The sequence below is a fragment of the Pistacia vera genome, unplaced genomic scaffold (assembly GCF_008641045.1).
Source record: "Pistacia vera cultivar Batoury unplaced genomic scaffold, PisVer_v2 Contig205, whole genome shotgun sequence".
NCBI classification, from domain to species: Eukaryota; Viridiplantae; Streptophyta; class Magnoliopsida; order Sapindales; family Anacardiaceae; genus Pistacia; species Pistacia vera.
The window spans coordinates 1056428-1128516 of record NW_022196008.1 but is presented as its reverse complement, the minus strand read 5'-3'; the positions used below and the strand labels follow the sequence as shown (position 1 = coordinate 1128516).

The 72089-nt window shown below is 35.9% G+C and overlaps 2 protein-coding genes, 1 long non-coding RNA gene, 1 other non-coding gene and 1 pseudogene across 7 annotated transcripts; 3 read left to right on the top strand and 2 right to left on the bottom strand.

The window, feature by feature from the left end:
* Positions 1–36949: 36949 nt before the first annotated feature.
* On the bottom strand, positions 36950–37366 carry LOC116128932. The gene is made up of 3 exons (XR_004127828.1): positions 37299–37366; positions 37057–37197; positions 36950–36979 (listed from the first exon to the last, which is right to left on the bottom strand). It is a non-coding gene; the product is annotated as an uncharacterized LOC116128932 (long non-coding RNA).
* A 3597-nt stretch (positions 37367–40963) lies between these two features.
* LOC116128931 lies at positions 40964–48014 on the top strand (annotated as a pseudogene).
* Positions 48015–55223: 7209 nt separating this feature from the next.
* LOC116128936 (E3 ubiquitin ligase PQT3-like) lies at positions 55224–62494 on the top strand. 4 transcript variants are annotated; one of them, XM_031414682.1, is made up of 17 exons: positions 55224–55528; positions 55825–55909; positions 56110–56179; positions 56514–56647; positions 56802–56872; positions 56953–57037; positions 57165–57295; positions 57547–57717; positions 57800–58117; positions 58353–58400; positions 58498–58538; positions 59226–59316; positions 59411–59609; positions 59741–59869; positions 60701–61414; positions 61716–61840; positions 61934–62494. In XM_031414682.1, the coding sequence occupies exons 1-16, from the start codon at positions 55360–55362 to the stop codon at positions 61732–61734; spliced, it is 2475 nt and encodes an 824-aa protein (XP_031270542.1). In that variant the 5' UTR covers positions 55224–55359; the 3' UTR covers positions 61735–61840; positions 61934–62494. The 4 variants fall into 4 exon arrangements, with proteins under 4 accessions (XP_031270542.1, XP_031270544.1, XP_031270543.1 ...); XM_031414684.1 differs by having other exon boundaries at positions 61626–61840; XM_031414683.1 differs by having other exon boundaries at positions 55225–55528; positions 56956–57037.
* A 4933-nt stretch (positions 62495–67427) lies between these two features.
* Positions 67428–68719, bottom strand: LOC116128946 (NAD(P)H-quinone oxidoreductase subunit U, chloroplastic-like). Its single transcript, XM_031414702.1, has 4 exons — positions 68446–68719; positions 68204–68355; positions 67976–68116; positions 67428–67603 (listed from the first exon to the last, which is right to left on the bottom strand). Exons 1-4 carry the CDS (start codon positions 68705–68707, stop codon positions 67508–67510), a joined length of 651 nt encoding a protein of 216 aa, XP_031270562.1. The 5' UTR covers positions 68708–68719; the 3' UTR covers positions 67428–67507.
* Positions 68720–69049: 330 nt separating this feature from the next.
* Positions 69050–69121, top strand: TRNAD-GUC. The gene has a single exon. It is a non-coding gene; the product is annotated as a tRNA-Asp (tRNA).
* Positions 69122–72089: the final 2968 nt, after the last annotated feature.

The following is a 72089-nucleotide window of genomic DNA, read 5'->3' as shown; positions in this document are numbered from 1 at the left end:
ACTTACACATTTTTTTTTTCTTCAGATTTATATTCATCTCGTTATGTGATTACTTTCTCTTTAACTTTAGTTTTATATTTTCATCAAACATTTACTAAGAATTTAATCATGATCCTAGATTCTGTAGTATGTTCTTCTCCAGTGTGGACCGTGTGGTTGATCTCTACAGGAAAATTTTTAATTATTTACTCAAACCAGATTATAAAGTTCATTTTACATCACCAAATTTGATAGTAATAAATTGACATATAAAGAAAGCAACCAAAATGTGAATTAACAATATATACAAAAAGAAGAAATGTAGAGTGAATTTTCTTCTTCTAAAGGGACTCTTAAATAATACCCATAATATTACAACTCTATTCACAACTTAAGAATATCCCCAATCTTATTCATAGTTTACACCTGCAAATTCCACTTAAAATCCTCCTGTTTTAATAACTTCCCCTATGCAATTATAGTGATAGAGTCTCTTGACATTATGATCATTTCAAAAACCTCAGTTTCTTCTCCAACTTTGCCCCGAATATCATCTCAGTAATACAAATGTTAGATGTCATTTTAAAAAACAAAAACATAAACTAATACATACATACATACATACATACATAATGCAACATTACTCAAGTGGGTATGTTGTCAATGTATTCTAGACTTTTTCTTCGTAAAGAGACAAGGGATATCACACTATTATTATAATTTTTAATAACTTCTGAATGCGAACTGGCATTAATGAGATATATTCATTCTTAACCTGGCCAAAATAATGTCATATCAATTCCTAACAACGGGACCACAGAGACATTTCTTTCTCAAGAGTTTTATTTTAGGGTTATTATCCCTCTCCTCACGACGCAGGGCTGCAAAAAACTAGTTAACTGAACTACTTGGAGGCTTTTCTGAACCGAACCGCTTTTTTGGTTTAATTAATATGCTGAACAGAAACTGAAACGAAATCTGCAACTGCAATGCAATTCCTAAAAAATGATAGAACTAAATCTGCCACTGCCAATGCTATTCCACAAAATGCAGGGGAAAGACAGATGTTAAAATCAAACAAAAGAAATTGGTGTAGGCCCAACACAAGTAGTCAACCATAATCGGTAATACACAACAAGTTAACAACAATAATAAAATTTAGTATCCAACTTGTTCTGTGCTTGATTATCACTTGAATAATGAGCAAATGATGCAGACATGCCAACTGTTGAGCCAGGCCTACTAAGACAATATTCAAGAAGTTACATCAGTTAATTATGAGCACCTGCATCAGTTAAAATAATGCACCTTTATGAGTTAATTATATCCACAACAATAATAAAAAGTAAAGGAACAATAATTAATTAGACCAGAACATAATTAAAGAAAAGGAACAGAGCATCATAGAGGTAATTATGCTACAAGTAGAGACCATAAGAACAAAGCAAACTAAATCAAAACTTTAATTTTAAATCAACAGAACAAAACTCATTTATTGGACATATTAGCTCATAATTTGAAAGTAATATACCTCACATATAGGAATGTCGTTCAATCATCCAATTGAGGACGAGTGTTTTCCAATCCCAAACACGAAAAGTGAAGATGGCGAGTAGTTGCTTCTGGCTTCTGCGTTGTGGTCATGCCATTGTAGAGTCGTGCTTAATATCGATTATCAAAGAGTGAAGACGAGGAGTAGTTGCTTATCGCCTTTTGCAGATAATGACTTAGCAGTGAGCATATTAGGGTTAGAGAGGCGTGGTTATCAAATTGGAGAATTGAGATGGCGTGTTTGTGTTTGAGAAGGAGAAGGTTAGCATGTTAGGGATTTATTTTTAGTCAATAGTCAACACATAAGTAATTTAAGGGTTTTTACCTTTTAGGCAAAATTGGTTCATCAAATCAATTTTGGTTAACCGGAATAAAAATACCCTTTAACCATTAATTGAATTGGAAAACTAGTTTGGTTATTTTTTAAAACTGAAACTGAACCGATTTTTCGGAAAACCGGTTTTTTAGACCAGTTTACTGATTCGGTTGGGTTTCCCTTTTTTTTTTTTTTTTTTTTTTTTGGCCATACTCAAGAGAGGTTTGAATTTTTTTTAGTGACACCCCACAAATTTAAATTAACATCTCTCAGATTTAAGAAATTCTCTCAAACATTCCATCACCACTGTTTTGTAACAGAAACTATTAGGTCTACTTTATTTTTCTTAAAATAAAATTCTATAAACCCTCTACGTATATCTATATTACAAAAAGCCCCTAAAATATTTGAAATTATTCTCAACTCTCTGTCAATAAAACCAAGTTGCTCTCAACTCTAAAACCAATTAAATACTTTGTTTATCCCTAATTCCACAAAATAATAATAATAATAATAATAATAATAATAATAATAAAATATACTATACTCTTAATTTTTGCAAAAAAATAAAAATAAAAAATACATATAATTATATTTCTCGAAATACCTATATATACTTGTGGGGATTAGAGTACTTTTCGCTTAACGGATTCTATTAGCAAACAACAGATAAAGGAGTTTTGAGGGAATAATTGAAATCTAAGGGAAGATAAGGAATGATATTTTGAACTTGTGAGGTGTCATTAGAAAAACACAAACTGCAAGAGAGGTGAGGATTAATAACCTTTTATTTTATTCATTCATGCTTTTTCACATGGGTTATGATTTATATATAGAAGATGCTCGATTTTGTTGAAACTACAGAAATATTTAAAATACTTTTCTCACCCTAATTAACCTGCCTTTTGTGCTATTATTTTTAGAACATTACATGTTTGCACTACTATTTTCAGACCATTACCCCATTCTACCATGATTATACTAGTATTTTAATAACTGGCATAGGGTGAAACCAGACAAAGTGATCGTGTCTCGGGTTGACCGGTTGAATTAGTTTGACTGGTGACGTCAGCATGTCCATAGGTTTGAAATCCAGCAAACATAACCCAAATGAAAATCGGTGGTCTACTGTTTGGTAGCAATGACACACCAAATGCAAATCCCATTCCTCCTTTGAGCCATTCCCCAGCAAATCTACCAAAGATCTGGTCGAAATCGAATCATTTTGTGGCAAAAAAACCACTGTTGACATTGACAACCTATGCCAAATAGGGTTTGTTTCCAGCATCAACAACACTCCCCCTATCACCATGAAAACACTCCCCTCAACCTCTTGACCCAAACCCATCACACCCCCTCCCTGTTCACCCCACCAATCGCTGGCAATAGCAGGTTTTATGGCCGCATGACTTTTGCCTTTTCTGGTCATTTCACTCACTAGAAATCACCTTTGGCGCCACCTTTCAACTTGTTGTACTTCCTCTTCAAAACCCCCAATAGCCTTGTCAATATCTACTTGCCAATCGCCACCCTCCTCCCTAGGGTTTGCTTCTTCGAGTTGTGAATAGTTGAAATAGGACACATAGCCCGACAAAGGCCCTAGGTCTTGGTTAGACCGATTAAACCGGTTAAGTTGGGCTAAGCTTTAAAACAGAGGTTTATACTTTTTTCAAATTTGTTCGTCATAGGAATTCATGTTTATTGCTAATGTATCTAGCCTAAAAACCATCATTAATTATGAAGCAGGGAAAAAGCAAAGCAAAAGTTGAAAATGGTTTTTGTTCAATAATTATTCATCCTCAAGTACACTCCTACAACAAAAATGACCTCGCGTAACGTGCAAAAAGTGTTACCAAAGGTAAAAGGTAGCATTAATGAGTATGCTATTACAACCCATGTTACTGAAAAATGAGGCTTTGGTAACACTTTTTGCATGTTATTACTAATTATTTAGTTGCACTTATTGAAAGCTATAAATGAACTTTTAATAAGTGTAATAAAATGTTATTGTTGAGTATATTATAGCACTTATTCATAGATACAAATGATATTAGCTTACACTCTATCAATGCTATAAATTAGTTTTTTCGTAACATTCTTAAACTATTATAAGTTAGTTTTTTGTAACATCCTTAAAATGTTATAGATAATAAATTTATAACATTTTTTTAAATGTTGTAGATAGGTTTTTCGTAACATTGTTAAAAACTTAAAATGATATAGAAAAGTTTTTAATAACATTGTAAAAGTGCTACCAAAGTTTTTAAAAATGTTGTAGATAGGTATTCCTTGCATTTTCTAAATGTTACAAAATTATTTTTCCATTACATTTTAAAAATGCTATCAATGTATCTTGTAATGCATATATAAATATTGTTATAATTGTTAGTTTTATAATACAAATTATAAATAATGGTACTCTAATGATAAAATTTTAAAAGCACATTTCATTGATAAACATTCATATACAAAAAGCTTTATATATGCCTAACGAATAGGCACCCATCATTCTTTATATCGTATATAATACCTAGATGATTGGAAAATTAACTATGAATAATAATAGTTAATACTTTCCGATCATTCAAAAAATCTGTTAAAAAAAACCACCATATATATCATCTTACCCACCATTCTTTACATCATATATAATACCTACATGATTGGAAAATTAACTATGAACAATAGTTAATACTTTCCAATCATTCAAAAAATCTATCAAGAAAAACCATCATATATATCATCTTCAATCCCCATGTGCTACCATTTTTACCAAAATTTTTTTCGATTTTCACAACCTACAAAACCATTGAAACAAAAATCATCTTCAATTCCCATGTGTATTCTCAAGGATGACAATACATATATTACAAATTCAAGAAAAGATGAAAACAAAAGCACCCCTAATATTTAATGCAAAACAAGGAGGAAAAGAACATATTTAAATCTCCAACTTCACAACGACCAATCCTAAAAATTTCCACCAGACAAGTTTAAATGATCTATCAATATTACCTATTTCTTCAAAATAAGTGTTATTCATGTTTTCCCTCCCATTTTTCGTAATCATGTAATAGGAAGCATGGAAGTATTAATAAGAATGCATAATCAGCAAAACGTATCTCCAAATCACATCATTACTAACAACTCCTAAAAATAATGCGATAATGGAAAAGAAGTTACCTAAAATTAGTTTGGAAAAGGCATGACAATTTTGTCAGCAAGCCAAGCAACTGTACTAACCACAACATCTTCAACAAAAACCATTTCTAGTGCAAGCCTCCACAAAAATGCAGTAGGTACCTTGGCTATATCAATCCAAACTCTCATAGCATTAGGTCCAATGGGAACATGATGAACAAGTGCTTCTAAATCATTTGAAGAAAAACATCCTTCAGCTACTACTTCATTAGACCCTCTCCAATAAAGCAACTTGCATTTAGTTTTGTAGGGGATTGTTTTCACAATCTGCAACACCAAATGGATACAATGAAACAATTCTCATCCTCAAAAGTAATCACTAAGGAAAAACGTATACATATATAGCCAAGTATGCATCTTCATATAAAAACAATCTTACTGATACATCTTTAGATTCTTCAGTTGTTTGCCTTTGACCCTGTAAACTTCATATGAGAATATTACAAAATATATAAAGTATAATTATGAAATTAAACAATTAGTTATTGTCGAATCGGTCGTCACGATCACAAAATTAAACCTAAATACCGTAGTTAGCAGTAAGCAGGGTCGAATCCACAGAGAGTAAGACTAATGACCTAATGTAATTTTGAGTTAACGAAAAAGAAATTGGCAAAATGATTGATTAAAACTAAGGAAACTAATTACTTGCAGGAAATTAAAAGCATCAAATAAATTGCTAACTAAAACACAATATTAAAAGCGTTGTCGCTACGGGTTCAGTTTGACTCAAGACGAACTCTCACAATTCCTCTTCTCGCTCTTCAATTTCCTAAACCTACAAAGCTAGGCAAATCAATAAAATGGCTTCCGGCAATCTAGGTATAATCTATCCTGTCTCCCCGTCGTCTTAGTTACAGATCGATTGGTTAAAGACTATCATCGACTAACTGAAAAACGCTACACCCTTAAACACCACTAGTTGGTACAATGTTAACAAGTACAACCTATCAACCTGTATCATCCAATCAACTAATTACATAACAAATGCATTACTAGTAGAAATGAAATTAAACGTTACTACAACTTGATTGCAATCAGTACTGAAACAATTTAAAGTCATAATCAACATTCAATAATCTCAAACCGACATTCAATTATGCGAAAAGTTATATATCAATAAACGTTCTCAATAGACATTATCAATTCAACACGTCGAGCATCAGAATAATATTAAAGCATCGCAAACAAACTAAAACGAAAACAAATATAATCTAAATACAAGAAACTTAACCAATGTCTAACATTCGGGCTCATCCAACTAGTCGAGAGCTAATGAGGAGATCAATGGAGTCAATCTCGATCTCGCCTACACCGTAACAGACAACCGGGAACTTAGCCGCTCATGGTAGTGATGACGGAGGCTGAAACGGTGGAAACGAAGCTGATTATGGCGGAGAGGAGGTAACCGACAGTGATATGATGCGAAGAAGGGCCGAAAATGACCAGCGGACAGCTCGGAATAAAAACAGTTGCACTTGCCAGAAAACGTTAATTTTCTGGCGAGTCTTCCGAAAAATGGTGGCAGAAATGGGATCCGAAGGTACTGATGGAAAGCTCTGGTGATGGGGAGTTCAGATCAGGTCCTGGGGAGGTGAAAGGTCACCAAAAAATGAGCAAGATCTGGGCTAGAAGATGAAGAGGCGCGACGGCTAGATGCGAATCCCGACGATTTTTGTGGTGGCTGAAGCTTGGGATGTGTAGATCCGGCCATGGGGAAGGGAGATCAACCTTCAGGGAGCCCAAACGTCACCGAAAAATGGTGAAATCTGGCCTGGAATGCGAAAAGTCATGACGACGGGAAGATGAAACATCGCGGCGGCAATGGTGGTTCTCACGGTGGCGTTGATGGCTGATGAAGATGATAGATGGTCTGGGAAGATGAATCATCGTCGGAGGGAGACGAAGGGTTGCCAGAGCTCGCCAAAAAACTAGGTGAACAGCCTCCCCTGTACGCGACCTTTCGTCTTCTTTTTATAGACAAACTGAAATAATATCACTTTGGTCCTTGCATAATTGAAAAGTGACAAAATCAACCCTTATAAATATGACAGTTGACCCCCTAAACAGCATAAATGAGACAAAATCACCCCTAATCCATAAACCACAACCTAATATCAACTCATATCCTTTCCAAAATCATTCCAAACACGTTAAATTCATAAGAAAAATATTAGGAAACGATTTTCGTGAATAAATTCATAAATTCTTTAATTGTCTTAATATACTTCAATTTAATCACACATGGGGTATTTTTATCAACAAAATAGAGTCACTTTCATAACTCTAACAGTTATATTTATACTAGTTTGATTTTGTTTCAAAGTTAGGTTGTGCAAGTCCTTCATATGGTCAATTTCCATTTTCATCTCCATTTGCTCTTGTTTCATTTGAGCTATAATGTTGTCCCTTTGAGCTATTATAGACAATTGTGTAAGAAATACATATTTTCCTAGTTTTTTCATGTGCTCATTTTGTCAAGACCCAATACCTTTGTTATAGAATCTTCTCTCAAATTACTTGGAGTAGATAAATATGAATCATTATCAATTTCTTGTAACTTTTCCTATAAAAGCAAAAAACACAACATCAGGATGTTCTAAATGTATACATACATACATACATATGTATGTATGTATGTATATGGAGAGAGAAAGAGATACTCATATTTCAAAGCACAAGAAAATTCTTGCAATTATTTCTACAACCTTTGTGTTGACTGGCTCACCATTCTTTTTCTTATGTGCTTGAATCCAAACTTAACTCTAGATATGATGCATTTTCCAATTTTGTTTTTCTAATAAAAAATAAAAATATATGTTTAAACTCTTATTCAAGGGCATCTTGAAATCATGTAAAAAGAATGAGACATTACAATATCTTCGGTCATGCGAGCATAACCCCTTCGACCACCTATGCACGGAGTGGTGTAATTACCTTAAACTTTAAACCTGTTTTTTCATCCACAAACTTTTTCCATTCACCAATAGTCTTGATGTTATCAATAATATTTCCCTAATTACATTCAATAATACAAAGGGGGCGTTTGGATCATATAATGTTTTTTTGTCTTAAGGATAAGATTACCGGAAAGATAGATTACATGGTAGATTATTGGGTTTAAATTATTAGTGTGTTTGGTTCAATTGGGATGTATAATAATTAATGTATTTGGTTGATAGTAATAACAAATGTCCTAAAATACCATTTTACTAGAATGCCCTTTGGAAGATTACTTGTATTACTAATTAATCTGTTTGGTTGGCTGTAAAAGCAGATGTCTTGATTATATTTTACTAAAATGCCCTTTAGATGATTACTTGGTATAAATAATTAATGTGTTTGGTTAATAAAACAAATGATCAATTAGCAAATTTTTTTTCCTTATATTTTAGCAAGTATTTTATTGTTAAGTTATTTATTGACAAATTTACACAGACTATTGAAACTCTGAAAGAAAATTATTTTATTTGTTGTTGGCTAAACATTCAACACCTTACCCTGTTATGGAAACTAATATAGTTCCCATCACCCAATTTAAAACTTTGATTTGAGTACTACCCCAAATTATAGTTCCTACATGTTTATTTCTACTTTAGTGCAACTGAAGACGTTTTTTTTTTTCAAGGCAAAAGAAAATTGTATTTTTTTGGTTTACACCATTGTTGGAATTCAAATGCAAGTTTCCATACTTAAGGAATTTTATTAACTTTTTCCACTTATCATGGATTGAAATTATGTGAGAAAATTGTTGGTACAATTGTAATATCACAAATTTTGGAGTACTTGTGTATTTACATTATGTTGAATCTAGGCAATGTACCAATAAATAAAGTACAAGCACAATAACACTGCTCTTTAAATCTGTGAACCAATAATAATACATAATTTGGCATATTGTAAGAGTGAACTTAATCTCCACAAATTTTAAAGTGAACTCAATATGACATCCGCAAATACAAAGTATGCCATACTCAATACACAATAGTAATACATATGAATCAAACACAACATAAGCTACTCAACTTCGCACAATAGTTTGTCACGGAAGGCTATAAATTCAGCAAGGGTAAGCCAATCCTATGTCATCTGTTGAGAATAAAAATTAACAAGAACAGCAACCCACATATTATAATTGAAGAGACAATAAACAGTTTACCCCGATCAATTAAATGTTTGCAGTACTTACAAAGTAAGGATACCCGTCATTGATTGAAAAATCTTATGGGGTAGCTTCCACAAAATTGGTTCTATAATAGAGTACGAAATATCCGCAATCCATGTCATTCCATTGTTGACGGACCTAGTGAGTGCCTTTTTCGATCACAACAAATAAATAAAGCACTGAACATATCAACAAATATTTACCATCAACCAACACAACAGATTGTTTTATCACCTTAGGCACTAGCAAAGGCACTTTACCAACCAATGTTGGATGCTTGGGCAGTGTTCCTGATTCATAGTTAAAGTTGGACAATTTCAAACCCATTCCAGTTCCACATCCCCAACAACATAGTTTCATCATGTTCTCAAATGTGCTTGCAAATAATTATGAAATAATGAAAGTTTACCATCGAATCAGAGGTTGCAGCCTCATTCTGTTATCTGATCCAAGCGAATCAAGTAGCACCATGCATCGAGTTTTAATTTCCAAGTTCACACCTCCACCATTGTTGCACAAAATCAATAAACTCCAATGACCCCTATCAATATAATTGATGCATATTATCAATTTGAAGTCTTAAGCAACCGAAATCAACTGATGTTCGCGTTTGGTAGGTTAAAAATAAATGCGTACAAACACAAAATCTGCTCTCACTAGAGTACTATAGGAATGAAAACATATTTTCTTGAGAATATGTCCAATTTCTCAATCCAGTTCAACACCTTCCCTTTGTAGATTTCTTCAGCTACATAAAAAACCACGTGCAATCCGGCCATGTGAAATTGCATAAGTTGTCTCCTTTAAAACTCCTCCACAATTTACTACAGAACAGAAATATGTAGTCAATCATCTACGGTAAACATATTATGTAAACATGGCCTGAAGCATCTGAATTGTAAAACAGTTTCGTATCACATTTGGAGATCAAACATACTACTGCTTAACAAACCCCCCCCCCCCCCCCCCCCCCCCCCCCGGGTTCTGTTTGCCAATCATCTACTTGACCTTCATTGAATTGTGGCACTTACATATGTTCATCATTCATTTACATTAGCAAACAATTCTAAAAATCTTTCATAACCAAATGCATTGGTAGGTTTAGGAGTTGTAATGTAGGTACATTTGCATTTGCTGTCCTTTAAGGTTGAAGGGGTCTCTTGACATTCTTCATGAACTGAATTACTGGTTCCGCCTACATCTGAACACCAATCAATTATTAGCTACATTAATAAGCGTTATTCCCAACCATACAACAAATTAACTCCATAACTATCCAACCATAATACCTTTCACATTGTTATCTGTACAAACTGTATGGCTCTCTTAACATTGTTCATGAACTTTTGTGCTTTCAGTCATCACTACTAGGCAACATTGTGATCCTTACATCGTTCCTGCACATCAACCCACAAACTAAAGCACATCAAAGAGGAAAACAAAACAGAAATTAAAGAACTGACACTTTATAAATGCTAGTATACCTTTATCGTACTTTCCTGGTGAACTAAACGTCAGTTTCCATAAGTAAATCAAATTACCACATTCACCATACTAAGGTAACACAAACATTAAATACACAAACATCCACACATCATTTTATACATTAGTACCAAAGTTAAGAGTTTTTTACATTCCATATTAGTGATTCTTACCTTCCTGTACTAGTTGCAAACATAGGGCATTACCATTTAATTACTAGACAAACATGGTTTTGACAAAAACATAACAAAAGATGCCATGCTATATGTAGTTAGAATACATGCAAAATACAAATACAGGACCAAAACCGCTGAGTCAGCATACTAATAACCCTGAGCAAAAACCCCAATTCAAGACTTCACTAGAAATCAAATGTTGGGCTATATGCATTACTTGCTCTAAGCTGCATCTTCACAAATTCTCTCTGGACATGCATTGGTAACCCAAACAAGATATTGTATCTATCTTGTGAGGTTCCTTGCAAATCTCCGTTGTGGCTATCAGTATCTCAGTCACTGTGAGCCCATCCAACTGAGAAACGACCAAATACACTTGACCTTTATGATCTTTCTCCTGGGTCTCCTTCTTAAAATAGTCAGCAATACCCTTCAACTTAGCTCGCGTCCCATCCAAGGCAATCTCAAACTTGCCTAATGTGGCTTGCTAATCTGTTGCTTTTCCAACATCTTTTTCTCTCCTCTTACTACTAACTGCCACTCTGCTTTGATTGGTAACGGCCCCCTGACAAGTTGAATCAACCACATCATTCTTCTACGGGGCACTGGTTTGCCTGTCGACATCGAGATCTATATCGACATCGACGTTCATCTATTTGTCATTTTTGTCAGTAGTCTCATCATCCAAATCTTCCACAGCATCCATGGCTATCTTCGAACCAACTCTAGTTGTCTCGTCTTTGCTGTAGATGGCAACAAAGGAATCATAGTGCACTCACGGTTTATGTCATAGTGCTCTTGCAAAATGATAGCTCTACAAAAAAGTTAATCATCATAAGACATATTACATTTGTAAGAGTACTTATAAACATAAAGTTGAGAACAAAAATGTACACAATTAAACCAACACAAGCATATATACCTGGACCCAGTCATCGAACACCTCCTCGGTACGTGTAGTGCATTTCTCCTCATACATCATCTTTTCCACCTCATCTAGGTAACCGCATTTGAACCCCCGTTCAGTTCTCTATAGTGGTTGATCTTTTAACTCCCCGCTTACTTCCTTTAGCCTTTGCCTTTGCCTTTGCCTTTGCCTTTCTATCCTTTTTCATAGGCATAGCATCGTCATGCATGCTAATGCTCTTGTTGGAGTCAATAGGCTGTGTTGTTGACCTCTTTATACTACTGAAACAATAAAAAGGTAGATTAGTGATGTTGGGAAAAAAATTCAGGTTAGAACTTCATATATACACAATGTCCAAGCAATTGAATGTAAACAACTTACTTTGCACACACAAATATGCACGATATCCATAATTTTAAGTAAATCAACAACAAGAATACATGAAGGGGATCAATTAACATTCAACCATCCACATTACGACAAATGTAACTCAACGTACAAGTCCACAAACAAAGCATATGGTTCATTCATACATGGCCAATAACAGAAAATAGAAATTTAAAAAGTCATAACACTACACATAAACTCAACACTAGCAAAATCATGCATTCCACATAGCCATCCAGCACTAGGCTCGATGTGCTTGATCAGTTCTCCATCGTCATCCTTTTGCCCTTCATCGTTGACCTCTTCTTGCAACTCTGCTTCAACCAAGTCAATGGGCAACTCAAACCTTATGAAATTGCGCAAAAGACAACATGCAGTAATGATTCTAAATTAAGTTTTTACGGGATAGGCAAATGTATCCTTCAATATTCGCCATTAAACTTTCAGGATGCCGAAATATTGCTCAATACAATTCCTTGCTTGAGAGTGTTTCATGTTGAAAAATTCTTGTGGTGATGCCGGTTGGTGACCTTGTCGCCATTCACTCAAATGATATCTTTGTCCTAGATAAGGGGCCAAAAACCCTTCCCCGTTAGTGTATCTAGCATTACATAAATAGTATTGCCCCTAAAATAATTAATGTCAAGTCAATAACAATTAATAAGTGTACTATTATGGCAGATCCTGACATTAAAAATGCAATTTATTTTGTTATCTTACCTTAGGGGACCTTTAATCCAATTTTCTTAATAATGGCATCTTTAAGAACTCTACCATCTGCAACGGAACCTTCCCGCCCATGGAGGACATATATAAATTGCATGTCTGTTGTGCATACACCAAGGACATTTGTTGCGATTTTATTTTTCCTTGACCAATACCTAGGTATATCGTCAACGGGCACGTGAACCTCTATATATATTCCATCTAAAGCTCCCAAACAGTTCTAACACAGAACAAGAAAAATATTTTAGATAAAACACTAAGTCCAATTTTAATAAGCTATTGAACTACATGTGCATCCTAAACTGAGTCATTACACTGTACCTTAACCATTTCCACCTGTCATCGGTTGAGTTTTTGGGAATGGGCTCTAGTTTTTTAAACAGCAGGTTATGCAACCTTAACACAGTGTTCAACACTAAGTGAAAATTACGGCTCACTGTCTTAACGGATCTATGCATTTGACATTTCATGACTTTGGTCTTCTAGTTATGGGCAAGGGTGTGATGAAAAGTCTCTACTAATTCTTCTATAGATGAATGATGAGTTGATTTTAAGTTAACATGTATAGTAAGTAAATTACATAATTTGTCAAATAGAACCCTATTCATACTACAGCTCTTAAAACATAACTCATCACTTTGGAAAAACATGGTGTATAAATTCAACGACCTAACCTTAAACCTAGACACAGACTCACTAGCATATGATATACCAACCCTACGTCTACCCCTATATTAAGTACATTAGCCAACCCAAGAAAGACGAGCATGGTGTACATGGTTTCCAACATGTTCAAATAGAAGACTAAAAGGGCAACTAAGTGCATCTTCTGCCTGATTGTTAAACGAGTCATAGCTGTTTCACATAATTCATGTATCAAAGCATAATAAAGTCAATCAAGCATGTACAAGTCAATCAAGTATGAAATCAGGTGCATATATAAGAATCTAAAAAATAGCACTTGTATATCCTAAAACATATTATTTCCCAAACAAAATCTGACAAAATGCAAAGTAGTGTTCATACAGGAATTATATGTGCTTATGGTCAATCATATACCATGGATTAATCTCTCAGCATGTAATTCAATTAATTTTTATCAAAATAATGTTACGAAATAAAAAAGAAATATGTATCTAGATCTTGGAAATGTGCTCAATCCATTCAACTAACTAACATAGAAGAAACCAGAAAGATAATAATCATATTTCTTTATCAGAATGAGAATGCAACTGTGTGCATGTGTTGCTATGTATTTTGAGTGTGGTAAGCTATGAACCAACAGTGTTTGATGGGCTGGAAAGAAGAATGATAAGCATTGAAAGACAAAACAAGTGCCGAATTCTAGTGGAAGTGGAATGGGGGTTGAGGAAGAAAAATGATTGCAAAAACATGTTACAAGACAATAATCCAAACAAAAAACCATTGTTTTTATAAATTAAAAAAAAAACAAATTAAACACTCCTTATTGAGAAAAGAAGAAGTGGATGAGGATATATAATTTTATGCATGAATAAATGAATAAATGTACATGTGTGTGTCAACAACGAATGAACATAATGTATTGTCCTGGAAAGAAGAAAAATGAAGATAGAAAGACAAATTCCAACAAACACATAATGTGCATAACTATACACAAAATTGGTAGCAACTCTCTATTGTGGCAAAGATGGGTGGTAAGGGCAAATAGCTAGGCTTCTCAAAATATGGGTTGTACACTAAGCTCAAATAAAATATTATACCCACGTATACACATATAGTACAAATTCCTTGTAAGATTTTGTATAACAAAAGATCATATATAGAATATTCTTCTCATGCTAAAAAAAAAAAAAAAAAGGAAAGAAGAAAAAAAAGGGAGTTTGCATGTGTTATAGAAGACATATAACAACAGAAATAAAAAAGAAATATCATAACTTACATTAATTTTTCTGTATACATTTAGTCAATAGTAACACACATTAAATCACATATTCATATATCATGGACTACTATGTAGCAAAAAATCAACACATTAACACAAGCAACCAAAGCATTCACAGAGTCATATCTGACGAACCATTACACAGTGAAAAAATCAAGACATTAACATAAGCAAGCAGAGCATTCACACAGTCATATCTCATGAACTCGTTTCATTTCATTTGAGGTTTAAATCAATTATTGCAAGGCAATTTTACCCTCTCTAAAGTGAAACAAAGCAACCCTCTCAATAGGCTAGTCATCGAACAATATAAAGAAGGCGAGGAACTTACCAAAAACCGCGATTGGAGTGTTGTCGGGAGCAAACAGATGGAGACGAAGACCTGAGGTTGTTACGGCAGAGACGGTTGACCAATGGTAGAGGGAAGAGGGAGAAGTTAGACTAACGAACGCAAACCAAACACAAAATGAAACATACAATGGCAAGAGGGCGAGGGACTTATCGAAAAATGGCGATTGGAGTGTTGTACGAAGCAAATAGATGGAGATGAAGACTCGAGGTTGCTACGGTGGAGATGGTCAACCAATGGCAGAGGCAAGAGGGAGAAATTAGACTAACGAACGCAAACCAAACACAAAATGAAACATACAAAGGAAAGAGGGCAAGAGACTTACCGGAAAATGGCGATCAGACAGATGAAGTGGCAAACGAGATCAAGAAGAAGAAGACTCCAGCGGCGACGATGGAGGTTTAGGGCAGAATCTCAGTCGAAATGTTTATTAGGGCTTAGAATTTTTTTTCTTTTTATATTGTAGTTTTATTGAAATAAAAGGGCATATTGGTCACCATATGCAAATATGTGATGATAATATGGGTACACCAATATTTCATGGAATTTATGAAAATAAAGATAATAACTAGGGCAATTTTGTTCGAAAAATTAAAAAATTGAGGACAAATTCGTCTACTTGTGCAAATTGGCTGTTTTCTAATTATTAACAAAACAAAGGATATTTTCATCCGCATTGTCCACTGTTTTGGGGCAAGATTGGATATAAATTTGGATTACCGGAGGAATGTTTAATAATAGCCTCCCCCCAAGTAATATTATTCTCGACAATTTACCCCTAAATTGGCACTGTTTGACTTTTTTTTTTTTTTTTTTTGAGGGAATGTTCTTTTACAAAACAACCAAACATGGTTATCTACTCAATTTAACATGTATTACCCTGTTATTTAATATCAACCCCATCCAAACAGCCCCAAAAAGTCTATAGATATACAATAATACAAATTCAGTAAGTCATAAATTGTTGTGTATATTTTCTAGAAAAGAACAAAACTACCAAAAATTCAAGACTTGAAGAAGCACATTACATGAAAAACCCTTGAAGAGAACATCTACTACTCAAAGTCCAAACTCGCTATGTCAAAGAGTACAAAACAAAATCTAATAGCTAGGTCTACAGCAAAAATTGATTATAAAGACATGGCTGGCGTAATTTTTAGGTTATATTCACAATAATTGGGAATATAAACCTCCTCCTTCGTCCCCAAGTTACCAACTTAATCCCCTCCATCGAACCCGTTGCAGCACCAGTGCCCCACACCATAATTGGGATAATAACTCAAAATTATAATATTATTAAACCCTATGGGTGCGTTTGGTTCAAGGAATGTTGTATTACAGAAAAATATTGTATTACTGAAAAGATAGATTACCAAAGAATCTTTAGAGAAATGTGTTTGGTTGGTTGGAATAAATTGATGGATATGTTATAATTATATGTTTGGTTGGGAGGATAAATGAGTGGGTATGTTATATAGATTAATAAATTGCCCTCCTTTTTAAATAATAATATATTTATTATTATTATTATTATTATTATTATTATTATTATTATTATTATTTTATTCTATTATTTTTAAAATTATTTCTTTTAACCCACTATATTTGAAATTTTGCTAAAACACCTCAACCATATAAAACTTTAATTTATAGCAAAATCACCCCTACCCACCCCAACCCACTGTCGACAGCCACCGTAATGGCGCATGACCGGCCGGATCTAGCTGGTCGTGCACCGGTAAGGCCTAATCCGACCATAGATCAAAGATCCATGGCAAAAAATGGCTAGATTTGGCCGTGAATATGGATATTTTACAGCCAAAGATCTGGCATTTTCATGGCCAGATTTATGGCGTTTCACAACCACATCTTTTGCCGTGAAACGGCCAGAAACATCTTTACCGGCACACGACCGACAAGATTTCACCGGTCTTGCCTCGATATGATGACTTTCGCCAGTAGCTAACAGTGGTGGCTAGCGGCCGATGATGGTCTTGGGTGACTGGGAGTATTTTGTTAACTTTTAAACTTTTTTGTGGCAGGGTGTTTTAGCTATCTTTTCAAATATAGTTGGTCTGGGTAATTGTTATTTGGTAGACATATGAGGGCAAATATGTCTGAATGATAAAAGATTAAGGGCAAAATATGATCAAAATTAAGATTATCTCGATAATCTTATATTAACACCCATTGGGAATGTAATCTAATTACCTCTAATATAACTAACAATAATTACTATTTATAATAAAAGATTATGTAATATTTTATTATTTGATAACTAAATAAAAAAATCTTAAAAATTAAATAAAAATTATAAGATTAATCTTATATCATCCTGAACCAAACGTAGCCTATATATAATCCTCAATAGTCTATATATGAAGACAAGAATTGATTCCTTCGCTGAATCAGAATATAAAAGACATAACCTATATATAATCCTTCCTCCATATTCTATATATGGAGACAAGAATTGATTCCTTCGATGAATCAGAATATAAAAGACAAAAGGGAATTAGCTGGAGAAAGATATAAACCGCAAATTAATTAAAGGAGACATATCATATCAAATATTTAAAAGAGTTCATTTTCCAGACACTACGTCCCCACCACCATTAAATACCATCATCAACACCAAACTTTAAATAACAGTAAAACATACCACCAAAATCCAACTCCAAATGGCAAATAATCACCCAGTAACCCATCCACCCTCATCCAAATTCCAAATAACCCACAAATATACAAATAAAATCATTAAAATCCATTTCTACAGCAAATACAAAGTCAAGAAAAAATAATTAATTTAAACTATGGAATAACCTGTTGCTATTCAGATTATACATTAATTTTTTAATTAAAAATTAATTCTGGTCTTTTTTTTTCTTTTGAAAGGGGTTGGTAATTTAAGTAGACAATTACTTGGTTGTGCGTACAAGTTTACTAGAAGCGTTTCAAAGGAAAGGGACAAAATTCCTTAGGCCTAAGCATTCCCATTTTTTAATTTAATAACCCAAATTTAAAAAAAGAAAAGAAAAAAAAGAAAGAAATCATAAAACTCAAACCAAAGTATGCATAAATCAACTCCGTATACTCAAATGAACTCGTAAAAGAAAACAGAACACAAACCCTAGACCTATAGAACACCAAACAGTCCTTTACACAAAAATCTTTATGTCTCTCTTAACAATCGTGGCTTCTGTGGAAAATTCTCTCAATTCATCACCACCGCAACAACAGTCACCCCACCAACAACCATCTTGTCTCCTGCAAAATTCGGAGATGATTAATGAAGGACTTACGTTACAAATTAAAAAAACAAATATGTAAAAATAACCTACTCTAAAAACATAGAAAATACTTACCCAGTTGTAATAGAGAACCCTTAAACCGAAGAAGAATAAAGAGATTAAAACTTACCCAGTCTTCATAGAGAGTGAGAATCCTTATCTCAATAGCGTTTAAGTTTTTGGGAAATATTGGTTTTACGGGTATGTTGTGTTTTATTTTCCCGGTTTATAAATGGGGCTTTGATAGCTTATTTTATAGTTTTACTAATTTGGATTTACTTTTAGTTACATTTTAAGAATGTTACTGTATATAATGTTTAATAACATTTACCAAAAAGAGTTAGCATTGATGGATAATATGTTATACTAGGATGAAGTGTTGCTATCATAAATAGCTAGCATAACATTTTAATAAAAAGTGTTACCATAAATTTTATCTTCCAATTTTACTGTATGCAATATTAGTTTTATGACTAAATTAGTTCTAATTCTAATGCCAAATATGGATAAGATAATTCTAAACCCAATTACTAATTGGGCTTACCGTGAAGGAGATCATCGCCCACTCATCAAGGAGCGGGACCCCTGCATGCGTCTGCATAGGACGGCAATAAGTCAAGGCCCCAAAAGCGCCAACCGATTATTGTGAAGATTCTAAATCAGTCAATCAAGTTTTGAGAGTTAGATGGTTATGGTTGCGAATGATAAAAGGGAGTAATGTATAATGTAAATGAAAAGAGCTTTTTTTTCTTTTTTTCTTTTTTTTTGTTGGGGGGGGGGGGGGGGGGGGGGGGGGGGGGGGGAGGGGAGGGATTTGGGGTTGGCGAGTAATAGTTGTTTTTTTCCCAGTTAATAATTAGGTATATGGTAACACTTCTAATGTGTTATTGGATTTTGATTATATGGTAACTTTTAATTTGGTCCCTACATGAATGAAAGGTGACAAAGTAAACCCAAAATATGATAATTTGATCCCTAAACAATACAAATGAGACAAAATCAACCTTATTTCAGTTTAGCGTGAATAATATTTTCTTTCCCAGTCAATAACTGGATTTATGGTAACACTTTTAAAATGTTATTATATTTTGATTATATGGTAACTATTTAAAAAAACTACTATATTATTTAGTCTATTTTACATTTTTTAAAATACTACTGTAGATATATATTAACAACATTTTCAAAAAGAGAATTACCATTGATATAAAATGTGTTATAAAAAGTTAACATTAAGTATTACCATAGATAGTCTCCAGTAACACTTCAAGGAAAAGTGATACTGTGCAGTTTTACCATATGCCATTTGTAGACGTAAAAATCTACCAGTACGGAATGGGGGTCTGATCCCATGAGGTTGAGACCACTAGTGATCCGCTGCACCTACACACATAGAGAAACAAACGTGAAGCGATAGAAAACATCAGGGTGGTGTTTGCCGTAGGCACTCCGACGCTCAAGTCAACAAGGCTAAAAGAGGCTATTTAGTGAAGGCTAGGGAGTAGAGAGGTTACCGGAAGTCTAGTCGGGGACTGTGACTACGACGATGATGTGAAGCTCTCAAGTAGGAGCTTCGGGTGTGAAGGTGTAATGTGATGATGTTCGTTGTGAGAGGGCTGACCTCTACTTATATAGTGACTGTCTGGTCTCCCAGTCCTTGTGGGAGTAGGAGTCATAGTGTGACTCTAATATGAACCCTAAAGGAATTAGGGCGGTGGTGAGCTGTCTTACCAGTGTTCGAATAGGAAGGTGTCCTCGAACAGGAAAGTGTCCTCGAACAGGAAAGTGATCCCGAATAGGAAGGTGACTTTGAGTAGGAAAGTGACCTCGAATAGGAGATTGATCAGGAATAGGAAAGTAATATATGGGGGCTGTGGGCTCTGAACTCGCTCATAGGTCTAGGAAGTAAGCTGGGGTTAGGAGGCTTGTGCCCAGATGGTTTGAGCCGGCTGTATCTCAAATCAAATGGGGCCTACACCGGGATTGGGCCTGGTTTCTTCCACACACTCAAGCCCATTTTCCTATTTGGGCCAAGAACAATTTTTGGCCCTAACAGTTTTCCCCCACTCTCTGAGTTAAGAATTTTTTAAGTCAGAGAGTAGGAAGCGATCGAGGTGCACTCGGTCTCCCTTCCTGGATGACTGATGCGTGTAGCTGAACAGTTTGACATAGATGGTTCGTAGTCAAGCGTCGTTCGGTATCCATTACCGATCCAGAGTATGACATCATCCCAAGAGGGTGTGCTCGATCGGTGTGAAGGGTCGAAGGGACTGAGAACGATTTCTGGGACACATGTGCTCGTTCGGTGTGTCCTGTCGATTGGAGAAGTTAGATAGCATCCATGGCGGGGGTGTCCACTCGGTATGCCAAATTGAGTGATGTAGAGATGATATCGGGCTGAAGGCTTGTTCGGTCGGGGTGCTCGGGTGGTCGAGTGGGTGAGATGTGATAGCTTCGTCCCCTGGTTGTCCATTCATCCGATATGGAAGACCAAATGGGCGAGGCCTCCTGGTTTGATCATCTGGAGAGTGAGCGCGAGCTGGGCCGTTCCAAGCTGATTGACCAGTCGGGAGGACCTCCTAGGCCTGTGAAGCCTAGGAGCATGTCGGGTCCATTTTGAAAGCCGAGTGCTGAGTCGGTCAGGAAGACAAGGCGGCTGAGCATAGCCTCCGCATGGTGTTGTGGATCCCTACCACGTGTATGGTGGCGATCAGCTCCTTTTTTTCGAGGTGGGAAAATGAAAAGTTGTTCTTACTATCAGCCAATCGCAGGCTTCCACGTGTCTTCGTCTGTCAGGTTTTCCTTTTAAAAACGAAAGAGTAGACCGTTCGTCTCCCATTCACATTTTTCCTTCGTTTTTTTGTAAAACAAAAAGATTTTTCTTCTGTGTTTTCAGCTTCTTTTTAGCGACGACAGTTTCTCTTGGCGGACTTTGGCTCTTTTCACGGTAAATACTCTACTTTCGCGATGTTTCTATGTTCCTTTGTGTTTGTTTTGGTTGTTTGCTAAGTTTTTGGAAAATAGGATGAAGTTTTTGTGGTTTTGACTGGTTTTTGAGGTGTTGGAGTTTTGATTTTCTAGGATAGGCTTGAATTTTAGGATTTTCGGCATGTTTCCAATGATTTGGCTTGTTTTGGGTATTTTGGTCGGAACTAAGAAGACGAAGTTAAGTTGGACATTATCTTGATTCGTCTCAATCAGTTTGCCTGACCGAATCAAGTGATTAGGAGGGGCGCATAGACTTACAAGTGAACTTGAAGGTAGGTTGGTCGCCTGGGGCGAGCGAGGGAAACCTCGATTGAATCTGTGATCGTGTCAGTCGGTAGCAGGGGTTGACCAGAGTTTAGGGGTAGACAAGTTGCTGACATCGACAGGTCGACCAATACTAAAGGTCGAGCCGTAGCTGGGTGTTGTAGACTAAGTCGCTCGGTAGTTCAAGGCGAGTGGTCACTTGATACTTAGGTTTTTAAAAGTAGAAAGCTAGGACCAAGTCGGTCAATTGGGTTGAGCGATCCGATCAGCATGTTAAGCTCAGAGTCAGCTAGTTTGGACGGGGTTATGGCAGATGCTGGTGACAAGTACGAACGTGTCCCTACCATAGTGATGATGCCCGATGGGGGTGTTCCGATGGGAGTACCAACTAGGGTTAGTGTAGCTGCTCCAAGGGTGAGTGTTGTCGGCCTGAGTGGTTCGGGCAGGCATGGGGGAAGTGGGGGAGACTCCGAAGGGGCTGGTAGTCTGTCTCATCTAGTAGCAGCTCTGAGGAAGAGCCGAGCCAATAGGGTAGTGGGATCTTGACCAAGGATTATCCGCCCGTGCTTAAAGACAGTGACGTGTGGTGCATCCAGACTTTATATCACATTCCGAGTTCGGTTGAGATCCGGACGCCACGGTCGTATGAGTGGGTTGACTGGGAGGCACAAGGCTAGGTTAGTGTTTACAAGAAGTGGTTTTACCATGGGTTGAGGTTGTCTATTCCTCGCCTTATCTAGGAGGTGTTGAACTACTTTATGATTGCCTCATCTCAGCTTATGCCGAAAGGGTGGAGGTTGCTTATGGCTCTGGAGGACCTTTGTGTCCAGAACCGAGTGATGTTCGGGTTGCACGAATTGTTGTACTCGTACTTCTTGAAGGGGAATGACAAGGAAAAGGGTCGGTATCTGATCAACCTGAGGCATGACCGGTCACACCTAGTGACCGACCTGCGGTCCAGCGACAAAAATTGGAAGGACCAATACTTTTTTATGAAGGGTCATGCTGTCTTTGGAGAGAGAGGAAAGGGCGAGATCCCCAGCAGTTGGCGAGCTACCAATGAGAACTTTGTTGTTTTTTGTACTTTGATTACTAAAATCTTGATTGTGTTTTTTGCTTGCAGAGCTTGAATACAATAGGGCTGGGTAGAGCAGAGACGGCTTGGACATGGTGAACCAGAGGGTTCTAACCATTCCGAAGGAGCAGAGGGATTGGTGAGTAGTGTTGGCAGAGTCTAACCTCAGGACCAGCCATCTTTAGGCCGGAATAGAGGCTATTCAGCGAGGCATTCCCTTTCCTTCGTTGAAGCAGACTTGGGATGTGCTTCTGGCTCGGTACTGCAATTATATCATTTTTGGTGAGTCAAAGTTGAACCCACTAACCGTCGGAGAGTTTGCACTTGCAGAGACTTTGATGAAAAAGTTGACCGTCCCAAGCGCGAGTGAGTCCATTGCTCGGCGTCGAGAGAAGAGGAGGAGGGCATCCTTGGCCAGGGAGGACAGAAGAGTGGAGGACGTGTTAGCGACGTCGTCAAGTTAGCATCCTGCGGCTGGAGCTGGGTCATCCCAGACCGCGGTCATGTATGAGGAGGCTGGGATGATTACATTCAAGATTCTAGTTGCCGCGTCCACCTCCTCTGACACGACTTTCATGAGCAAGCTGGCCGACTCATTTTTGTTCCCGGTGGACGAGGCGCGTTTGAACCAGATGGGCGCGATTGCTGCGGCTGATTAGGGGGTAGCCCGCGCCTTTCAGGTATGGCAGTAGCTTTCATTTTGTTTTGTTCCTGAATTTTGTTCTGATGGCAATATTTTGTTGTTCAGGTGTTCACTAGTAGCCTTCATCTGAGGAAGTCTGTGGTGGTGCAAGAAAAGCGGATACAAGATGTATCCAAGGCGAACACTAGATTGCGCCAGAGAGAGGCGACCACCCAAAAAACCGAGCAAGAGAGTTAGCAGCGTCCGAGGGATAGCAAGCATGAGCTGGAGAGGTTGAGGCGTGAGTTGGCCTAGAAGACCCCAGAGATCGAGTCTGTTAGGGAGCAGTATATCTCCATTGCTGATGATGCTATCATCAAGGCCCGGGGTGAACTCATGCTTGAGTTCAAGGAAGAAAGGACCTCTCACTAGGATCCGGACGAAGACATCCAACTCATGCGGGAGTTGCTGGAAAAGGGAGACGGTCATCTGGAGGGGCAGGTCGAAGAGCAGATGCCCAACCATATTAGTCAGCCAAGGCCGTCTGGTGCTAGGGATAAGACCGATTGGGTAGCTGGGATGGATGTTGGCGGTGCAAACATGACGACCGAGTTGGAGATGGAGGAGACGACTCGTACTGAGGATACTTAGCTTCGTTTTTCTTTGTTTATGTATTTTGGGGCCTACGATGCCCTATTTCTTGGCATGTGTGCCGTTTTGTACTCTGAACCGAGCCATTTGAGGCTGTATGTATTATATTTGGTTGTTCTAACTTTTGATGATTTCTTCATGGATGAGTGAGTTGTTCATTGCTTCTTTACTTGTAGATGCACTATGATGTGTTCGTGACTTTAGTGCGGCCCAGTGGCTAAGGCATGTTGGCATTATGTTGGGCTAGGTTGGTGATTTACTGATTGAAGGTGTACAAACCATTCATTCGGTTTGGCCGATCGAGTATGTAGCCTCCTGGATTGAGTGAAGTCAATCCAAAGGTGTGAGTTGTGGATCGGGCAAGGTCGATCCAGTGGTGTAAATTCGTAGATCGGGTAGGGTCGAACGAAGGTGATTTCGCAAACCGAGCAGGATCGATTCGAAGGTGATTTTATGAACCGATCAAGGTCGATTCGAATGTGTTTTCACAAATCGAGCAGGGTCGAATCGAAGGTGTAAATTCATAGATCGGGCTAGGTTGATCTGAAGGTGTTATCATGAATCAGGCAGGATCGATTCGAAGGTTCATTGATCGGGCAAGGCTGGTTTGAAAGTGTTATCGTGAATCGATCAGGGTCGATTCGAAGATGCAAATTGGTGGATCGGGTAGGGCCGATCTGAAGGTATAATCGTGAATCGAGCAAGGTCGATTCGAAGGTGTAAATTGGTGGCTCGGGTAGGGCCGATCTGAAGGTGTAACAAATAATCGTTCGAACGGAGTCGACTGAAGATGAAAATATTTCTGAATAATACCTCATTAAATTGGGCCATGAGACCGATTGTCTGTGAGAAGGTGGATAAGCCCACTCATCATTTTTAAATAAAAACAAAGGAAAGTAAACAAAAAAGACAAGTTCACCTAAAAGTAGTAGCGTTTGAGGTGAACGACATTCCAACTGTTGCCAATGTCTTTGCCCTCAGGAGTTTGGAGTTTGTAAGCACCATTCCCTACTTCTTTGGTAATCTTGTAGTGGCCTTCCTAGGTGGGGCCTAGTTTTCCAGAGTTGATCTCCTTGGTGTTTTGGAAGACCTTGCAAAGGACTCAGTCGCCTATCTTGAAAGTCTGGATCCCCACGTTGCGGTTGTAGTGTCGAGCGGCCTTTTGCGGATGCTCGCCCATTTGCGTAGCTCGTCGACGGTGTCCAAGTTCTAGCAAAAGGTTCTGGTTGTTTGTTTCCTCGTCTGCCCATTGGAGCCTGGTGGACGGGACTGATAGTTCAGCTGGGTTGACTGCTTCAGAACCATATGTGAGGGAGAACGGGGTCTCGCCTGTTGATGAGCGAGCCATGGTTCGGTATGACCAAAGGACTCCGGGTAGTTCATCTGCCCATGCACCCTCCACTTTCTGCAATCGCTTCTTCAAGGTCTGAATGATGGTCCTGTTGGACGACTCGGCCTAGCCGTTGGACTAGGGGTTGCGGGGGGTTGAGAAGCTTAGTTTTATCCCCCACATGTCACAGAAATCCCTGAAGCCTGAACTGATGAACTGGGATCCATTGTCGGTGACGATTTCCTTCGGTATTCCAAACCTGCAGATAACATGCTTCCAGATGAAAGCTTTTACCTCTCGGTCTCTGACTTGTGCAAAGGCTTCGGCTTCGATCCACTTGGTAAAGTAGTCTGTCACAGCTAACATGAAAACTCGTTGCCCGGGTGCAGTCGATAGCTTTCCCACTATATCCATTCCCCACTTCATAAAAGGCCATGGTGTGAGGATGGAGTAGAGTCGCTCTGGTGGGAGGTGTGAGACATGAGCAAACCTCTGACAGCTGTCACACTTCTTCACATAGGCGGCCGAATAAGTGCGTATTGTTGGCCAATAATACCTAGCGGTGATCACCTGGTGTGCAAGGTTGCATCCCCTAGCATGGTTTCCACATTTGCTTTCATGGAGTTTAGCGAGAATATGTTGGGCTTCTTTTGGGCTTGTGCACTTGAGATATGGACCGGAGAAAGATTTTCTAAGGAGTTGGCCTTCATGTATGGTGAACCTGGCGACTTTTGCTTTTAGTCGGCATGCTTCGTTCTTGTCAGCCAAGAGTTTATCGTGCTCTAAGTATCTCACTATCGGAGCCATCCAGCAGTCGGTTGGTTCAACGCCCATTGCTTCCTCTGGCGGCTTATTAGGTAATTGCTCCTTCCAGTTGGCTGGCCACTGCATGAACAATAAATGGATGGATTACTGGGAAGAACATTTGAGCACTGAGCCAAGGTTGGCAAGGGCATCAGCGTGAGAGTTCTCTGCTCTGGGGACTTGGACGATGGAGAACTCCTCGAATTAGGCCTGCAGCTCTCTGACCATGTTCAAGTAAGATGTCATCTTCGAGTCACGTGCTTGATACGTGCCTTGCAATTGATTGACCACGAGCTGGGAATCGGACTTCACCTCCAGTCTCTTTGCTCCAATTTCTTTGGCTAACGGAAGTCCAGTGATGAGAGCCTCTTATTCGGCTTCGTTGCTCATGCACTTGAACCCACATCGTATTGCTCGCTGGATGATGTCTCCCTCTGGTGTGATCAGTACTAACCCAAGCCCGCTTCCATTCACATTACTCGAGCCATCCACTAAGAGAGTCTATTTGGAAGGTGGTCCGCCGTTCATGCATAACAGCTCTTTTTCTGCTTGGGTGGTGGTACTCGGGGTGAAATCAACAATGAAGTCTGCTAACGCTTGGGACTTGACGGCGGTGCGAGGCTGGTATGATATGTCGAACTCACTGAGCTCTACTGTCCACTGCATGAGTCGTCTCGATAGCTCTGGTTTGTGTAGTATTTTCTTGAGTGGGAAAGAGGTGAGTACAACTATGGAGTGGCATTGAAAGTATGGTCTGAGCTTCCTGGATGCATGAATGAGGGCGAGAGCCAGTTTCTCCAGCTGACTGTATCGCGTTTCCGCGTCAAGGAGTGACTTGCTTACATAATAGACCGACAACTAATTCATCTCTTCTTCCCGAACTAGAACTATTGAGATTGTTGTTTTTGAGACCGCCAAATAAGAGTAGAGTTTCTCCCTGTCCACAGGTTTGGAAAGGAGAGGAGGGGAGGTCAGGTACCTTTTCAGCTGTAGCAGGGCTTCTTCGCAAGAGGGGGTCCACTCAAACTTCTTGGACTTCTTGACGGCATGGAAGAAGAGGTGGCACTTATTAGCGGATCTAAAGATGAAGCGGCTCAAGGCAGCCACTCGTCCTGCCAGTCATTGGACGTCTTTGATGTAGGCTGGAGATGGCATACTGAGGATCACTTTGATCTGGTCGGGGTTGGCTTCTATCCCTCGCTGAGTCACCATGTAGCCCAAGAACTTACCTGACGAGACATCGAATAAGCACTTGGCTGCATTTAGCTTCATGTTGTACTTCCTGAGGACGGTGAATGCCTGGCTAAGGTGGTCAAGGTGTTGTTCGGCAATCAGGGACTTGACGAGCATGTCGTCGATGTAAACCTCCATGGTATCTACGAGGTGCTTGACAAACATCTTGTTGACTAGCCGCTGCCGTTGGTAGGTGGCTCCGGCGTTCTTGAGGCCGAATGGCATCACCTTGTAGCAATAAGTTCCCCTCTCTGTGATGAAGGTTGTCTTCTCTTAGTCGTCCAGGTGCATCAAGATCTGGTTATACCCCGAGAAGGCGTCTATAAAACTAAGGAGCTCATGGCCCGCGGTCACATCAACCATCATGTCAATACGTAGGAGTGGGAAGGAGTCATTGGGGCAGGTTTTGTTCAAATCCGTGAAGTTGATGCAGACTCTCCACTTCTCGTTCTTTTTCTTTACGACCACGACGTTCGCCAGCCATTCGGGGTAGTGGACCTCTCTGATCATTCCATTGCTCAGGAGCTTTTCTATCTCTTCATTGACGATCTGGTTATGCTCTGGTACAAATTTCCTTCTCCTCTGCTTCACTAGTGGGTGATCCGGATCTACTTTTAGCTGGTGGACCATTGCCTCTAGACTGAATCCCGTTATGTCAGTGTGTGACCAGGCAAAACAGTCTTTGTTTTGCCTGAGAAATTCTATCAGCTTCTCTCTTGTCTCGGGCTTGAGGCGGGAACCTATGTGGGTCTTTATCTCGGGGTCGTCTGGATGTATATGTACTTCATCCAACTCCTCCATAGATAGTTGGTCCGGCTCGGTCGGAGGGGTTGGATGGGACTGTAATTGCTATAAAGCGTTACCCTTGCCCTTGAAGGCATTCTTGTAGAAATCTCTGGAAGCTTTGGGGTCATCCTTGATCTCTCGTATCCCCCACTTGGTAGGAAACCTGATTGTCTGATGGAAAGTGGATAGGACTGCTCGCATGTCATGGATTTAGGGTCGGCCTAAGATGATGTTGTAGGGTGAAGGGCAGTCGATCACCAGAAAGATGGTCTATTTGTTCACTCCGCTAGCATAGACAGGAAGGATGATTTCTCCGATGGTGTACTTTTACTCAGAACTGAAACCAACCAGCAGTGTCGACCACCTGTTTATGTTTGCTTCTTCCAGAACCATAGCCTTCACCTCTTCAAGGAATAGGATGTTTGTTAAGGAACCTCCATCTATGAATACCCTCTTCACTAAGATGTTTGCGATCTTTAGGGAGACGACTAGAGCATCGTGATGAGGAGCGGCTAAGGTGACTAACTCGTTATCTTCAAACTAAATTACCTGATGGGTGTATGACCGTGAAATTGGATATATGGACTGGACTTCGTGGTGGTTATTGGCTCTAGCGTATCGTTTGGCAGATGAGTAACTAACCCCGTTGATTTCTGATCCACCAGAGATGAGCGAACAGAGACCTTTCGATGTGGGTTCCCGTGGAGGTGATGATGCTTCTTTAGTGCTTCTCTGGCTAATGGTGTTTTTCCATTTATCCGCCAACAGATCTCAAAGATGTCCCCTCTTCAGAAGTGCAGCGACCTCTAGTCGCAAGGTGATGCAGTCCGCAGTGTTATGCCCATGGTCGCCGTGAAACTCGCACCACTGGGTCGTGTCTCTCCTTGCCTCAGGGTTGAGCTTGCCTGGCCACTTAACAGTGGATCCCATTCCTTTCATTATTGCGACTACTTAGTTTGATTCGACGTTGATGTTGTACTCTGGTATTTTGTATCGGTTCGATCCAAACTGTCTGTTATCAATTCTCATTGGTTGGCGATCATACGGCTTCTTGACTCTGCTCATATTACGTGCTAGGGGTTGGTAGCGGCGTTCCACTGATCTATGCTCTGGCTTACTATCATTCCGCCTTGAGTCATATCTAGCGTGAGTTGCTCGATTTATCTCATCTTCCTCCCATCTTATCTGGATCACTGCTCGGGCCAAAGCGTCTTCCATCGTGGTGCAACCTAGCTTTGTCAGTTCTTTGTATAATTCTCCGTCCGGGAGGAGTCCCTTCCTAAAGGCATCCACAGCTGTCTCGGAGTTACAAGAAGGGATGGAGATCTTCTCTTTGTTGAATCTACTGACATACTCTCTTAGTGGCTCTCCCCTCCTCTTGAATACTCTGTATAGATTGACTGACAGCTTCTCGAGCTTCTTGCTACTGGCGAACTACTCCACAAAGGTGTCGGTGAGCTGGGTGAATGAATTGATGGAACCGTTCGCGAGGTTTGTGTACCATTGGAGTGTTGGACCGGATAAGCTTGAACCAAAACTTTTGCACATGCAGGCTCCCCTCAACGGTCGGGGTATTGAGACAGTGAACATCCGTTGCTTGTACGAGGCTATGTGATCATCTGGGTCGGTTGTGCCGTCGTAGGGTTTCATGCTGGGGATAGTAAACTTCTGGGGCATGTCAGCTAGGGCGATCTCATTCACAAATGGTGAATCCGCGTAATAGTAGGGCCTACTTTTCCTGGTCGGTATCGGCATTCCTAGGATGCGTCTCATCACTGCCTCCACATCGACCAGCCTCTTGGCCAATACCTGTTCCATAGAAGAGGGGGATACCACTAGGTCATCTCGTTTGACTGGGTCTGCCATTGTATTCGTCATCGGCACATTCTGTTGGGTCATCCCTCGTGGTGTAGTCTGGTGGATCATTCCTTCGTGTACTTCCTTGTAGCTTGGATATTTGTTCACTCCTTCCGATTGGATGACTCCCATGGTGACTGTTCTGGTGTTTCGCCCTACACGAATGGTCAGAGGAGTCGTTTGATAGTCACTCAGTCCGTCAGGATGGGTGGGCTCGAGTGTCGCGGTTTGGTTGGATTTGCCATTCAACCCATGAGGGTGAGCCGAGCCGAATGGGGTTTGTGTTGGGATGGTTGACTGGAGGTGAGGTGGGATGGTAAGAATGGGCTGGTCTTGCAGGTGCGGGCTTTCTATCACTGGGGCGTCTTGATCTCGGGACTGGGATGGATTGGCTGAATGGGGTTCTGTTGGCATATATTTATCTCCATGAGTCAGGACCGAATCGTCGACCGTCAATGAACTTAATGGATGCGGCCTTTTACCGGAGGCTGAGGGTCTATGCTCTGGTGTTTGGAGAGGTTGCATGGATGGAACTGGGGCGCGGAATCGATTAGGAGGTACCTGGCTAGACAGAAACTCCAGGTCATAGAATTGACTCACCTTCTCTTTAAGGGACATGTTTTTTGCCCTGATGGATATGTTTTTGGTCCGGATTGCATTGTTCTCTGCTTTTAGTGCGGCCACCTTGTCTGAATTTTGTTGCATGAGAGTGGTTAGAGCCTCTAGTCTGGCCTCGAGGCCGGGGTTAGCATTGTCTGAATTGTCAGTCATGGAATGTTCCTTTACATAGCACGGTTCGTCGAGCCAAATGATTACTAGAGGCCCCATGGAAGGTGTCAAACTGTAGACGTAAAAATCTACCTGTACGGAAGGGGGGTCTGATCCTATGAGGTTGAGGCCACTAGTGATCCGCTGCACCTACACACATAGAGAAACAAACGTGAAGCGACGGAAAACACCGGGGTGGTGTTTGCCGTAGGCACTCCGATGCTCAAGTCAACAAGGCTGAAAGAGGCTATTTAGTGAGGGCTAGGGAGTAGAGAGGTTACCGGAAGTCTAGTCGGGGACTGTGACTACGGTGATGATGTGAAGCTCTCAAGTAGGAGCTTCGGGTGTGAATGTGTAATGTGATGATGTCCGTTGTGAGAGGGATGACCTCTGCTTATATAGTGACTATCTGGTCTCCCAATCCTGGTGGGAGTAGGAGTCCTAGTGTGACTCTGATACGAACCCTATAGGAATTAGGGCGGTGGTGAGCTGTCTTACTAGTGTTTGAATAGGAAGGTGATTCTGAATAAGAAGTTGTCATCGAACAGGAAGGTGTCCTCGAACAGGAAAGTGATCCTAAATAGGAAGGTGACTTTGAGTAGGAAAGTGACCTCGAATAGGAGACTGATCATGAATAGGAAAGTGATATATGAGGGTCGTGGGCTCTGAACTCGCTCATAGGTCTAGGAAGTGAGCTGGGGTTGGGAGGCTTGTGCCCAGATGGTTTGGGCCGGCTGTATCTCGAATCAAATGGGGGCCTACACTGGGATTGGGCCTGGTTTCTTCCACACACTCAGGCCCATTTTCCTATTTGGGCCAAGAACGATTTTTGGCCCTAACACCATTTTCATTGTAGTGTCCATCATTTATAAATTCGAACTAACTTATTATAAATTAAATGTTTTGGATTAAGGGTGAGTTTTCGATTATTGTTGCTTAAAAATTAATCACTTAATTCATAAGCTATAACAAAATAAAAATGTTTGGTAAACAATTTTCAAATTGATTATATAAATTTGACGTTGTTTATAACTTAATTAGTTTTATAAAAAAGGATTCTAAAAGTTAGTTCGATAGCTTTTAAAAATTAGGCTCCGTTTGACTTATTATTTCTACCTATATTCCCAATCCTATTCCCCAAATATTGTTTGGCACATTATTTGAGAAATATTAATCTATTTTTTAATTATTTTTAGACCCCTTAAGTTTATTAATTTCATAAATACCCCTAGAAAAAAGTTTAAAAATTAACAAAAACACCCCCACCCACCAATACTTGCCAGATTCCGGCAACCACCACCGGTGGTAGCCAGAATCTGTCACAACGGTCTACACCACCACTGGAAATGGACGATAATTCATTGATCTGGCCTTTTCTGGCCTGATCCACAGTGGATCTGGCCGAAAAAGGCCATGTCTGATGGCCAAATCTTGGCCATCGTTGATAGACAACGACGGCCATATCTTTGGCCATCGTTGACAGCCAAAGATGGACATTTACGGCCATCGACGACCAGATCTAGCCATAGATCTGGCCTTTTCTGGCCAAATCCGTGGTGAATCTGGCCGGAAAAGGCCATATAAATGTTAAACCCGCCAGATCCGACTGGTATGTGGTGTAACGCAATTTTCCAGCCAGATTCCAGCAGTGGTGGCCGAAATCTGGCACTGCGGGTGGTGGAGGTGTTTTTGTCATTTTACACAATTTTTATATATTTGAGTGTTTAGTTAAATTAGCAAGCTTAGAGGGGTTTTTATAAATTTTTAAATTTTACCTCGTAATACTCCTCCATTCAACTATTCAATATTATTCCCAAAATCATATCCAAAATAATAAAATAAACGAACCCTAGATTATTTCTAGAGCCGATTTTACATTATAAAATGACAGATATACCCATACATATTCTTCAAACTACAAATAAACTTAAATCAATATTTAATTCATCAAATAAATAATTTTGTAATTTATTTATAAATTATAAAAAATATATAGAAATAGAGCTGGTTACTAGCACCACTGGGCACTGGCGTTGGACAATCACCATTTAACCACCACCAATTGGTGGTGGTTGTTGAAGCCACAATTGATTTTAGAGGAACAGACAACACCCGATCTATAGGAATCTAGTGATTTTGTCGTTTATTTTGGCCGTTGGAGGTGGCAAAAGATTCGATCACCTCTGTGGCCTAAACAAGTCTTGGACGCTTATGGAATCACCGAATTCTTGTAGATTGGGAGTTGTTGATCTTAATGGCACCGACTATCACTTCAACGCACCAACATTGATCAATGTTGACCACAGGTCAACGATGATCTTGTCAGCCAGACCATTATTTTGAAATATTAATTAACTAATAATTTATGAATTATTTTAATACATTTTTAAACACTCTTTAAAATAATTATAAAAATATTTTGAGAAATAATTTTTTTTTTTTTTTTTTTTTGGTCATTATACGTACAACAACAATTTCAAAATCTATTTATCAACCAAACAATAATAGATTTTAAAAATTACATCAATTACAAAAGTAGCATTCACCAAATACATTCCAAATTATTTTCAAAGTTGGTTATAATCTAAGTTGAGTTAAAGCAAACTTGCACTAATCCAAACTATCCCTAAGATGTTTATTATGCATGGTCCCCTTAAATCCTAGGAGGTTATAGAGAAGTTCACAAAATTTAATTTCTCTTTTGTCAAACTCCTTTTCCTAATTAAGACTTGAAAATCAACTAAACAAATTAATGTTGACCTTCTAACAAAGATCTATATGTACACAAAAATAAAGTGATAGTGGTGGCTGATATTGGAGGTGAGCAAAAAAATCAGGTCCACCCAAAATTGTAGGGCACTTGGCTTTTCGGTTTCGATTCCTACTAGGAATCGACATTATGCGGGTAGGTTCTGGTTCCCAAATTTAAGGAACCAGTACTATGCAGTTCTGGTTTTAGTTCCATCATCTTAAGAAACCGGAATCAACCTGAGAACTGAAACCAGAACTGGGAATAAGGTACCTGATTTGGAACCAGTTTAAGAACCGAGTCAACATGTAATTTCAGCAACTAAGTTGGGGCTATTTTGTAATTGCAGTTCAGAAAGTTAGCCCAAATGCCCAATTCCTCACTTCCTCTTAATCGAATCATACTTCTTTCTTTCTTTCTTCCTTCTTCGTCTTTCTCAGACTCGCCCTAATACCATCTAATTGTGATTGCATTCTTGTTTCTTCTAGAGGTGGTAGTGGAATTTAGTGGAGCTTGTGAGGATGCATTGGATCCACTAGGAAGGGGCTACGATGCGGCAAAAGATGGTCGTGAGGTGGGTGTGGATCCAGTGGTTTGATTTGGTTGTGAGGCGGAAATAGATCTAGTTAGATATGGTTTGGTATTCAATTATTGCTACAGCCTAGCAGATTTGTTATGGTCTGGTGGACATTGATGTGATTAACTAGATTTGCTTGAAAATGGATGTGATCATTAGATAATGCCTAAAAATTGTTGTGGTTGAGTAAATCTACTCGAATATGGTTGAGATTGATTCTTTTTGTTGTTGTTTCTGATCTATTGGATCTTCTTGGTAGTTAGTGTGAAAGTGTGGATTTGGTGGACCTTGAAGTCCTAGCAGGAACTAATGAGGAATTGGAATTAGCAAGTAAATGTTAAACATTTTTTCTCTCCGCAATTCCATTTTGTAAAGGAATGTCACGCCATGTAGATTGATGTTGAATATGCTTTTCTTTCAAAAAAATTTCCCAGATACTCAATAAAGTACTCTGTTCCATTATTAGAGAGAAGTATACTTATTTTTGCTTGAAATTGGTTTTCGACGATTTTGTAAAAAAAATTTAACAATTTTTTCACTTTAGATTTCTCACTTATCAAATAAACCTAACATAATCTAGTGTGATCATCTATACAGGTTACAAACCATTTTCTTTCAAACACAGTAGTGTCCTTTGAAAGGCGCCATACATCACTATGAATTAAATAAAATGGTTTTGAAGCACGATAGGGTTTTGAGAAATAAGTAGTAGGACAACTCTTTGATAAATGGCAACTTTCACATTGAAAAGATGAACAATCCAAATTTTTAAACAAACCAGGTGAGAAACTACCATCTACAATTTTGATTTATTTCATTACCATGGCAAGGTGAATAATTTGTAAACAGGTGAGAAAAATTGGTCATATGACCAGATGCACCTAAATCAATGATCCAAGGAGAAAAATTTGAACAACAAGATATAACACAAGGATTATTACCTGTTTGAGCCAAGGAAACACTAGGAATATCAGATGAGGAATTGGACGTTAGCAGTTTAAGAAGCTGATCCATATGCTCTTTACTGAAAAGACTCATCTCAGCTTCATTTGTACAAGGAAACCGACGGTTGGATCTATCACCAGCTCTGCTACTCTTCCAATTAGCCGGTTTTCCATGGATCTTCCAACCATTTTCTCGAGTATGGAGTGGCTTGTTGTAGTAGTCACACCACATGCAAGGTTTTTCATCCATCCTTCGTTGATTGGCAATGGTCCTGCTAGCATTTGCATTGCCATCATTCCAATGTAGAGTTCTCAATACGACCTTCAATAGCCTGTTTTCCAAGCATGACCTTCCTACGGCTCCCCTTCCTTCTAACTTCAAAAAGTACTTTGCCAATTGGAGGTAGGGGTTTTCTACCTATTATTCTCCCCCTCACTTCATCAAACTCAACATTGAGTCCAATAAGAAATTTTTAAATCTGAAATTCTCCCTCTGTTTTCTTGTTGTGGTTGCAGTCCTCTTTAGATTTCCATTCATAATCATTGAACAGGTCAAGGTCTTGCCACAGTCGAATTTCACCAAGTTTCAGAATCAGGCTATAAACTTGGGGCTGATTACCTAGATCAGAATACATCTGGTTAACGTTGTCCCAAAGTTCCTTCGCCATTGGATAACACATATAGTTAGAGTTGATGCCTTTATCCATGAAATTCACAAGCCACGTCATAACCATGAACTGTTCAATATCCCAAGTAGCATATGTCGAGTTCTCTTTTACTGGTGCCTTCTTATCTCTAGTTAGACAACCGATTTTCCCTCACCCTCGAATATACATGTGCACATACTAGAACCAACGCAGGAAGTTGTCGCCATTCAAGCGAATGGTGGTGATTTGGACAGATTATGATTTAGTGTTGGAGGCTTGGGTGGTAGTTATTTTACTTGTTTCTAGAAGAAATAACTTCAGACGAGGTGTCAAACATGGTGAACAAGGGAGACGTAGATGGAATAAGTCCCAGGTTTTTTTTTTTTTTTTTTTTTTCCAAAAAGAGTGACAGATCAAATCTCTTAGCCCTGATAGCATAAAAACATAGTAAACCAGAGAATATTTTTATGAGTGCTTTTGTATATTGAATCAAAATAATAAGTTGTACACGTTTCCTATTTATAGGGGAATACAAGGCATAAAATCAGGAACTAATTAACCTAAGTTACAGGAGTTGACTAATTTTATATTTACAGTCATAAAACACCTAGTAATATTCGAAAATCCCCTAACAATCAAATCTTCCAAATCTTCTATTTTCCAAAAAGGTTTATAAAAGAATTAAAGGTTAAAATTTAAAAAAAAAATGTAAAATACAATAGGGGGTATTTAGAATTTATAATATTAACTCTAGTAATTGTTACTACTTACTAAGGTTAAACTTGTCAAAACGGAAAAAAAAAAATTACTTAAAATTGGGGAATACTATCAATTAGATGGGGGCTTAAAATCACTTCCCTAAGAGTGGAGTTACAGTAAAACCTTTCTATAGTGATACTCTATATAAGAATAAACTCTACATAGTCATAAAAAATTATAGTCTCAATTTGGGATAGTTATAAATAAGAATAAACTCCACATTGTAATAAGTTATAATTTTTCTAATTCCCGTCTCAAGTAGGACTGTAAACGAGTCGAGCCGAGCCGAGTTTTTGGCTTATCGAGCTCGGCTCGTTTACAACAGTGTCGAGCTCGAGCCTGGCGAGCCTCAAAATTGAGAATCGAGCTCGAGCCGGCTCGATAAGGGCTCGTGAGGCTCGATAAGGCTCGATCAAACCACCATTTATTCGGGTTTGATCGAGCCAAGTTCCCCTTATTTACAGCAATCTGCCTGCGTACAACATTTCATATTTACATCCAATGTTGAATTAACCATGATAGTTTCGAACATTACAAAATGTCTATTACCATACAAAATCAAAAAACAGTTCTGAATATATACAAATAACATTCCTAGGAGTACATATACAGTCCACCAATCAAAATCACTATCCACCAGTAGTCTGCAGTAGGCCTGTCTTCGATGAAAACCACAATTTACCCCTGCCTCTAGAAAATGTTCAATTTAGTAAGTATTTTTTAAGGTAACTATGACAAGAAAAAAAATATGTATAATCATGAAACAAAAGCAAAAGGAATAAAAGTTTTACCTATGCATGCCTCCTACCACAGCCAAACCATGCACTGAATCCCAGGAACTTACGGGATAAGAAGGTTGATATCAAACGGTTGCTACTCTTCCTGAAAATGACAAAGGAGGAGTAATTGAAGTTTAGTTAGTATAAATATAAAGTAATAACTAAATTTAATAAAAACAATATTCAATATAAGTATGTAACCTACTTTACATCATTTCTTCACCCCATTCAATGTCATGCTCCAATCACATCCACATAAGAGCATCTCCACCGTGTTGGGAGCCAACGACGATCGGTACATGTCAATAACCCTACTGCCAGCGCTGAAAGCAGACTCAGAAGCAACCGTAGTAATAGGAATGGCTAATATGTCACGAGCCATGGTAGACAAGATAGGGAACTTTGTTGAATTAGCCTTCCACCAGGTCAAAGTATCAAATGTCGTAGCGTCCCCAACACATTTATGGCATCCCTCTCCCAGGTAACAGTCTAACTCTGATTTCGTTGGCTCAACCGTCTCAACCACATCCAGATACTCACTAAAATCATCTTAATCATCTGCCATCTTTGCCGCTGCCCCTGACCCCTTACCAAACTCCTGAAATGCACCCCCTGTAGATGCAGAAGCGCAGGCAGCTGTCGATGCTTTACTGGCATCAACATACTCCCTATATATCTCATACAAGGCATCTCGAACAACATCTATATTTGCCTGCAATTCAGCCTGAGGATACACCTTAAGGAACGCCTATTCAATTACCCTCATCTTCAGTCTGGGGTCCAAAATAGCAGCCACACCTATCAATAGATTACATTCTCCCCAATATTTGTCAAACTTTTTTTTCATTTTCCAAATCATGGTCTATATAAACTCATCTTCATCCCGACTCTTACTATCCAACATAATTTTTATTGTACAAACTTGTTTTAGAAACAAGTTTGATGTCGAATAATCACTCCCCGATATCAGATTTGACACAGCACTAAACACCTTCAAAATAGGACAAATTTTCTCAACTTTGTCTCAATCCTCCTCCTTGGGACAATAATGATAACTCAAATCCCTCTCCTTCAAACAAGGGAAAACACGCCTAAATTGCATTGCCGTTGTCAACATATCATATGTTGAATTCCATCGCGTTTTGCAATCAAGAATAAGCTTGCGAAATGGTAATCGGCGCTGTTGAACAATCTCTGCAAACACCTTTAGTCTACTCTCTGATGAATTGATATACGCTACGGTATCACGGATGTTCTCAATAATGTGTCTAATCTAATAAAGACCATCTTAAACAACCAGGTTCAAGATATGTGCACGACACCTCACATGAAACATCTTGCCCCCACATATGAGCTTCCCCATAGCTTGGAAATTATCTTTCAACATTGTTACTGCAACATCATTGCTTGAAGCATTATCCACCGATATCAGTGGATAATGCTTCAAGCAATGATGTTCCAGTAACAGTGTATATCGTGTGGACCTTAGCTTCAATTCCCCAGTCCATCAAACACTTGAAAATTGCATCAGCAATGGCAACACCAGAACGGGGAGGAGGGAAATGAATAAAGTTCAACACCCGTCTATTAAACTTCCAATGATCATCAATCCAATGCCCAGTCAAAACCATGTATTCCAACCTCTGGTTGCCTAAATGCCATAGATCTATGGTCAGACTCATCTTCCTATCACCCTTCAATAGGGTTAGCAACATCTGTTTCTCACTTTCAAACACTTTCATACAATCATTCTTACAAGTATTACGGGAAATCGGAGTCCATTCAGGAATCTCGTACTTCATCATGTTGTTCAACCCCTCTTCCTCTACAATAGAAAATGGATGCTCATGCATCAGCACCCAATGTGCAATAAACTCCCTCATCTTCAGCATACTGAATTGGCCCCGTAGAGCAGGCAGGACATTAGAGCCACCTTGAGAATTGGAAAGGGGGAAATTTATTTGTTGTTGCCTCAAGTGAGCTGTTCTCTTCGCACACCTTTTCAAATGTCTGTTGAATTGTGTTGTGCTTCCACTGGTAGTGATTTTTAACATTGTTTTACAATGAATGCACTCTCCCTTCCTTATACCACCAGGGAGAACCACCTCCGTAAATTCTGACCACACAACTGATGTCTTCGCTCTCTTCTTCCTCTTTAGTGGATTGTCATTCTCAACATTTTTGGGGCTACTCACACTTTTCTCGGTACCACCTGTGCTTCCATAAATGTTACGCTGATCGACTGCTCTTACCGTAACACAATCGTCGACGTCATCCAATGTAGGGGTGCTTGAGGAATTGTCTCCCGATGCCATACCTACAATTGAAAAATGAATTAACCACTATCATTAGACAATATCATAAAGTTAAATAATATATAATTCACATAATATATATTCATGTTTCCGTTGCATAACGAAAATCCCATTCAAAATTGCCTCAAAAAATTCAATCTCTATGATAGATTTAAGAGAAGTCACATTAATCGTTATCACCTGACTTTGTTTTGCTACGTTTGATCAAAATCAAATGTTCAAAGAGATACAAAATTGGGCCAAAATAGGCCTTTGGGCTTTGAATTGACAGATTAAAGACTTATCATAATGTCGTACAAAAGAAGATAAACAAAGATCATAGATTTCTCCTTCTGGTATATTTTTGTGGATGATGGGCAAAGAGATTGAAGCAGAAATTGTGATTTGTATATAAATGGGAAGTGAGGACTGAGGAGCAGTTTTTATTAGTGAAAATGATAGGCACGTGCAAGAGCAAGTGCCCAAAACTAGCGTTACATTAATTTTAAGCAAAACCCCCTCATCAAACCAAAATCAACCATCAGCAAAAATTGAAAATTCCTTACTTTACTGCTCATCTTTTAACACTCAAAATACTCTTAAACGTAACATATGCAATATCTCTCTAACTCCACACATATAGAATAATATACTTTTAACATAATAATCCAAAACGCTCATATCATATCAATTTCATTTTCATGTCCATACGTATTTTAATAAGCCAAAAAAACAAAAACACAACCAGTAACTACTGCGGCTCATACTGCTATTGCAGCAGTATAAATAACTAGCTGAGTACAAAGGAAGAAGGGGGCTGTCTTTTTATACATGCAGCCATCAGGAAACGCATCATAAAACTTTCAGGAGTCAAGCCACTAATTTAGCCAGAGGAAGAGATTTTTTTTTTTCTTCTTTTTCTTTACCATATCTAACATATGAATATCATAAATATATAACCCCACCCATTATCAAATCTCTTCTAGTATGAACATGTCTACTCGAAGGGCATCAATTTTCATTGACGCCACTCACTAATTTAACTGGAGGCTTTAATTGACTTTTTGAAGCCTTATAATCCTACAGCATGACCATCAAAGCTGCAATCTGTTTTGCAAGTCAAACCAAATCACATTTTGACTCTGATAACTGACACCATCATCCACACAAGAATGACACTTAACTCAATGACCAGATTTCAACAATTACATACAATTTTTTATCCTCAGCAACAGAGACAACACATCGTCATCCTCTCCAAACACACGACAAAGCCAACACACGATAGCTTGGAAATTCCTAATGGCAACAGTTTTAACGGCACAGAGTAAATAAAATTATGGATGGCAACGGGGCATAGCAAACAAACCTGGAAGATTCACAATGTCGGGCCTCCTTTTCTGGTTGCCGAGATCGGAGATGGCAACGGAGATTACCAATTTCAGAGTGTCTGGTTCGCGATTTGGGATTTGGGGGTCTTTGATTGTGATTTGGGATTTAGGGCAACTGGGATGGGGAACTGAAATTGACGCTCTGTTTTTGGTGTATCGTGTTATTTCAAATTTGCACTTTGGGGGAAAACTGTCATTTTTAAAAACTTTTTCACTAGAAAATATCAGTTTAATACCTAATAGTTTAAAAAATCACCAAAACACCCTGTGAAGTGTACAATGCTTAATCGAGCCGGACCAATCTCGCGAGCCCACGAGCCGAGCTTCACTGTGTTCGAACTCGACTCGGTTAACGAATCGAGTTCGAGTCGAGTTGAACCGAGCCTTATCAAGCCGAGCTCTAAACAAGCTTTTACCGGCTCGGCTCGTTTACAGTCTTAGTCTCAAGGAAAGTTGCTTCCACATAGTAATAATTATCTGTATATTACCAAAAAAATATATGTTATGTTACATTAAATGTTTAAGATGAAATAAAATATTTATCTAAAGTTATTTGGGACAATGATTTATATTTTAGAGTTATTATCGCATCTTTTACCTTGCTAGTATGTAATAACTTGCTAGCATGAACACCTTCTTGTTGAAGCCAAAATATATTTAGCTTCTCAAGCATGTTTAGAGCTTCATGGCACGAAAACTTTTGTATTTCCGTACTATCATCCTTAGGATTATATCTTTATCTTCTTGTCTAATTGTAGCAATGATTTCTTCTTCGGTTAAAGCATGCACAATTTGTTGCTCATTTGGATGATCGAGGAAGACATTAATATCCATTCGATTAGTGTAGTGAAATTGTTGAATCTAATCTCTCAATTTTGCACTGACTCTTTTATTTTCTTGTCGAATTTTATCACTCAATTTTGCAAGGACTCTTTTATTTTCCTCGTCCACTTCATTTGTAACTTGCAATTCATCGAAATCGAGGGTCCTAATTTTGCAATGCTTAAAACCATTGGCAATTGTCTGTGGCTTCACATCAATTCACCATGCATCAACTACATTTATAGTTCCATCAATGACACTTATCTTTGTTGGTTCCAAGACACGGTTTTCTATCCATTTCAAAAGTAGGCAACTGAAGCGCTGAATTGAAATCCTAATACTGTACTACTAAAACATGAATTAAAAAATAAGAAATCGAAAATATAATTTTTGTATCTACACCTCCATTAAGTTATAACCTCCTTATAGTAATAAAATTAGTTAGTCCTACCATTATGACTATAGAGAGATTTTACTGTATATATACTTCACTAATGGACTAAAGAAGCCACATTTTTTAAGACGCCCAATTTCAAAGTTTTAAAACTATAATTTTTTCTTATGGCACCCCATAAATTCAATGATTGCCTTTCATTCAATTTTTTTTTTTTTTTATTTTAAAATATTGAAAATTTCATTTCCTTCATTTATGCTACACACCCTCCACTATTGTTATTTCTAAAACAAACTTTTAGATAAACAAATTGAAAGTTTAGAAAAAAAAAAAAATTAAAGCTAAAAATATCCTTATGGATAATCGCAATAACATAATGGAGATAAACAATATAAAAAATATCTAAATTAAAATAGTTACCAATACTTTGAAGAAAAAAATCAATGAATTTATATGTGACTACTGACTGCAAACAATCTCAAATATCAAAATTCTATCTTTATAATTCATTCTCATAAAAAAAAAAAAAAAAAAAATTATGAGATAATAGTGGGGTGCCAAAAGTATATGTAAAAAATATAAAATTTAAGTTAATCTTAATAATTCAAAATAGGGATATTTTGTCATTATAAAATTTAATAAAAATTGAGGCTTCTTTAATCCATTAGTGGGGTGCCAGTAGATTCACTTAATTTAAAACATATCTAACTATCTTAATAAAAATTGTCCATTTTCAAAGTAACCCTTAGGGTGCGTTTGGTTTAGAGAATGTTGGATTATTGGGAATATTATATTAATAGAAAGTTAGATTAGTTTGAAGATTACTCGGAATCTTTAGGAAAAATGAATCTTTAGGAAAAATGAATCTTTAAGAAAATGTGTTTGGTTAGTTGGAATAAATTGGTGAGTATGTTATATTAATATATTTGGTTAAGAAGAATAAATTGGTGGGTATGTTATTTAAATTACAAAATTGCCCTCTTTTTAAATATTAATATAATATTATTTTTATTATTATTTTTTGAATAATTCTTTTAATCCCCTACATCTCAGATTTAGCTAAAGCACCCCAGCTTATATAAAACTTTAATTTATAACAAAATCACCCCCACCACCCCAAGCCACTGTCGGCCACCGCCATCCACTGCCGGAAGTCGTTGGAAATTGTGAGAATCATCAAGAGGTTCCGATATGGCCGTTTCTAGCCATATTGATGGCCGAAAATGGCCATATCGAGGTAGATCTGGCCAGATCTACTTCGATATGGCTATTTTTTGCCATCAATATGGCCATTTTTTACTAGATCTACTTCGATATGACAATTTTTTGCCATCAATATGGTCATTTCCAGCCATATCGGAGCCTTTTGGCGTCTTTCGGCGACTTCCGGCGGTGGCCGACAGTGGTGGCTAGGTGGCAGTGGTGGTCTGCAATTTTTTTTAAACATAGGGTATTATTGTCCAAAAACTTAATTAAACAAGGGTAAAATTTAATGGTGGATATTAATGTAAATTGATTTTAAAATAAGGGCATTATTGTCCAAAAATTTTATTAATAAGGGATTAAATTGTAACAAAAATAAGATAACCAAGTAATTTTATAATATCTAAGAAAATGGAGGGCATTAGATTACCTTCAATATTATCAACGGTAACTACTATTGGTATTGAAAGATTACCAGAATCTTATATTACTTAACAACCAAATGTGATAATCAAGTAATATAAGATGACATGTCCTCAGTAATCACATATAATCCCCAACCAAATGCCCCCTTACATTCATGTTTTCATTATTCATGCTATATATTCAAAATCCATGCTTTATATATACTTTTCATCTTTTATCTTAATTTAACATATCAATCAAGAATATAATCAGTTGTACACATTGTTAAGCTCCAACCATAGATACAAAGGATATTTATTATTTATTTATTTTTATAAAAGAATAACAAACTTATAAATTATATAAAAATGTGGGAATCAATTGAAAGTTAGAAACAATAAAAAAGGATAAAAAATTGAAAGTATTTAATGCATATATAATATTGATCAAACTTGTTTCATTTATATTATTTTAGATTTATGATGTAGTAAATAAAATAAAAATATTAAATTAATAGCAAAAAAAAAAAAATCTAGATAGATTAATGCTAGGTTTACACCAACATCTCACCTACTCTTACACACATGACATGGCAGACTCTCATGTCATCTACCACATTAACAAAATGCCATGCAATTTCCTCCAAATTATAATTTTTTAAAAAAAAAAAAGTCAAAATTTAGTTCCCCCTAAATCTATCTCTCTCTCGAAACAAAATCAAAACGTCAAACCCTCTTTTCCCTAAATTAGAAATCTCTCTCAAAGTTGCCCTAGGGGTGTTCAAAAGACCGTTGGAACCGGAACCGACGTTACCCTGGGTTTAGTTCCGGTTCCTACCAGAACCAATCGTCAATAGGTAGGTTCTGGTTCCAAATTTTTGAACCGTTACTGTACGGTTCCGGTTTCGGTTCTTATAGTTAGGAACCGGAACCGGAACCGGAACCGGAACCAGAAACCGGGAACCGAGACTAATATAAAATAAAATTAAATATTAGAGGGGTTAATAAAAACTTTTGTAGAAAAAGTAATGTGAATACATTTATATTTATATTTCATAACATTTAAAGTAAGTTGGTTTGACTTTTGAGAATCTACCTTTACAAAGTAATGGAGTTTGTCATTTTGAATTTTATAATTTGTAATTTTATTTTTGTTAACAACTGCCAGGTGGGGGGGTATTTGTAAGTTTTTAAGGGTTTTTTTGTCATTTTAAAAACTTTTGGGAGGTCATAAATTTTACAGGGTACCCAGAACCAGAACCGAAACCGTTGTTACAGGTTCTGGTTCTAGGTACCTAGTAACCGGAACTGTCGGTTCTGGTTTTGGTTCCAAATTTCAAGGAACTGTCGGTTTCGGTTTCGGTTCCGATTCCAGTTCCTTCAAAAAGTGTAGGATACCCGGAACCAAACACCCTATTGCCCTACAATCAATCTTCCACCACTGTCATGCGCAACTCCTCTTCCTAAAAAAAATTTTCTCTCCCAAAATCCAATTGAAACCCTAGAGTGGAACTTGAACTCAGCACCGTCATTTGCAACTCCTCTTCCACCACCATCATTTGCGACTCCTCTTCCACCACCGTCATTCGCAACTTCTCTCTCCATTCATAGGTCTCCAATCTCCCTATTTCATTTCTATTTTCATTTCTCATTTCTTTTCCTTTACTACGCAGATCCGGTAGCCGTTTCAACCATATCTGGAGACGACTTCTGCAAGCCTTTATACCTGAGGCAAGCTTTTTCAATTTTCATCCAAATTATTATTATTATTATTATTTTATCAATTATACATTGACCATGGTCTAGGTTTTACATGTACTTCCCAACTAGATTCAACCGCCGGTAATTGTAGTAAATCTCAGAGGATGATAAATGCCTGTTACTAGTGGAACCAAACATTTGTTTTTGTTTTTTGTTTTTTAAACTGCAGGGTTTTCCAGGCAGTGTGACTCCGGATTATGTGCCATTTCAAGTATGGGATTCTTTGCAGGTAAATTATATACGTATATTGCAAGATATATCTTTACTAAAATACATGTGTATTGGCTTTTCATAGTTTCTTGTTTTGTTTATTTCCATAGGGTCTTTCTACATACATTAGGACCATGCTTTCTACACAGGTAAGTTCAAGTTATTTGATATTCAATGCTTTTTGCTTTTTCTCGAATAGATTACACAACATGTTTTGATAACCACTTTGTCATGGTGCGAAATTGTGTTTGGCTCTCTTGAGTGCCATTGGTGTTGGTGAGAAGTCGGCTACTGTTCTTGGTGCAACATTTCAGGTAAAGTTTTGAATGCAACATAAATTATTTCTATTAGAAATATATTTTAGTTCGTACTGCAATCGCTTTTTCCTAGTTACACTTCATTTAAATTTCCTTGTACAATGGCTACTTGGAAATATATATGATATATTCACCATCTTTATTGAAATTGTTTCAGTGGTTTTTGAGGGATCTAATTGGAATGCTTGGAGGTGTCTTATTCACATTTTATCAGATGTGATGCACTGTACTTACATAATTGTATTTTGACTTCATATCTGCCACAAATTTGAGAATCTGTGATTGGCAGCAGATGTAATTATGGAAATTTTTGTTTAAATCATGTCATGGAGTGTCACATTCTTGTTGGTGTGCGAGTGGGGTAATTTGCATTCACTTCTTTTTGAACAGACATTATGAATTTACTACGAGATTGTGACACCATATAATCTATTTAGGGCTCAAATCTGGATAGCAATGCTAAAATGTGGCGACTGGTTGCAGATCTTATGAATGATCTTGTTATGCGGTTGTTTTGTATATTTACGATTGTATTTCAAGATATTGATTCTAGAAAATTGTTTTCAATCTCTCTCTCTCACACTCACAGACACAGAGCACAAGCATGTGGGCATTAACTCAAACCAACGCTGGCACAAGCACATTCATGAGCCTTGATTCAATTTTTCTTGTTAGAATCTGATTTTTTCTTTATGATATAAAATACTGGGCATTTCCTACTGCCATGGGAATTACAGCATGTTGGACCCATGTATCATAACTCTCTATGTTATTCCTTTGACTAGTATTCAGGCTCTTTATGTGAATTTTATCATTTATATTAAATTAATGTCTGTTAAATGTTGAGGAAAAGGATACATTTGGCTAATCACATCTAATTAGAACTGTTAATTGTATAAGATTTTATAATTTCATAATTGCCCATGGGCTTTTACTCAGATTTTAAAAAGTCTATCATGGTTGGTGTAGATTTTAGGTTGAAATTCTGCTATGCAGAAAAAAAGGATGTATTTATTATCAATTGAATGGTATGAAAAATTTGCTTCTGAATGACTGAAGTCTTAGTCTTCATGCCAATATCAAAATAGATCTTAATCTTAACATTCTGTTTTAACTTTTTCCATTTCCCGTAGTCTGTGGTTCAGTTATATACACTTGCACACAATTCATTAGGCTTTTTTGTATTTTGACATTATTGAATATATTAATTGACAAGAAAGGATGTTATATTGATTGCAGGGATGTTGATGGACCTTCTTTCCCCTTTGTTTCCTTCAGCTTTTGTATTTGTTGTTTGCTTAGGGAGTTTATCAAGATCATTTAGTAAGTCTGTTTCTCCTAATGTAGAAGATGGATAGTATGATTAGCTAACACCTCTGATAGATTTATCAAAATTTATTGACCAAGCAATTATCTTGTTGAGGTATTACATCTTTCTTGGTATATGTAGATTGGGAATACAATGTATTACTTTATTGCTGTTGCATTACTGTATATGCATCTGTTAAGTTATCAAAGCTTTCAATGGAGTATGTGTTATGAACCATAGTAATATTTGTATATTTTTTGCATGTTTCTTCTATATATTCTTTATGTATTAACTTACATGATAAAACATGTTAAAATAGCCTTGATCTGGCTTTCTCAATTCAATCTCTTTCAATCGTATGTCCAATTAGCTGGTGTTGCAAGTGGAGCTACTAGAGCTGCTTTGACACAGCATTTCGCCCTCCAGAATAATGTTGCCGATATATCTGCCAAGGTGCCAAGACAATCATTCTCGTGTCTGCATGAGTACCACCGATTCATGTAATATTAACCATTTACTTCCTTCTTGTATTAAGCAGAGAATAAAAAATGTATCTTTGTTGATTGTACTTCAGTTATTCTTTTTTTATTTCAGAAGTGTCGCCTGTCTCTTTACAGATTATAAGGACCTTTATCAATGAATTATTTTATTATTTGAAAATAAATTGACACTCTTTATTCTTTACTTTTTTATCTCAATTTTGTTGCTCGATTGAGTGGTTTGAACATTGAAGCAGAGTTTCTTCCATGTTTTGAAGCATATTTAAAGACAATTTGTTTTAAGCATTATAGAGAAAATTCTGAAACGAATTTAGGCCCTCCTAAATGCATAAAATAAGCTAAATTATGCAAATAATTTTCTGAAATTGTGGTAATACGTACTATATTATGTTTTGTGGTTTGATTTGCAATAAACAAAAACACTTAGTAACTTGTCATAAATTTATGCAGATTTTTTAACTCAAGATAGTAAGTGATCATTCATAGGAGAGTTAGAGATGATTCAAAACAATTGTTACAAACTTTAAATGATGCATTCATAATCTTTTATTTCCACCCTAATAAGACTTCAATTGCTTGCTAGATTTTTTTGTCATGAAACTTAAAATAAAAAGTACATCCAAGAGAAAAATTCATCCAATAATAAAATAGAACCTCAATGTTGCATTATAAAAACTTGTACACAACATACATTACAACATATATTATAAAAACGTGTATACAACATACATTACAGCAGTAAGAAAATAAAGTGATGAGCTGGTTGTTTTGATCAGTATCAGTACTCTCCTCCAATCAGTTGCAGCAAGTAAAAACCCAATCTAGCCACTGAAAACTTCAGCAATAGCTCACGAAAAGTGAAGGGAAACAGGCCAAACCAAGCTGCTGCCAACAGCCATGGGACACATCACCTACTGCAGCAGAAAGAAAAAGCCAGCTTCCCAACAAGGATTACCCCAACTCATAGTGTTAAAATGACAATTTCATGATGAGGGTCCCTGAATATCTGAACCGTTAGCTTATCAACTACATCCTACTGTAAAAACACAACATAAGAAGAGAAGACTCTGATATTAATATTAAGTTACACCAGGACACAACTCAAGAACCTTGTTTTATTTAGAATAATACCACACTTTAAATTTTTTTTATACAAACTATTGTATAAAAATTGATATAACACAACTATAATGGAAGAGTGAAATACACAAGTTAACTCAATTAATAAGTAGCACTTTAATCTATATACGAATGGTTGTAGATAGCATTACTTTTGTATCTTTACTAAACTACTAGGCTTTATTAACTAGAAACTAATTAAACTAATTTTCTTTTTTAAGCCACCAATCCAAGACTTCAACAAAGCCAAATCTTCAAAAAAAACCAGACAAACAAAACAAGCAGTTGCAGCAAGTAAAAACCTAATCCAGCCACTGAAATCTTCAGCAGCAGCTCATGAAAAGTGAAGGGAAACAGGCCAAACCAAGCTGCTGCCAGCAACCATGGGACACATCACCCACTGTAGCAGAAAAAAAAAGCCAACCTTCTAACAAGGATTACCCCAACTCATAGCAACCCTCAACCCCTCCACCTGCTTGTACCCTTTCTAGACCAAACCACACCAAAAAGAAAAGCTAAAAACAATACCACTTAAAGTAAAAGAACAATTAAAAAATCATGCTTAAAGTGACCACCCCCAATCACACCAACTGCATATTGCTAAACCATACTTCATATGCAAAGTGAAAAAACATAGAGAGTGTGATAGAAGTAAAGTGAAGTACCAATCAAGGAAAAGCTGCACATTTCATCCAAAATGTTTAGGCATTTAGAATTAATAATAATGAATGGTTAGTACAAAGGATCAATTTCAGCAAGGTGAACTAAAGAAATAAACTGAAAAATTGAGGTGAATAAGGGCTGAGGTCTCATGAGACATGATGGCAAAATACAACTCATAATAGTGCTATAGTGACAGATGAATCAAGTAATCTAATTTAAATAAAAAGGTTAGGTGAGTTGTTATATATGTAGAACATGTTAAGATAACATAACCTATTAATAAGCACTAGGAAAGAGAAGATTTTGGTCACTTGAACAAACTGAAAGGATATCCAAAGTATATAGCTACCTTCTCAGCTTAAAAATAAATTATCTACTTACCGTGCACACAAGGAATTGAATAAATGAAAGTAACTCATTATTACCAATAAATTTACTGCAACCTACCAAAAATGTGATCCATTGTAGCTCTCATATGAATAGATTTTCTTGGAACATGTCGAATACAGGTGGATAGGAAAGATAAAATCATGTCAAAGTGATCATAACACAGACCTACCACCCAGGGTGTCCTCCGGTGTCCACGCAACACTCTTAAGCATCTTCTAGCTTGGCAATCAATAATCTTTACCGTATGGTCCCCACTACATAAACAAAAACAAAATGTAGTTTCAAGAAAACACATCTCTTGGCATAAACATATCATCCTTACAGTAAGCATCAACAAGGAAATTACAACTTACTGTGTAGAAGCCAGCGCCTTCCCATCAGGGCTAAATGCTGCTGCAATAGTTGACCTTGGGGGGAGGCAACAATGCACAATAATCTGCTGATAGAAGCTGCAATGATTCTAACTCTACCCTGAACCCAGTGAAGTAGTTTAAATTTAGAAAAGTAATGTCAAACGCCAAAACAGTACAATGAATTTAACCATCCAAAACTGAGTACTATTGCTAACATTTCCTACCAAGCATCAAGACAACATAAGCAAAACAATAAAACCCATGATTTACCATGAGACAAGACCTCGTCTTGAATCTGGCTCCTTTTCAAACCTTGACTCCAAGGAACTAGAACACTGCTTTGAAGCTTCTCTCCATCGTCTTTTGGACAAACACTTTTTTCGATGACAAACCTCTCTTCGCGACAATAGTCTGAACACATTGCTACCACAAACCAATTCATAAAACAAAACTAAATTAGTTACAGTTCTATCTAGGCCATAGAACAACAAATGGGTAGAAATAAGCAAATGCTACCCGCCATTATAAAAATTAACCCCGGCACAAGCCCAGATATGAATCTTGTAATCTTGTAATACTAAAACTATACAACCAATAAAAATTCTCTCTACAAGCTAAAGTGGCAGAAAGATACGTAAGAGAGAATATAAGCTAAACTAGCAAACCAAAATAGATAATGCGGAAATCACACAGCAGCTTAAGTCACTTTGTAAAGAAGGGATTTATGGTTAGTTTGAAATAATAAAAGCGCTCATTAAATCACCACCTTGTGAAACTAGCTAAAACTGTAAACAAGTGAACAAAGCAAACAGCTAAAAAAAAAAAAAAAAAAAAAAAAAAAAAAAAAAAAAAATTACATGAATTTGTTATAGAAATTTCACAAACAGCTGTATATCTAGACATTACCACCAAACGATGTCCCTCCCTGGCAAACATTAATGATCCCAGGCCCTAACATTTAGACAATATAAAAATAAAAACCAGAAAAATACAGTCTACAAACAACAACTATAACAAATTATATAAGCAACGCCTAACCTTACGGGTGCAACGTTTTGGAACCCAGCAAGTGGGAAATAATCACTTTATAGGTGCAGCGCTCGTTGGGGATGCAATTGGAGGAAACCGTGGTGGGCTTAGAAAGAATCAGGTTCGCTAATCTTTAAAGGAAAATTGGAGAGAGATTTTAGTGTTTGTATTTTGGAGAAACTGAGATTCAATTTGGGGTTTGTTTGAGGTACACTGAGAGTTGAAATTTTGGAGAAACTGAGATCGATTTGGGGTTTGTTTTAGGTAAATTGAGAATTAAAATTTTGAGCTTTGAGAGGTTTTTCTAATTTAGGGGAAGAAGAGAGTTTGACGTTGATTTTATTTTGGGAGAGAGATTAGATTTAAGGGCAACTGAAATTTTGGGTTTTTTTTTTTTAAAAAAAAATTATAATTTGGGGGGAATTGCGTGGCATTTTGTTGATGTGGCAGATGACATAGCAGTGCCACATCATTTCCCACGTCATGATGAGTGAGAGTGATGTGAGATGATGGTGTAAACTTAATATTACTGTTCCTTAAAATACCTTCATGTCTTATTTAGTAATTTCCATAAAGGATAAAACTGTAATTAAAAAGAAAAAAGTAATATGGGTCCAATAAGATAAAACAGGGAGGGCCAGTAGCATCACTCGTTGGAAAATTGGTAAGTTTTACCAATTCATGACTAAATTTATTATTATTATTATTATAAAATAAATTGAGAAAGTCTTAATAATTAATTTGATGAAAAATTGTACTCAAGGATTAAGATTTAATTTCAGCGGTACTTTGTTTATTTACTTACCTCAATTATTGATATTCTATGAAGGTATACATGTAATATTTATTGTGATATGGACAAAGTTTTATGGATTTATTAATCTTAAGTTAATTGAATGAATATTTTTTTAATTGAGTATTTAATTAAGAGTTTAAGATTGGTCCATTTTCTACTGATTTTGGGTTTTGTGCATTGGAACTTAAGTAAACCTGTCCATAAGTCTCAAATCCTACTCTAATTAAAAATGGGCCAATACATGGTCGGTTTGTAGTCCAAACAATGAATTAATTGATTTAATGGAAAAATCGATGTATGCTTTAATGGGTTTGGGCTTCCGTAGGCCTGAGCCCGGGTAATTTGATAGGCCCAATCGAGATATGCTACAGACTAGACAATTTTATTGCGAAATGGTTGTACTGTGCTTATAATTTTTGTTCATGATGTATAACGTCAATGATTTATGATCAACAAATTTAATAGCCAAATCTGTCTCGCCAAAAAATTTCAACCATTTCTATTCTCTATTTTAAATGAAAATTCTAAAAGTGGGTGATTACCCATTGTTTTGAGATTAATTACCATTTAAAACAATATACAAAATAAATCGTGTTTCAATATATTCCTGAATGGAACATCAAATTGGTGTAAAACACCCAAAATTTTTGCTTCAACCAAACACCAAAAGCCACACCAATTGGGTGTGATACCATTCATTAACACCAAAACATCTTTAATTTCCTTACTTTTGCTATTTAATTTTTTTAAAATTTGTATTTGTATTAATTTGATTATTATTTAATTAATATTTATAATAATTATATAACTAAAAAAATGATGAAAATTTTAAAACAAAACTTCATTAAAATGCAAATATTAAACTTCAATAACTCAAAATAAATTAACACTAACTTAAAAACACTTAAATTAAAAAAAAAATACAATATAAACTAGAATAACAGCTTAGTATTCCGGTAGATTAAATTACTATTAATATAAAATTTGACTTTTGAGTTGTTATTATTATTATTTTTTTGTGGTATTTTATATTCGATGTAATTTTTTTTGATATTAAATGTAATGTTTACTTGATTTAATAAATGCTTAATTTTATTAAATTAGTATGATTTTCAAAGTTGTTATTAGTAGTTAATTAATAAAATATATTATTCCTAATATTTAATTAATATATATAAATAATTAGTTAAATAAATTAATTGTTAAGAATTAATAGAAAGAAAAATAAAGGGAATATTCTAAAGAATATTCATTTTGATGTAATATTTTGTGTAATTGATTGAAAATGCAATAGTAAAATGGTATGAAAGTTGCACTAATTTAGTGTGCAAGTTGTACTAATTTGGTGTTAGTGATTGGAGATGGTCTTAGGGTTTAGGGTTTAGGGTTTAGAATAGCATCTTCAATGGTGCTGTTTATTTTGAAAAACATCTTTCATATAAATAAATAGCATCTTTATTAATTTTAAAATATAAAGAACACAATTTTTATTCAAATCCAATAAACTCTTTAAATTTAATAAAGATGCTATTTATTTTTAAGAAATAGACTTAATGGGAGAGAAAATTAATAAATAAAATGCATAGAAACTTGAAGTTTATTAATTAAAATTAGGATAGAGAGTAAAATTTGACTCTCTAAATGTGGAGAGTCAAACTCACTCTCTAATTTAAATTTTAAAGATAAAAAGTCTGTTGGACTCATGTTTTTATGGATAAACTCTTTATAATAAAGAGTTTTAGTCATATAAAAAGTCTTTTGGAGATGCTCTTAGGATGCTATTCTAAACTTCTAGTTATAGCAAATTAGATATAAAACACTCATTAACATGTGTGTGAAAGTATAATTGCCATCAATGTCTGAATTTGTATGATCTTTAACATAATTAATAGCCCTGGAGTTTCCTAATAGGCAAGACATCATATAAACTAGCTCACAAGATGTGATTCATATGGTTGTGATAAGTTGTACAACTGATTTAGGGTTTAGGGTATGAAAATACAATCTTACTTACCTACCTATGACTAACAGAATTTTAACGGAATCTTTATGGAATGATGGAAAGTGATTGATTTTATGAAGATCAAGGTAAGTTTGATTAAAAATGTAATACTCAACCTTCCATGATTATTTCAAAAGATCATAAGTGGTAATGATTTTCTCCTCTCATTTTACAACTTATTGTTCACCTTTATAAGTTTCAGGTTTACAATCGTTTAACGAGACATTTTGTCACTTGGTTTTCAAATATACAAAGTCTTTAGTTATATATGTTGCCCTAAGTATCAGAACTTACAGATTGATTGCCTTTTTTAAATTTCAAAATTTTTTTAAGTGATTATATTATACACGAGAATGGTGATACGTTGGATAAGAAAGGTTGCCAAATTTTTTTTATAGTTCTAAAGAAAACTTTGAAATCATCTATTTTGAGAGAATTACCTTAACTTTCAGTTAATATTCAAGTAGATGGTTAATTATTCAATATTTCACGAAAAATAAACCCCAAATCCTATCGGTATACAAATTTGTTAACATTAAGTAACCAATCCATTCTCCTAATTGTACTCCAAGATACATTTCACTAACTTTGCTCGGCCTTTAGCTAACCGAAGTTAAATGATAAGAAGAGAGATTAGATAAAAAAAAAAAAAAAAAAAATCAATTGCTCAAGGGTGATTTCTGATTAAATATTGTAAACTCGTCATGGCCTAAGGCATATAAATATTATAAAAGGTCAGGGTGGTTACTGAAAGATCGTAGCGACTGAAAGCCAGGTGGACAATCACTTTAAGAATGGACACATGTTACTTGACTCACTCATGGAAGAATTTTATATTAATTTTTTTAAAATAATGGTGTCGTTCGGGTTTCGCACGTGACAGTTCATAACACATGAATTGACTACAACTAACCGCTCGACCCCACACTTCCCCGGGCAAAAGGCCAAAAAGGATTCGCGTCTTCTTTGAGTCTTAACACGCCAATTATAATATTTTTGCTCATAAATCAAAACTTAAACCAGTTATTCCTAACAAACAAAAACCCTCAACTACAAGCTTCCGTGTAAATTTCTCGCGTTAATTTACTGACAATCTGGACAATCAACAATTTGACCATGTCTATCCGGTATAAGTTCCGGAGTTCAGTGAATTTCGACTCGGTCGACATCGGAGGTCGACCTTCGATTTCAGTTCGTGATCTCAAATCAAAGATTGTTCTAAGCAAGAAGCTCAATATATGCCAAGACTTCGATCTTGTCTTCTCTGATGCTCAAACTGGTCAAGGTCAGCTCTCTTTTTAATTTCATTCATTGTCTAGTTGATGGATTTTGATTAATATGTTCAAAAGAATCTTCAATATCAAGTTTAGATTGATTTCTTGTTGTGTCAAGTGGAATTCAAGATTTTATATGTTTTATTTTGCTTTATTTATGATTTTTCACATGTTGCTGAGGACCGAATTGATGCTCAAATGCGGATGTGGAAACAAATTTGTTTGTCAAGGTTTCAAGTAGATTTTATTCGTGAATTATTGGTGATAATTTTTCCTGTTAATTTTGTCCTTTGGTTATTTAATGCAGAGTATGTTGATGAAAATTTTCTAATTTCGAGTGGTTCAAGTGTGATTATCAAGAGAGTGCCTGCCGGATCAGTGCCATCAAATAGGTAAGGTTTCTCACCTTTTTGACATTTTCTCTTAAAAAGAAAATTACGGACCGTGAAATTTATTGGAATGCTTTATTGATTTAAGTATTGAAGATAGAATAGTTAGATATTAGTCTTCTTTGATATTTGCTACTTTACATTCTAAGGTAGTAAATTTTAACAAGGTAATTTTCTCACTAATATAGTTTTATTATGTTCAGGGCGCACAATGACTCATTCCCAACTTTTGGGACCAAAGACAAAGAACAAATTAAGAACCCTTGTACGGCAGTACGTGACGTACTTCTGTAACTTGCTTTGAATTGAAATCAATTGATGTCCTATTACTTGGCAAAAGACAAAAGAAAGGCTTGATATCATATGAATTATGGGGTTAAAGTATTTAGTTTTACATTTTTGTCAATGAGGATAGTCCTGCCTTGGACTGCTCAATTGTGCAACCTAGAAACTTGTGGGAGTTATTTTTTGTGTTGCTTGATATCATTATAAAATGTATAAAATGATGTTGCTTTTTGGTATAATGTGTTGTAAAAATATGTTTGCGCCTCATTTTTTTCCCCTTGAATTTTCTTTTTACTTATCTGCATTACTGATTATTTTACAGAATGTAGAAATCAATTTTGATGACTTTGGGGTTGATTTGTGTCCTGTTCCTGCGGTGACCTTATCTTGCTCCGATATTGACATTGTTAAAGAAACTTACATTGGTGGTGAGAGGAAAAACTTTGATGGCACAAGGTAATCTTCTTAACTTCTATTTTTGTTTCTGTAAAATATGTATGATTTCTTTTCGTTCTGAGGTTTTAATATTCCTTTTGTTGTATAGTTGGCCATTGAGATACTTTTTTGTTTTTGAATTTTTGTGTCTTTTTAATTCTTTTTGTCTATGCAGATGTCCTGGGTCACCCACTTTCAGATGTAAGAAACTTGGAGTGAATGACTTGACTGAGGCTATTCCAAAAGGTTTGTATGATATTTCCTTTGTCCTTAAAACAAAAAATTATGGTATAATTTCTGAACTTATGTTGCTGCTATTTTATTATCAGGTCCTGTGCATAGTGGAATTGAAGAGGATACATTGGAGACAAAATTAAAACCTAATGCTCAACAATGCATGAAACTGGAAAAGTAAGATTTGTGTATCATCGTTTCTGTTCACTCTTCTCTTGTCATCATTTGGCATAAAAAAATCTGATGGTTTCTCTTTTTTTTTTTTTTTTTTTGTTTTTTTTTTTTTTGGTGTGGTAATTTGTAGTGCGGCCATTGCCAATCCTCCAACCACGCAAAGCACTATTTTTCCATCAGAGCTTAAATGCTCTCTTTGCAACACATGGTTTAAGGAGGCTGTGATGATACCTTGCTGCCAACATAGTTTTTGTGAGAAATGTAAGTTCATGTCTGAATGCTTAGCTAGCTTTGCACTTCATAAATCAGTTTGTCTTTGTCTAAAATTCTTCATTGAAAACATTTGTTTCGGGGTATTTTCTTAAATGCCTAAATTTTCTGTATTATTGTAACATTTGACCAAAAAAAAAAAAAAGAAATTATATTTAAGCTTTTTATGGACTTGGTAAATTTAGATTCCTTACCATTTGTATCTAACATGGTCATAACTTGGCGGTGGATTTTATATGAAGGCATCCATTCAGTCCTTTTTGAGAAAGCAAGGTGTCCCATGTGTCTTTCTTCAAAATTCAAAGTACAAGATTTGCTACCAAATGTATCTCTTCGGCAAGCAATTGAGCATTTCCTCCAGTCCCAAATTCTAATCAGTGGAACAGAAAATGCTCTTCATGACTACGCTCCAGGTAGGAAAATTATATATTGTTCAAATCTTCCTATTCTTTAACTCAAGATTATGTATGATTATTATATAATAATAAAAAACAGATGGAGAATCTGGGATTCAAGCGAAAGACGTCTCTTATGCTGCGACTAATCTTCAAAGAGAACCTCAGTTGCCCGATTCTCTCTCTGCAACTGGGAGAGGGTCTAATCAAATTGTTGCAGAATCTGCTTATGACTCATTGTTAAGAAACAATGCATCAGTAGGTGGCATTGGTTCTTGTGTCAATCAGTTAGGTGGAGATAAATCATTAAAGTCATGCTTGTGGCCACACAAGACAAAACAGATAGATGGAGAAAGACCTGTGGACTTGGATGATTTTGCTGATTGCGAAGGTGAAAACCAGCCCATTCATGAAGAAGGTAACATGTCATGATGTTTATTAATTGCTTTTCTGCTTATTGGGTAAGTATGACATTATGCTGCAGTAGAGATATTAGGCTGCTAAAGCCAACCAGCGTATGATTGTAGATACTGCCCATGATATATTGTATTTATTTAAAACTTCGCTGTGTATTTTCCTTTCTATCACAAATTCTACTATCTATTTGCTTGGACTTTGTGAAATCGTTCTATTTGTCTCTTGTGTCATGCCAGTTGAATCCAGTGTCACGAAAAAGAGGGCATTGTCAATTAACACTTCAGGTAGAATCATCAACTTAGTTATTCACTTCAAACCTTATGCGGCATCATTTCTATATATATACCTTTTTAGTATTAACAATCAAAGTGCATTTTGCAGGTGTAGACAAGAGCTTTATGCAGAGTGGAAGACTTAAAAAGGTAATAACTTGAGTAACAAACATAAATCATGTGAACTTAATGTAACAACAATTGGAAAAAATTTATATGCATGCCATACCACTGGAACATAATGGCTTGATTTGCCATGGTTCAAATATTAGGGATGCTGACCTTGGGATTTATATAGACGAATGTTTAATGAATCTAGATGCCAACCCAGAACCTCTTTAATGTTCTTTTGCCAACAATAGGTGTTAATAATTTGTTCGTCTGGGGAGTTCGAAATTTTGTGATCATGAGCATCTGTTTTGGTTCAAGGACTTAGAGTTATTGTTGTTATTGTTATTTTTGTTGATGATGCACTATAGTCCATCGCCTTTTTCTTTTTGGCAACATTAAAATGTATTGCCTAGCTCCTTCTTGTCATTTATTTTTTCTGTTCGTTGCCTTCCTCTTGGTTTTATTTATACTTGTGCAAATTTACTAGGTTGATATTCACATTGATGCTTTCTTATTATCTTTTGATTTTAACATGTGTTTATATGGTGATAGACAATATGAAATTTGCTCTATTTTAAGTTTCTGACATGCATGGTTCAGCTGTGAGGCTTTAAACCCCTCCATCTCTTGAGTAAAAGAAAAATAAAACAAGAACTGGGAACTTATTCATCATTGTTTTTGCCTTTTTTCCTGTCCAACTTATATATGGCTGCCTTATTAAATCAGGGGAATCGAACCTGTTACATGTGTGGTTCTCCAGATCATTTTATAAGAGACTGCCCTGTTGCTTCAAGTCCAAATACTATGCTACAGACAGGTATCCACTGGGTCCCTTCCATTATTTGGTTGTTAGACATATATATACTGTTGGAGGGTTGTCTTTGATTTTCCTTTTTTGCCTTGGATTTCAGGAAATGGTAGTTTTCCACATGCTACGCATGGTTATGTATCACCTTACTGGAATGGACCTCCTTTGCCGCATGTCAGGCCCTTTGCAAACATTTATGGTAATCCTGGGATGATGCCCTTCAATCCAACTATGGTCCCTGCCCCACCTTTTGCTGGTCCTATGTATATGCCATGTATGTTTGGTGGTCCACCTGCCTATGGGTAAGTTGAATAATTAAATTCCCCCCCATTCCCCTCTTTTGTTTTTTAAGATTTCATATATTCTAGATTGAAAAAAATTTACTTCATTGATTGGCTGAAGAAATGAATTTTAATGTTGAATCATCTTGCAGTGGGTTTGGGAGGATGGGGGGAGCGACAGCTCCAATTGCAATTAATACAGAGCGCCATCTATTTCATTCAGAGATTTTGGATCATCAAGGTTATGAAAAGAAACGGAAGTTATCAAATGAGAACATGAGGTAAATCTCTTTGGATATTAAGCATCATCTGTTTGTATGGAGCATAAAATATAGATCTGTCCTTTGCTGTGTGAATATTTTTCCTTCCCTTTTACTTGTTTGGGGTGGGTGGTTTTTTAAATGTTACAAGATCAGAGAAATACTTCAAATTTTTGCACTTGTATTTTGATGTCTTATTTTAATGTTTGGGCTGGTATCTCTTTTTTCTTCATTCATCGAAACTTGATTTATGCTCTATCCTAATCATGTATATGTAGTCCCTGATGCCGTGTTTGATTTTACCGACATGAGCCAAATGTCCAATGCTATCTATTTAGTTCTGGTAACAAAAAATGTGCATAGGCAAACAAGATTTTTTTTAATTTTTTGGATGATGTATGTGGATCAGGCTATATGCTTCTTGTGAATTATCCTCTCCTAACAACTTTAGCCGTTTGGAGTTTTCATTGGCTTTCTTTTGACATTCTATTTCTCCACAAGGGGTCTTAAATAGGGGCACCTGTGATGCCACCCATGAAGGCCCATCCATCTTCTTTTCCAATAGAGAGCTTATCAATCATGGACACACAGTAAGATGCACACACAAACAGAAGGTGAAATAGTGCAGATTAAGATATATCAGAAAAGTAATGGTTCTTAAGCTCCACCCTTCATCACCTGAAAAAAAAAGGGCCTTTTAGGATTTCATTTTTAAGGGGAAGAGTCAGGGTTTGTAGGTGCCATTTCTGTTGTCCTTCAAAAGTAGGTGTTTGCTGGGTTTATTACTGAATTGCATTTTTATATTACTTGTACACTGATGCTCCTGTATTTTAAAAACTTCTCTATCTCCAGTGCACAGTCCTCGGATGATGATGATTATCATCACTTTAAGAAAAGGTGTCACTTCAGTGAGGCAGAAAGGTCAGATGACCGTCGATCTCGTATCAGTAGGGAAAGGAGTGTGAGCTACTCTGAGGAAAGCTTTATGCATAGGCCACACAAGAGACACTTACGTGACACTAATTTAGATAATGGCAAGTACCCTGTTGATGAGAAACATGAGAAAAATTCCCATTCCTCAATTTCTGGTAGAGAAAGGAGGCCACATCACTCAGAGAGAAGTTCAGAAGTTGAGAATATCCCCAGTAGCTCCAGCTGGCATGCTGATGTGAAGCATAAAAACCAGAGCAGAAACTCTAAAAAGCACAGTGAAAGAAGGGAGCAGTGTTGCAGTGATTCTAGTTGTGTTCGCCATCCAAGTAACAATGAGAAAAATTTTGAAAGAAAGAGACTGAGATCTGATGTTGAAAGACACAAACAGAAACATAGCAGCCACTCAGATTCTGGTTTGGAACCAAGTTATCCTGGTGATAAAAAAAAACTAAAAGAGAGAGATTTCAGTCATGTATCCAGGCATTCTAGGCTCAACTCAAGGTTTATGGATGATGAGTCGAGTCATGATAGGTGGCTGATGGTCAGGGGATCAGATGAGAATTGTGCTGAAGACTATTGTTATGAAAAAGGAAAAAGAATTACTAATCGAAACAACAGGCCTGATTTTTTGAGGTAAATGTGTACATGGAATCACATGTCTTAACTAAGGTTATCCATCTGAAATTCTTTTCATTCCAGTTAGGTATCTGTAGTAGCTTGGTTTATAAGTAGTACATTTTGTTGTCTTTTAACTGTCTAAAAGTGATGGCTTTGACACACTCCATTGGACAAATGCGAGCCTATTTCAGCTAATTTGAATTCTCTGTTGATTTTATTGATACAGATCTGGTTGAGTGATCGACTTTTCGACAGTAGCTTCCTGGACAATATTTTGTCTTTAATATTTGCTAACTAACCCTCTTTACTTTTTTAGCTTGAGCTGTGGAGGCTAGCAAACTAAGGTTTTAAGTTGAGGAGCAATGGTAAATTTATTATAGGTTTCAGACACATCATAACGTGCCGGAGTTCTTTTTGCAGAGATGGCGGACGCTGTTAAAGGTATGTTTCCCTTTCAAAAGAGAGAAAAAAAAAAAAAAAATTAAGTGAAAGATCCATTCTTTTTCCTCTTAATATATCAATCCCGTACTGCAGAACAAGCTGCACATTCATGCTATAACATGCCCCTGGATGTATGTTTGGCTTCCATGCTGGCCGAGTGTGATGCTTTTCTATTTAGCACCGAGGTGGATGGGCCGTTAGTAACATTAACATGTGTGAGCATTCTTGTTGTCATCCAAGTGTCAAAATAGTCACATCCATCTCCTCATTTCCTGGCCACCTGTGGTTGAGGTCCTGTTTTTTCGACCTTGAGCATTGTGTTGTCAAATATAACAATGCTGCATATTGCTTGCATTCATTTATCTCGAGCCTGATTTTTGTAAAATTCAGTCAGGTTCCTTTTCTTACCCTTGGTCTTGACTTGAAGTTCATTTTTCTCCGTGCATGTTTATTCACTGTTACATTGGTATTACGTAGTATAGCTGGTCTGTCCCAAAAAAAGAAAAAGAAATAATAATAAAATAAAGAGAGAACATGATAATAACAAAATTGCCTGTAAAATATGTACACATCAGCAGGCATTGATCTCTCTGCAAGCTTGTGTAAAAAGTTGAAAAATCTAATTTTTGGGTGGCTCAGACCAAATTGTTTGCGGTCACTTAGGCTTTGTAACTTGTTAGGTAACGGGTTTCAGTTTTTAAACCTAGTGTAATGCATTTGCATAGAAGAAACTTAAGTTGATGAGCATAAATAAGCAACCAAGTTTTAATGTTTATTTTCCATTATATTAGGCAGCCTGTGTCTTTTAAGTTTCGGTGAATATGTCTTGAGTCAACATCGTTATACAGTCAGATGGTCGTAGAACTTCTTCCTGTTGTCATGGCATTTATGCAATTATTATTAAGATAATTTCCTTGTGTACTAATATAAGGGTAAATGCTGTTAGTAATGTAATAATCCATCTCGCATACCGTTTTCCTTTCGATGCTCGGAATAAAGTGATTTCAGAAAAGATTACCAAATAATATATAGGTGGTTTTGTCCTGGTCAAGCAACTAAAGCTTGCCAATTAGAGTGGTTTTATTGCCTGATTAAGTTAAAACAATCTCCATTTTTCTGTTCTTTTTAATACTTTTTAATAATTAAGAATTGATTCTTAAATAAAATTATTAAATATCTATAAAATCTTCTTTCAACAAATACTTTTTTACATCTCAAGTATATTTAACAAAACCGTAACCTTTTGTATTCTTATTCAAACCCTATTTTGGAAAAATTGAAGATAATTACGCATTTATCCTTAATAATACTATATAATTAATCATGAATATTATTGTTCCATGTTTTTATTTTTAATTTCTTATCAACATTTAATTTTAGAATAAAGATAGGTTAGCAAACACTTTTTCATAAGTTTTTTTTTTACAAACTGCTCGTAATTAGTCAGTTGGCATTTGAGCAGTTAAGACCTATTGTCAGCTTATCAATTACAAACTGACACGTTGCGTCTATGAAAAAAAGTTAATGAGAATAGCTTGTGAGTGTAGTATTATTGTTAATTTTAGTACCTAAAGTGTGTTCTAGAAGGAAGCTCATAGACTGGAGTAACAAGCATTTGTAAAAGTAATATCGGGGTTCTAATCCATTGCATTGATGTGCTAGAAAGAATTACCTACGTAGAATAATTTTTTTACCCTTTTTTTCTTTAGAAGAAGATAGATAGCAAAAGAAAATTGGCTGAACATTTTCTGGTTTACTATAGTGGAACTTGTGTCTGTGAGGTTGACACCATTGGATAAATCACTCAGAGTCATAGTGGTAAGTCAAACGGTGTTTGCTGTATGGTTGAATGCTCTTTCGTTATGGCTAGGGATGAGCGCAGGCTGGGGACCCCATTCCCCGTCCTTGTCTTCGTTACCCACTCCCATGACCGTCCTCGACTCGTCCTCGTGGGTGAGGATTTTTCTCATGATTGCCCTCGGCCCGTGGGGATGGAATCACTCCCATCCTTGGTTCGGCCTGATAAATGGGGTTTCATCCCCTGAATGGCGATTTTTGCCCTATGTAGATCAAAACTTTTTGCATGTTCTCACGAGAATAATATTAAATTATTTTAATTGTGAGAAACTAGCACGTTGATAGATACTATATTTGACAATCCGACTATTTAATTTCGGTAGTTAATTCATTAAAAAGGCAGAATTTAAGGTAAGAAAATATAAAATCAACAATTTTTTGTAAAATCTAAATTAAGATTTAAAAAGTAATACGTAATTACCACTATAAATTAATTTAATTGTTACTAAGTTAGTGACACATTTTCTATATAGTATTAAATAGAGGAATTCAGACTCCCCATTCTAATGCTTTATGTTGGTGAGACATTGTAATGTTCTAATGAAATAGTCTCATCTCTTAAAATTCATAAAATAAATACTTGAAAGAAAATTTCGTTGATAATTGATATGAATATGGTGAATAGCAACAATTTCTTAGCAAAAATTGGAACATGCTTATGGATTTCAAAGCAATAAAATATAAACATTCTTTGGCTGTGACATAAAACTCATAATATACTCAAATTATCTATTGCGACATAAACTTCATAATATATTGGTTTAGTAAATTGTAATAATTTAATTTAATTTATTTTTGGGCTATGTATTATTATTTGTGAAATTCCTAAAGTAATAATACATATATTTAATTATTAGATTTCCTCGTTTAAATTATTTTTCTATAAATTTAATACAAACATTAAAAGGTATTATAAAAGTATATATCTTAAATTTAGATACATTATTTAAAATTATGATTTAAACTCTAACTTTTTATACAATTTAGAAAAAAAAAAAAAAAAACATAAAATTCTCAAAACAGTGGGGCGGGGTGGGGTTAGGGATTGCACTATCCCCTCCCCCAACCCGTCCCCAGGTGTGAGTATTTTTCTAAGGATCATCCTCGGTCTTATCTTTAAATTTTTTGGGGATTCTCTACCCCATTCGGACCGGGTTGAGGCAAACGCCCATTTCTAGTTATGGTAGTGATTTTGTGACACCTCCATCAATGCTTTATTTTTTAATCTTTTTAAAAATCTATCATTAAATAATTATGCATATAAAGTTATTTTATAATCTATTTAGGTCTAGGATAAATTAGTTTTACACTTAGATGAGCTTCGTATCTTCTTTAACGATAATCACTTATAAAATGAGTCTGTCAAACCCTCTTTGGTTGCCTGTTTAAGAAATAATCAAAACATTGGTACACTGACTTCAAAACATTTAACGATAATCACTTTTATAAATATGTTCTTTCCAAACATTGGTTTCAGAACATTGGTTTTCTTTCAAAGCTTTTCTTGTAATTTTCTTTTTTGCATAACATAACTTCTTCGTTACACTGACTTCCTTGTAAACATTTGAAACTAAGATTTTGGGAGTATTACGTTTATCAAAATTCTTTTGAAGGTCTTGAGGTTGACTAAACTGTTTGCCTTTTGACATTTGAATGTCTTGGTTTGAGGATTTTGTAATCCTATCAAATTTATTTATTGCATATATATGTTAGGAGATGTCTAGCGGAAAATATTGAGATAATAACCGAAGAATATAAATCATCACACAAAGAGACACAATAATTAATATGGTTTGACATAATCCATTTACATCCTCATATGAGAAAGAAATTCACTATAGTATCGTCAATATAGATATAAAGAGCACACACACCATAACCTAGTACCTAATCCAATACTAATTAATAGAGTAGAAACAAAATCTCAGTTTTTGCATTCAACCCTATGGTGTTTAAACAATTTTTGTAACTTTTAAAGGTATTAATTTTTTTGTTAGAATGACTAGTCTTTATGGAATGTACAAATAGGGATGGGCATGGGCTGGGGCCGAGGACCCCTGTCTCCGGCCTCTGCTCGAATGCCCAAGGGGATTCCCTGATCTCGGCCTGTAGCCCGTTCGAGGAATCCCCTAATAAAGTCCATTCCCCAAACGGGGAATTCGGGGATTCCCTGTTTGAGGGTTTTGTATCCTTATTATTATTTTCTCCAAATTATAATATATTATCAAAAAAGAAATTAAATCTATAAAGATTTATTGATTTATTATAATCAATCAAAATACCAAATGATATATTACACATATATAACATATATATTATGTATTAACATATGAGTATCGATAATAACATATTATGTATAATGTAAACATATATATGTTATACATTATACTTATATATCATATATATGTATAAATTGAATGTATAACTTTTATTTCATAACATTACATATTATATATATATATATATATATATATATATATAAATATATATATATATCTATATATATATATATATATTATTATATAATGATTTGTTATATTTAATCTAGTTTTATTTATTACTTATTTGGATATGGTTTCATAAAATACTTGCACGATTATAATTTTTTATTGTATAATATATGATTGATTTTCAAATATAGGTATATATGATTGATTTTTTAATTATTAAAATTATTATAGGTATATATATGGTAGAACCTCTCTATAGTGATACTCTATATATGAATAACCTTCATGTAGTCATAAAAAATTCTGGTCCTAATTTGGGCTAATTATAAATAAGAATAAATTTCACATTATAATAAGTTATAATTTTTCTAGATTACATCTTAAAGAACTTGCCTCCATATAGTAATAATTATATGTATATTGCAAAAAATATATGTTGTGTTACATTAAAAGTTTAAGATGAAATAAAATATTTATCTAAAGTTGTTTAGGACAATGATTTATACTTTAAAGTTGTTACCATATTTTTTATCTTGTGGGTACATAATAAGCCATCAACATTGACACTTTTTTATTGAAGCTAAAATATTTCTAGCTCTCAAGTATGTTTAGAGCTTCTTGGCATGGAATTTTTGGTATTTCTGTATTATCATTCTTAGGATTATCTTCTTCCTTTTCTTTTCTAATTTAAGTAATGACTTCTTCTTCAATTAAAAAATACACAATTTGTTGCTCATTTGGATAATTGAGGAAGACATTAATATCCATTTAAATATTATAGTGAAGTTGTCGAATCTGATCACTCAATTTTACAGTGACTAATACTACTAAAACATGATTTATTAAATAAGAAATCAAAACAATAATTCTTGTACCTATACCTCTATTAAATTATATCCTCCTTATAGTAATAAATTTAATTTGTCCTAACATTATGACTATAGGAGGTTCTATTGTATATATATACGGGCCAAGCTGAGAATTTCGGGGTGGGGACAAAACGAGGTCGGGTCAGGACAAGACCTATCCCGTTCCTGGCCCGTCCTTGAATTTTAGGACTAATTTTGGGCTTGATCTTGGCCTGAATCCTGAATGATTCGAGGAAACTCTGTCTTGTTTTAGCTGGGCCGGGGCGGGTCTTCGTGGGGCTGGGTTTTATGCCCATCCCTATGTACAAAGTTCTAAGAAAGGGAAAATAATTTTCTAAGTGAAGATACAAAATCAATTTTGTACATGAAGGTTGTTATTCAAAGTAGATGGTGATGGATTTATGAATATTTTATCCAATGGAAGATTATTATATAAATATTATTCTTCTAATTCTTAAATTGTAACAATTTACAAAAACATAAATGTATCGTTACCGATTAAGTGCAATGGATAACACGAAGCTTAATATCAACCATCCTAACATGAAATATCCTACCACTCTTGTTGGCCCCACGTCCTCTGGTTCCTGCGATTAATCAAATATAAAATAATATTAGTAATAATAATAATAATAATAATCATAATAATCATAATAATAATAATAACAATTAAGTTTTAACTTAGAAATTATGATACAGAGAGATAGATTATTGGATATTTTTAAATTTCATCACGACCTAATATTTTCGGAACTATTAAAAGCTTGTTGGATATTAGAAACCTTCTTGAAAAGGTTGTTTAATTTTGATAATTTTCAAAATCTTCCCATGTCCATGAAGATATTGTCGATTAAAATACAAATTCATAAAAAGAAAATCAATCATTCAGCATTTTTTTTTTAAAATTAGAAATAATTATTAAGTTATGTAGAGATGGTAAGATAAGGTGCATAAAATACCTGAGGTGGAGGTGTTCCTTTAGAGGTTGGTGTAATGTCCACCTCAAAAGGCCAAACATATCTATCTGGCTTTCCATTTCTCGCCAAGCTCCAATCATATAATCTTCTTTCTTCCTCAGATGATAAAATTGAGTACGATTCCTACGATTATCACATTTTAATCATCATCTCTACATAATAATTGGACTAACAAAAGTGCATGCAATGCGATTCGGATTCAGGACTGACTTTCAAAAGTTCCATTTTCTTAGCGACCTCCTCTTCTTCTAGCTCTTGACTCTTCATTTCTTCCACCTTGTTTTTATACGCAATCGTAACCTGCTCGTATGAACACCCTCTTTGAAGTCCAAGCGTAGCATAATGATCTACATCCGTAATTGCTGCATTCTAAAGCAAGACTTATCAATTAACTGTAAATCTTTAGGTTAATTAATTTAGTTGGAAGGATGAAGAAACTTGAAGATTGTTACCTATGCCACGAAGGGCCCGTTCCACATTGAGAGAAGAGATCAAAGATGAAGATCCTGTTGGAGCTTTAATGGATGTTTCGGGTTCTATTTCTGTTGAGCTAGTCTCATCTGATACACCACTACCAGAGTTTCTAACAACCAATTTACGCGGTTTTGTTGCAAAATGAAGGGAACATGAGAAGAAAGGGGCTGTGTTTGGGGTAAGAGTGTGGAAATTATTCTGGGAAATGTAGAGTGTTGCAGTGGTGGAGGATATAGCCATGGCAGGGGAGTGGAGGGGGGACTGACGGTTTTCTGTTATACGTGTTCATATTGGTATGGTTTTATTGTGAAGAGATAAGGTAAAAGGGCACCAGAGGAATGTTATCACATCAGAATTCTTAAGGTGCCAACTGCCAAGTCAGCCAAATCAAATCATAAGTCGAAAATTTACTTAAGTATTTCAATTCAAAATTTTAAATTATTAATAGCAACTTTAATTAACAATTAGATTTAATATTTAATATTAAACGTTTAAATTATTAAATAAAATCTAATCAACATTTAAATTTAACATAGAAAGAAATACATTTTATTGTTAGTCTTTTTCCGCGCAAATAAAAATGTTGTTGTAGTATGGTGGTCAGTATTCCCGCCTGTCACGCGGGCGACCCGGGTTCGATCCCCGGCAACGGCGATATTTTTATATATTTACAATATTTGTTGAAAAGACCTTTTTAACCCTTGAATTTTTAAATTTATTTTACCCCTGATTTTTTTCAGTATTTTCAGTAACTACAAAGACCTTCTTACCCTTGATTTTTTTTCAATAATTCAATAACTGCAGAGACCTTTTGTACCCTTTATTTTTTTGCAATATTTTCAACGTCTTCGAAGACCTTTGTACCCTTCAATTTTTTACAACATTTTCAATACCAACAAGACCCTTTTACCCATTATTTTTTTTCAGTATTTTCAATATTTTTCTGTAACTTTTTTAATAATTAATTATTATTAACAGTTAAAAAAGCGTTTTTGTCCTCACAAATCAAACCGAACCTATATTTTTCTTGGAAATTAAAAAACTTTCTTTCTTTATAACATTTAATAATTTCTAGCAGTTACTTATACAAAAATTACCTTAAAACAATAAAACCAAAAAGAAAAAGACATTTTTACCCTAAAAATGTCAAAGAAAGTAATGACTGATGCTATTGGCCCCAACATTTTATCTTAGTAGACGTCTCTTTCTTTTCTTTTATTTTCTTTTTTTATTTAATTACAATACTATCTTTCATAAACATTACTAAAAAGGTATGAATTTTTTTTATTAACTTTTCACATGTTAACCCTTGTTCTTGTTCTTGTTTTTTTGTTTTGGGTTTTGTTTTTTGTTTTTTTTTTTTTTTTTCTATTATGCAAGAGAAAGAGTTTTATTAGAAGCTTTTTATGTTGATAATTTTAATAACATATCTCTTAAAAGAAAGAAGTTTAAATCCTATAATGTTTCAAATTAGAAGCAAGAATTGTCTTCAAAAGGAGAAAATTATTGGAGAGAAACTTGTTTAGAAAAAGAAAAACTTACAACTTACAGTGAAATAAAATCCCAAGTAAAAAGGTTGATATTGGCGAGATAGAGATGAAGAATATATAATTGATAAGGAATAAGATTTGCAGGGGAAATATAATATAATATTGGAAATATGTGGAGTTTCTTTAGATATTTATGTCTACTTAAATTTAGAAATAGGGTCTAATAAGATAAAAAAAAAAAAAAAAACAAAGGACCCAATAGCACTTCCCAAAAGAAATATATCTTCATCTTTGAAAATATTTAATTTTTTGTTTTCTTTTGATGGCCGAGTGTGTCTGGGCTAGTTTACGTGCACCTCAACTAATCTCCTGAGACCCTGAAACTACGGGCCTAGTAACAGCTCTAATGGGCAATGGCTATCCTTATCAGCAACCGAGGACCCCAAGACCCTCAAACTACCAACTGGGTAAGAGTTCCAATGGACAGTGACTATCTTTATTAGCAATCAATGAAGAATTTGAACTCAAGATCTCTTGAGTAATATATACAAGAGTCTCTATCAAACCACTCAGTCATCTAGAGATAGTTAAAATATATTTAATTATTATTAACTGCAAAGGTGTGTTTACCCATAAAAATTAAACCAAAAAGATAAAAGATAATCTCTCTCAACTTATTATTTGTATCAATGGTTGTCTCCCCAAACTCCATCCCTAAATTCATCTTCTCCTCAAAATCTCAAACAAACTGATACTTTATTTGCTTTTATGATCACCAAATATACATTTAATTTAGGGTGTTTATATCATATATGATCTCTACTCTTTTTAGGACATGTAAACAATAGATAGTAATGCATGTGTATTGCAATCTTCTGTAAGGTTTAGCTAATTGGAAGCTTCATTCTGTATACTGTATTGTTTCTTGTCAAAGCCATAAAATAATAACAACGACCTATTTCTATATCTATATATTAATATAATCCTATGACACACCTTATTTGATTGACATGTAAGATTTTTTAAACTCTAGAATTGCTTCATTTTGACATGTTGGATGATTGTTCAACATGTGGTTGCATGTGACTGATGATGATGTGGAATATGTGGATGAGTAAGATTTTTGGCTACATGTGGCTTAATGTAATTGGTGTTTGATATTTTTTATTTTTAATGACAAATATTCCCTTGAACAATCGGTAGTAAATTGATCAAACTTGCTCAATAAAAGTTCAATTGATGAACATATTGAAGCATTGGAAACTAGATAGACAAGAATTTAATTTGATATATTATATGCAGAATTTGGATATCTGTAGACACTTCACATTCTAGTTGAAAAGATATAATATCAATCTCGGTTTTTACTAAACAGTCAGTAGTAAATTGACCATAACTTGTTCAATAAAAGTCCAATTAATGAACGGATTGAAGCATTGGAAACTAGACAGACATGGTTTTATTTTGATATATTATATGCTAAGTTTGGATAATTGTAGACCCTTTACATTTTGGTTGAAAAGATATAATATCAAATAGTGGCATCCCAAAGGTCTATTTCAAATAGAAAGATATATAGATTGATGTTTGGTGGATGTGTTTAATCCCTTCACATTCACAAATACAAACGCTTCACATTCACATTAAATATCTGTATATATTTATATGATACGATACGATACAATTCCATCACAAATACATACATATATGATATGATACAATTCCATCACACACACACACACACACATATATGTATGTATGTATGTATGTATGTATGTATGTATGTGTGTGTGTGTGTGTGTGTGTATGTATGTATGTATGTATGTATGTGTGTGTGTGTGTGTGTGTGTGTGTGTGTGTGTTCCAAAAGTTTTTCAAAATTCTATTGAGGTTTAAATTATTGCACTCCTCTTTAATCCTACAAATTTATTTATTTATTTATTTATTGTCTTGATCAGTTGGGTTTGCACAATGTTTGTCTATAATTGAAATTCATTTCTAATAGTTTTCCTTTTTCTATATATCATCTTATATCTTTTTTTTTTTTTTTTTTTTTTTTTATCAGGGGCAATTCATGATGTCTTTACAAAGCAGGCTTAATACCATTATGCCACGTGGACTTTGTGATGGAG

Excerpts from the sequence above, each read along its gene's own strand:
- LOC116128936 (XM_031414682.1), top strand. The coding sequence starts at position 55,360 with ATGTCTATCCGGTATAAGTTCCGGAGTTCAGTGAATTTCGACTCGGTC. Across the intron at positions 55,529-55,824 it reads TGATGCTCAAACTGGTCAAG|AGTATGTTGATGAAAATTTT; the intron begins GTCAGCTCTCTT and ends TATTTAATGCAG. Across the intron at positions 57,718-57,799 it reads TCTTCATGACTACGCTCCAG|ATGGAGAATCTGGGATTCAA; the intron begins GTAGGAAAATTA and ends AATAAAAAACAG.
- LOC116128946 (XM_031414702.1), bottom strand. The coding sequence starts at position 68,707 with ATGGCTATATCCTCCACCACTGCAACACTCTACATTTCCCAGAATAAT. Across the intron at positions 68,356-68,445 it reads ACGGGCCCTTCGTGGCATAG|CAATTACGGATGTAGATCAT; the intron begins GTAACAATCTTC and ends TTTAGAATGCAG. Across the intron at positions 68,117-68,203 it reads AGAAAATGGAACTTTTGAAA|GAATCGTACTCAATTTTATC; the intron begins GTCAGTCCTGAA and ends TGATAATCGTAG.